The sequence below is a fragment of the Aotus nancymaae genome, unplaced genomic scaffold (assembly GCF_030222135.1).
Source record: "Aotus nancymaae isolate 86718 unplaced genomic scaffold, 86718_ANA_hifiasm-v0.15.2.pri h1tg000059l, whole genome shotgun sequence".
NCBI lineage: Eukaryota > Metazoa > Chordata > Mammalia > Primates > Aotidae > Aotus > Aotus nancymaae.
The window spans coordinates 57,271,744-57,341,844 of record NW_026988473.1 but is presented as its reverse complement, the minus strand read 5'-3'; the positions used below and the strand labels follow the sequence as shown (position 1 = coordinate 57,341,844).

At 53.2% G+C, this 70,101-nt stretch overlaps 2 protein-coding genes across 7 annotated transcripts in view; both read right to left on the bottom strand.

The window, feature by feature from the left end:
- Positions 1 to 24,999, bottom strand: part of ARHGEF17 (Rho guanine nucleotide exchange factor 17) — a 61,166-nt gene extending 36,167 nt beyond the window's left edge. Inside the window, exon 1 of the mRNA XM_012456934.2 lies at positions 21,805 to 24,999. Within this exon, the coding sequence (XP_012312357.2) occupies positions 21,805 to 24,999 (3,195 nt within the window). The remainder of the gene's footprint in view (positions 1 to 21,804) is intronic.
- A 7,466-nt stretch (positions 25,000 to 32,465) lies between these two features.
- On the bottom strand, positions 32,466 to 69,436 carry P2RY6 (pyrimidinergic receptor P2Y6). 6 transcript variants are annotated; one of them, XM_021675082.2, is made up of 3 exons: positions 69,286 to 69,436; positions 35,971 to 36,056; positions 32,466 to 35,329 (listed from the first exon to the last, which is right to left on the bottom strand). In XM_021675082.2, the coding sequence occupies exon 3, from the start codon at positions 35,293 to 35,295 to the stop codon at positions 34,309 to 34,311; it is 987 nt and encodes a 328-aa protein (XP_021530757.2). In that variant the 5' UTR covers positions 35,296 to 35,329; positions 35,971 to 36,056; positions 69,286 to 69,436; the 3' UTR covers positions 32,466 to 34,308. The 6 variants fall into 6 exon arrangements, with proteins under 6 accessions (XP_021530757.2, XP_012312355.2, XP_012312354.3 ...); XM_012456932.3 differs by lacking the exon at positions 69,286 to 69,436 and adding an exon at positions 62,570 to 62,700; XM_012456931.3 differs by lacking the exon at positions 69,286 to 69,436 and adding an exon at positions 62,065 to 62,558.
- Between the last annotated feature and the right edge of the window lie 665 nt (positions 69,437 to 70,101).

Sequence of the window (70,101 nt, the reverse complement as noted above, 5' to 3'; positions counted from 1 at the left end):
GGGGAGAGAAAGTTCTACCCATCAGTCAGTCACTCCAGCCCTGGGCCTGGGTCCGTACTGTAATCCAGCACCAAGGGAAGCCCCTTCCCATCACATCAGGCACGTGTAGGGTGGTCAGGATGCCCACAGGCAGTGACCATGCCCACTCAACGATCCCTCCACCCTAGCCTCTGGAAAAAGTGGTCTTTGCCTCTGGCTGACCAACAACAACAGCTTGGGCTTTTAGTCCTTACTGAATTTATCCACCAATGGTGACCAGCCTTAACATCTGGATAGCCATAGTCACACGTGTGTGTGTGTGCGCGCGCCCAGGCAAGTGTGCACAGTGGATAAGATTCACAGCTGAAGGTCAGCCTCAGTCAAACCCGGGGTCTACTCTCCTGAGGCCCAGGACAAGGCCACCACCGCCAGGAAGTCTTTCTGGTAGCACAGACCTGCCCACTCCCCTCCTCTGAACTTACGGAGTTGCGGCCTTCAAAACTCAGGGTCTTTCTAGTCTTGTGGTTATTGACAATAGTGGCACCACCCAGTACCTTAGAGTTTACAAAACACTTCCAGGGCCTAATTTCATGAACTGTTCTGCGGGAAAGCAAGGCTCAGCTCAGTGAGAAGCCATGCTTACTCAGGTTCTCAAGACAGGTTGGTGGGACCGGGACTCAAATCTCCACGCTGCCACTGACCTGCTGTGGGACTGTGGGCAAGTCACACAACCTCGCTGGGCCTGAGGACCGGAAGAGAGCAAAAGCATAAACCAGGAGGAGAGGATCTCCTGAGGATTCATCTGTGCTGCTTACTAAGCGCTCCACAGGTATTATTTTAATCTCACAATAAGCCTCCTGGGTAGGCCCTATTATTACCCTATTTTACACAAGAGGATGATGAGCATAGTTAAGTACCTTGCTCTTAAGTATCTTGCACAAGGTCCCTCAATCAGACAGGATTCCTACCCCCCCAGGGACCCCAGAAGGAAGAGGTATGGGGTTTTCTAGGAACCAGGAGAGAGGGACACCTTCTCGCCTAAGGGAGTGACCTTGAGACAGCCCAGGCTCCCAGAATGAGGAGAACAGTCACTTGGCCTTTTTCACAGCAGGGAAAACTGGCGACAACCTCAAGGTCCAACCACAGGAAGGCCCAGTGACTCATGCACTTACTGAGATCTTTGAAATTGCTATGGAAAAGTATTTGGGTATAGTATCAAATGAGACAAGCAAGAAACATACATTCTGTACTATCTCAATGTTATTTAAAACACACACACACACACACACACACACACACACACACACACGGAGAGAAAGCCTGGAGGGAAGTACACCAGAACATTAACAGTGGGCAGGGGACCTGGACAAAGGTGGGTAGAGCCAGAGACCACTCTCCATTGATGGCTGCCCGACCTCCAGGAAACCCCCATCTGTGCCTCAGTTTCCTCATCTATGAAGTAGAGAATATACAGGGCTTACTTCGCACAGTGCCTGGAACAAAGAGAGCATTCAATAAATATTGGCTGTTATGAATAACCACAGTCTCAGAGATCAGGTCCCCTCAGGGGTCAGCGGATGGCTGAAGAACCCTCCTCCCAGGGCCAGGCCTCCCTGGCAGCCCTCCCTGGCATATCCGCAGGGCCGAGGAGCTCACCCCTCCCATGGTGCCATGGTAGCTCCTTCCACTATGGGCATGTCTGCTTAAGATAAAGTCAAGGTGGGCTGGACCCCTCAGTCTCTGGGTAGCCTTAGAATTGGACAGCAATGACCTTGGGGAGGATCTTCCTCCACCTCCTATTCAAAAATCCTTTGGGCTCTTACGCTTCTGTGGGGTGATTCTCCAGATGAGAGCTGGGAGAGGTCTTCTGGGTGGCTCTCTTGTCCCCAGCCCAGGTGACACCTCTATCCCTCTCTCTCTCCCGGGACAACAGAGTAGCATTTGTTGGCAGCACTTTTTGCCTTTTCCATTTCTCCTTTGGAAAACAAATGAGAAGCCAGCTGAGTCTGACCTCCTCCCCACCCCACCCCCCAACCCTCCAGGCCCCCAGGGGAGGGAGGCCCTCTCTGCCTCCTCCCTGGACAACAGGCCTGGTGGAGAACCCCAGAGGAGGGGCCCTGTGAGCTGGCTGTTGCCATGGTAATGGCAGCCCTGGAATTTGACCACTGGGGCCCAGGAGTGGGGGTGGGGAGCTGGTATAGGCTATGCTAGGGGCAGGGAGGAGGGTCCAGGGGCCCAGGAAAGCCAAGAAGAGCAATGCAGGGCAGGGATCCAGGGTCCCCTCCCTGATCTCAGTTTCCCCATCTGTAAAAGAGGGAGAGGCATGGGCCTTAAGATCTCTCTTTCTACCTCTAATCCAAATCAAGATGTGGGTAAGGGCTAGGGGTATGGGAGCCAGCCAGGACAAGGCCATGTTCCCCCTTTGATGGATAGGGACCCCAGGGAACAGGGACTCAACCCAAGGTCACACAGCAAGTCCAGGGTAGCGGCAGGACTAGGTTCTGGGGGATGTGGTCTGTCCACTCTGGCTTCCCTATTTTGCTAAAGGAGAGGACAAGGGTGCCTGCCTCATGGTAAGGAGAAGAGGACCCCCAAGAATGGTAATGGCTGGGCCCACATTGCTGAGACAGCAGATAATGTGCCCACCCTCAGAAACCCCTGACTTTCCTGGATCCAGAGGGCTGGCAGAGGGTCTGCCACTACCTCCACCTGCTGTGCCAGGCTGCAGTGGGTATTTTTAAATGGGTGCCTGCCCCCTCCACCTTCCTGCCTGCCCATTCCAGGAACACAGTGAATTCTGCTGCCAGCTCTCCATCCACTTGGGCCAAACCTGAGTGGGTGCTAGCTCCACGGTCTTCCTCTCTGCCTCCACCTCCAGGACAGGCCCCTCTTGCTGGCTTCCTCCTCCCTCACAGTCAGCCCTGAGATCAGGGTGATGTCCAGGGCCTCTTCCAGCTATGACACTCTGGGCCCAGAGAGGGGATGGGACTTGCCCAAAGTCACACAGCACGGACCAGGATTTTGAGAATGTTGTGCCACCTTCTAGTGCCCAGCAAGTTCTCTGGTGCCACTCCAGGCCCTTCTGTTCATCCCTCTGCCACTGCCCCTCAACAGCCACAGCCTCGATCCCCTCAGCTGACCTTCACACCCACCCTAAAAAGATACACCAATTCTGACCAAGCCATTCCTTACCTTAAAACCAACCAACAGGGAAAAAAACAGAGTTGCAGCCATAACTCACACTACACACCAGGATAAATTCCAAACAGATCAAAGATTTAAATGTAAAACAAAACAAGAAAACTTCAGACACCAGAGAAAACCCAGGAAGAGAATTGCTTTATAACCTTGAAGTGGGAAAGGCCTTTCGAACTATGACTCCAAATCCAGAAGCTATAAAATAAAAGCTTGATAAATTAGACCACATAACAACAAAACCTTCTGCATGGTAAAAATATAAACAAAGTCAAAAGTCAAGTGACAAATCAGGAAAAAATATTTGCAACTCATATGCCAGACAAAGAACTAATTTGCCTAACATTTAAAAGGTTCCTAGAAACTGATAAAAACAAAAGGCCAACAAACCAACAGAAAAATAGATAAAGGACATGAGCCATTTACAGAAACAGGAATCTATATGTCTCTTGGAGACAGAAAAAGATGCTCAACCTTACTCATAAGATAAACACGAATTAAAATACACTGAGATCTATCAGATTGGGAAAATATCCAAAGGTCTGAGTTGGCGGGATTGCGGGGAAATGGGCCTCGTACCTACTGCTGATGGTGGAACCCCATGGACAGCAGCAAAATGAGAATCACGTTTATCCTCTATCCCAGCAATTCTACTCCTAAGAAATGTCCTACGAACACGCTTGTTCACTGCAGCACTGTTTGTAACAGCAAAAGACTGAAAAAAGCCTAAATATCCATCAAGAAGTGGTTGCATACAGTTTGGTATTCTGCACGACGGTACACCATACAGTACAAAAAAGAATATGAGGCGGGGCGCGGTGGCTGACGCCTGTAATCCCAGCACTTTGGGAGGCTGACGCAGGCGGATCACCTGAGGGCAGGAGTTTGGGACCAGCCTGGCCAACATGGTGAAACCCCATCTCTACTAAAAATACCAAAATTAGCTGGGCATGGTGGCACACACCTGTAATCCCAGCTACTCAGGAGGCTGAGGCAGGAGAATCGCTTGAACCCGGGAGACGGAGGTTGCAGTGAGTTGAGATCACGCCATTGCACTCCAGCCTGGGTGACAGAATGAGACTCCGTCTCAAAAAAAAAAAAAAACCCAAAATACAAAAAACAAAAAACAATATGGAAGCTCTCAAAGTACTGATAGGGCAAGACCTGCAAATGATATTAAGTGTAATGAGCAAGGGGCAAAGGGGCAGAGTGATGTGCCACCATCGTGTGGAGGAAGGGAATAGATGATGAATTTGCTAGTGTTTGCAGATAGAAGGATTCACAAAGACACTATTAGCTGGGTGGCCTGGGGTCAGGCAGGGTAGAAAATAGGCAGCCAGGTGGGAAGGAGACTTTCTATCCTTTTGGAATTTTCCTAACCATGTGAATATATCATCTATTCAAAACATTAAATATACAGTTTTAATTTTTTTTTTTTAAATCCACCTTGCAATCAGGCCCCTGCTGCCCACTCCAGCCTCATTTCTCATCTCTGAACAGCTTTTGCACCCCTCATCTTCCTTCTCCATCCTGCCTCTCCCGGCTCCCTCTAGGACTCTCTCTCCTAGACCTTCTGGGCTCCCCTCGCCTCAGGGTACCTCTGCCCCGGCCCGGACCATGCCCTGATGACATAGGCCTGATGCTCCTGTCTGAGTCTGTGTCTGCCACCTCAAGGTGGGGCACGGCCTGTGTTCCCAGCCTACATACAGGACCAGTTTCCAAGGTGGTTCCCATTGAACGAAGACTCCACAGAAGAACATGGGGCACTGCCTTGGGGCCCCAAGTTTGGAGGCTTTGTCTTTGCATTCCCTCTTCCATTTCCACATTGGTCTCCTCTGGGACAGTTCCAGTCTCACATGTGGTGTTCCTCCAGGAAGCCCTCCCTACCCACCTCACATTCAGAGAGGGGTCTAGCATTCCAGCCCTTTCTGCAGAGAACTGTCCAATTCCTCCTTCAAGTCAAACCCCCGACACCTGCCTTAGGTAGAGCGACCTCGGGGCTGGGCTTTGAGCTTCAAAATGAATACCCAGCCTAGAGGAAGGCCCTGGGGTCAGAAGTCACTGGGTGACTGGCAATCCTGCCCCTCTCTGGGCCCCCCCATCTGTATGGCGAGGAACATAGACCAGCTGCTCCAGAGTGGGTGATGGGCAAGTTTAAAACAGGGTGGGGATTTCTGCTAGCAAAAATCCCACAAAGCCCCCAGCCCGCAGAGTCCCATCCCTTCTGCACAGCCCCACTCCTTTCCTTTGGACAGCTGCCCGTGGGGAACTCCAAGCCTCCCTCAGGGATCTCAGCTCATCCCCCTACCAAGGAAGACCATCTGGACTACTCTCAGTGACCCCATCCCCTTCTCTCCATCCCTGGGGCTCTTCCTCAGCCAGCTAGGTCACCTCCCTCCCTCCCTTCCAACTTGTTTCATGGCTTCCCACTAATCCCCAGTGGCCTGTGGTCCAGCCCAGCCACCGCAGACATTATCACATTAAATTCTCGAAATAACTCTATAATAGGTGCCACAATCATCATCCCCATTTTACAGGTGCATACACTGAGCCACAGAGGGGCTAAGTACTGACTTGTGAGTACTTAGCTTTTACAATGAGTAATTACCCAGGACTACCCACAAAGCTAAGAGGAAGAGCAGGATTTGAACCAAAGCCATCTGGCCTCAGTCTATTCTAACCATTACACCAACCCAGCTGGATATAAGATTCATGTACTTGTACCCAGACACCTCAATGAGCTGACCCTTGCTGACCCACCAGCATCAAATTTCCCCACCATTACCACGCTCTGGCTGCATCATGTTCTGGTCATAGCAGTTCCTCCAGCCCATCACATTCTTATGCCCTGGGCCTTTGCATGTGCTGGTCTCTCTACCAGGTGTAGCTTCCTATGTTTATGTTTGGCAATTTCCTACTCATCCTATATTTTTGGTGGCCAAAGAAGTGGGAGACTAGGCTGTATGGTGGGCCAGGCAGGCTGCTAACAAGGAGGGCAAGGTCTAGGTCCTGAAGGGCCTTAGACCTGCCAGCCTCAGAGCTCAGTCTTTCTCCCGCCAACACTTGTTCACACTCTTCCCTTTCCACACTCCAAACTCTGGGGAACTCCTTCCTGATTCTAACCTAACTCACTCACCCTACAGGAGTCAGAAGGATTCCTGGGCCTCTAAGGAATGTGCTCCTGCCTGTCCCCTGTCAGTGTGACTGAGCTGTGACTGAGCTGGGCTGAGACAGGGTGCACATTCTGAAAGCATAGCTGGTTGTCAGCTCCTACCTCCCTCCAAAGGACCTGTGTCCTTCCAGGTGGCAGCAGTGGGCAGGCGGGATCTTCCCACCACTCCAACAGGTTGTCCTCCTGATCAACTGGGATCCAGCCAGCTCCAGGTCCCAGGTGGGGGGTGCTGCCTGCTCTTAGGAGCACCAAGGATGGGCAGTGTGCTCCATCAGCCTGGTTGCTTCTGGAGACCTGGCCCCCGACAGAGTTTGCCCCTGCCCAGGCAGCCTGGCTGGTTGCCCTTCTGAGCCTGCAGATACACTGAAGGGAGAAGCTTGTCCCATTCTAACACTTCCCATCAGGAAGGGCTTCCCTCTGCCCACAACAGAGATTTCCTGACTTAAGTCCTGGGGGCTCCATGGAAGTACATGAAAATGGGGTCCAGGGGGCAGATATGCCCCTACTTTCACTTAAATCAATGAGATCGGCCTGCTTTATACTTCTGTGTCAAGATTCCTCTAGAAGAAAAGGTTCCACTATTTTTTATTTATTTTTTAAATTTTTTGAGATGGAGTTTTATTCTTGGTGCCCAGGCTAGAGCACAATGGTGCGATCTCAGTGCACTGCAACCTCCACCTCCTGGGTTCAAGTGATTCTCCTGCCTCAGCCTGCCGAGTAGCTGGTATTACAGGGGTGTGCCACCATGCCCAGCTAATTTTTGTATTTTCAGTACAGTCGGAGTTTCACCATGTTGACCAGGCTAGTCTCGAACTCCTGACCTTAGGTGATCTGCCTGCCTCGGCCTCCCAAGTGCTGGGATTACAGGTGTGAGCCACCACACCCAGCCAAGTTTCACTATTTTTAAAAGCTTGGAAATTACCACTCTAGGATCAAGTCCAGGCTTTGAGGCCTGGCCTTTAGGACCCTCCGGGGCCCACCTGACCTCTCTAGAACCAGGGAGCTTTCATGGTACCCCAGACACACCAGGGCTTCTCCATCACAGGCCTCTACCTTAGCAGTTCTCTCTGCCTGAAGGGCCCTGGCTCATTTCTGCCTGTCAAGGCCCCGCTAGTCCTTCAAGATTCCAGCCACCGCCCTAAGTTAGCCTCCCCTGCCCTTACCCTTTTTGGCCTCCTCTGACCTCCAGTTCTCAGGAACCCCTTCTCCTTCACCCTGCAGCCCCCATGCTAACCCTGCATATACAGATACCAGTGGGCCAAAGTGCAATTGAATTTTAAAGGTTCCCCTGGGTTCCCCCAACCCACCACTCAGAGCTTACTTCAGAGTTAATTATCCAGGACTTGTTAGAAAAGTTAGGAGCAGCTGTGCAGTCAGTACTCAGTCAATCTACCAATGATGGTGAACACACTAGTTCTCAGTCAAATGGCTGGGCTGTCCCCATGGGAGCAACGTCTGCTCCCAGGCAGGAAGTGGCCTAAGCCCTCTCCCCACTCACCGGGCTCTGGCATCCATTGCCCAGCCCCACCCCTTGCTGGACACTCTGAGGGTGGTACAGGAGCAAATTTCTCTGTTCACATCTCTCCAGATGGATAACGCCTGTTTATATTACTTGCTGACATCTGGCTGCCCCAATTGACAACCTTTGCTGTCATCAAAGGTTGCTCCAGGGAAGGTCTCAGGCTCAGTCCTCACTCCTGATATCTACACAGATTGAAAAGTGTGTGTGTGTGCACAATGCCTATATGCTGTGCTCCTCAGGGTCTGCCTGTGTTGAGATGGGTGGGGGTTTGCTGTCAGCTTACCCCACAGTGTGGGAACTGTTGGTTTCAGTGTGCCCACCTCCAGCCTGCAGGCTTTCCCAGGGCTCCTCTCTACATTTCCAGCATAAGCACAGGGCCCAGCCCTGGAAGAAAATTTCTTCCTCAGCACCCACAGCCCAGGCCTGGCCACACAGGAAGCGACCTGATGACTGAGGCCCAAGTGTTAAACTCATGGGACAGGGCTCAGGGCTAGGGGCCCAGAGGGAGTCAGAGCAGGAGGCTGGGGGTTGGGGAGCTTTGGGCTGGCTGCGGGTCTGGGCCTCTCTGGGCTCTTTGTCCAAATATGGAGGGTTTTTTTTGTCTTCATTTGAGTCATGCCGGCCATGGCCCAAGAGATCTACTTTCCAGATACTACAGATGGGACTGCGCCACACTGCCTGGCCTGTCTGTCTCCCCTTCCCCTCCCTGCCTGTGGCCCATCTCTGCACCTTCCCAAACTCCTGGGCCGAGTTCTCTCTGCCAGCAGAAAGCCCAACACCCACCTCAGCTGCTTTCCAGCACCAAGAGAAGGGTCTCAGGGCCCATGAAAGGAGGAAACACTCATTCCTTCTGTGCCTGTCACCTCCTCCGACTCCCCATAGGGCCCCTCAAGTGCAACTGAGCCATTCAACTAATATTTACTGAGCAACTACTATGTGCTGGTTCCTGGGACTCAGACTATGGACTGCGAATCCAGTAGTGCAAAATCCACCCTTTCTTCCTGTGCCCACCTTGATGATGGCACTGCCCCCCACCCAGGCAGGCCTGAAAGGCAGGGGCCTAAGCACGGGTTCTGGAGCCAGACCATCTGGGTCTGAACTCCACCCAGTGAGACTGTCCTGGTTTGAATACCACCTCTTTCTAGGCTCTGTGATCTGAGCTAAGCACCCTCACCCTCTCTGGGCCCATGTCTGCTTCCAACCCACCCCCAGTCAGTGCCGACTTGGGACAGCACCCTTTGCCCATCTGCCAGCTTCCACCTGCCTGGTCCACAGGGCAGCAGAAACACAGGGCTAGGCATAGGCATGGGTGGGGAGGGGAGCTGGGGGGAGCCTGGGCGCTCCCCCAGGGCAGGGCTCAGTTGTCCTCCTCCAGCCTCCCCCACATTATTTATTTAATAAATGTGTACTGAGGCTCCACCTTGTGCCAGGAACAGGAGGGCTTGGCATGGGTGGATCCACCTGACCAGAACCAAGCATTGAGTCACAGGGCGAACTGGGGGCTCCCACCCACAACTCCACACCCTAGAGCCTTAGAGGTCTGTTACCCCCGAAGCAGAGAGGAGCTGCAATCATGGCTTATCCTGGGACAGAGGCAGTTCTGGACATGTGGGCTGGGAAGCAGAGGGGCCTCCACCCTACACGGCCCTTTTCCAAAGGCCACTCCCTGGCCAGGGGTCTCTGTCTGGCTCTGTCAAGGGAGGCAGGGTGACACAGACGGTCAGAGGAGACGAGAGACAGGCAGAGGGGCAAGACCCAGGGAGGAGGGCAGGGCAAAGGACTGGAAGAGAGAAGAAAGCAAGAAGCCCCCATCAGAGGAAGGCCTGGTGCGAGTGGCTGGAACAAAGACAGATGCATTTGCCCAGGAGGCCAACAGAGGCCCTCCACTGCCCAGGCCTGCATCCAGGTGATGAGATGGGGCAGGCCGGCCCGCCTTCTCCTACTCCTCCACCAGCCTTGGGGCCAGGCCCGGGACTATTTTTAGCTGGGGCTGAATTTAGCCATTCTTTCGGAAATTCCTCACCCGCCCCAGGCAACGCCCCCGCTGGCCTTGGGGAGAAGCCTGGAAGTGGCGGGTCCAGGCTGGAGGGGAGGAGGGGCCCAGGAGCAGCAAGAACTCAGAGAGTGCACAGGCATCTGATGGCGAAAGCAGGCTCCGCTCAGGCCCCGGCGGGAGGCACTCCTCTCCCTACGCTGCGGCCCTCCTCTTCCTCAGAAAGGCCTCCAGGGCTGCAGGGCTGCAGAATAGCACTGGTCTCAAAATCCAGGGTACAAATATCACAAGATTCTTTGTCTCTGACTATAGGACCGGCCACGAGGGCTGCTGGCAAGGATGCCTGCCTGTGGACCTACCAGTTCCTCTCCCCCAGTTCCTGAAAGCCTGCATATTCTAGAGCTCTGCTGGGACTCTGGAGGACTTCACCGATGGGGAAACCAAGGCAGAGGGACTTATCTTGGGTTAGAGCCAGCAAGTCAGCTCCAGCCTGCTTCTTCATTCCCTTCCACACTCCCTCCATCAAGCCTCTCCCAGGAGGGCTGGACTGCAGGTGCGGCCTGGAGCTCTGCGGCTCTGCAGGGACCCCCCTGAGTGGCAGGGCACTTCCACTGGAGCAGAGGGTTTGAGGTCAGATAGGAGGCTTACTGGGCACAGAGGCAGGGCTCACAACCACCTCACTCTTTCAGAATGCAGAGGAAAGTTCTGCCCAGACGAGAAGTGAGTCCTGCTCCCCCAACCCAGTTTCTGATAGAGCCCCTGAACCTAAATTCAAATCCCCAGATTCTACCTCCAAATTGTCTTCCCAGTCAGTTCTCCCCTCGCCAGCTCCATATCCTATGCTCCCTAAGCTCAGGCTCCTCACATTCCTGGACCCTCGAGTCAGATCATCACCTCACAACCAGAGGATGCTGTGATGTGCAAAGCTGGCAGTGCTCCCTGCCCTTCCTCTCCCATGGCTCCCCTCTGCCCAGGCTGTTTAACTCAGCACTTGAGGCTTTCAGCCTGGCTCCTGCCCACATAGAGCTTCTCCCCAGGTGCTCTGGTCAAACTGAGGCCTCCCTGCCCCTCTAGGCCTCAGACACATACAGGGGCTTCCTTTTTCTGCCCTGGTTCAGACAAGTTCCCTAAAATGCCAGATGAACCATATCACTGCTCTTCTTGAGAATTCTCAGCAGCCCCTTACACAGTGCGAGGCTGGAGCAATGGTGAGATGTGTGGGGAGGATTTCTGGCTCTGGTCCACTACTGTGTGGCCTTGGGCAAGGCCCCTTGCTAGGCTTCAGTTTCCCCATCTGAATGATGCAGGCGTGAGGAAGGCTAGAAAACATGGCTGGTTTCTAAGGGTCTTTCCAGGTAGACAGTTCTGGCATGAAAGTCCCTGGCCCTTTTCTTCCTTCTCCTGCCCTTTTGGCCTGCCAAGAAGTTGGACATCTCATCACCAGGCCCCACTCCAGGAAGACAGGGAAAGATGGGGGATAGCAAGAAACCCAGGGTGAGACCTCAGTAATGCAGGCAGCTAAGAAAGCTGGAGCTATCGGGACCTTTATTGGGGGAAGGCATCCCTCCCCATCTGTCCACCCCTTCCCTTCCACATCTGCTCCTTAACCTCCAGTGCCCTGTCCTGGGAAAGGACTGAATGTTTGTCCAGGGGGTTGGGGAGTGGGGTCCCAGCAGTCCCTGGAGGCCCAGCTGTGGGGCTGGCTGGCAGCCAGGAACCCTGCCTCCCCCCCTTCCTGCTCCACAGCACTGCACGGGAGCTGGGCCTGCTCACCCTCTGGGAACCAATAAACAGGAAGCAGACACCAACCTTGTGTTTGCTCCCTCAGCTGGCCCCTCCATCACTGCTCCCACTGCACTCCCACTGGTCCCCGACCTGCCACGCCTCTCCCGACCCCAGAGTCTCAGGACTACAGGACATCAGAAACAAGAACTCACAATCTCAAAATCACAAATAAAATCAAGTTAAGAGGTCTGGGCTCTTGGAAAAGAACCCAGAATCCTTCATCTTGAAACCACAGAATTCTAGACTCTTGAGTGACAATCTCAAAACACACACTAAGTGGCCACATTTCTGAGAGCTGTCTGGAGCCAGCTTCCTGGGCTGAGCACTCCACAAGCATTCTCTCTTTGTCCCTCATAATAACTCCTTAGTGCCCCCATTTTACAGAGCAGGAAACTAAGGCTCAGAGTTGGAATCCAATGACTTTTGTTAATATCACCCAGCAAAGGGAGTCAGAATCAGTTGTGATTTTAACCCTCATCAGTCTGACCCCAAAGCCCACCAGGCACACAGACACTGACTCCCTGAGCCCCACCTCACAGGCTGCTTCCAACTGAGGGGTGGCTTTGAGCAGAGAGGGCTTGGCTCTGCTCTCCCCACCGTGTGTGCTGAGCTATCCTGGACATGTCCCAGGGTGGGGCTGGTGGCAACAAAAGTAGAGGGAGAGCTGGAGAGAGGAGCAAGGACAGCAGGCATGTGGCTCAGCCTCCAGCCCTGGTTTCTCCCTCCTCCCCACCTCCGGAGAACCAGGCTTGGAGCCACTGACTCTATGTGGGTGTAGCCAGGCCCCAACCTGCCCTCCGGTCTCAAGCTTCGTCTTCTGCTTCACGGCTGGAAAGAGGGGCCCAGCAGCCAAGAATCTTAGAATCATAAAACCTTAGTATCTCAGTCATGAGGGGAGGAACTAACATTTCTTGAGCACTTACTGTGTGCCAAGCCCTCTTGGCATGCTCTTATTTAATCTCAGCAGTCACTGGGCGCAGTGGCTCTCGTCCGTCATCCCAGCACTTTGAGAGGCCAAGGCGGGACGATTACTTGAGCTGAGGAGTTCGAGACCAGCCTGGACAACATAGTGAGACCTTGCCTCTACTAAAAATAAAAAAAATGGCCAGGCATGATGGCGCACTCCTGTGGTCCCAGCTCCTTGGGAAGTTGAGGTGGGAGGGATTTCTTGAGTCCAGGAAGTCAAGGCTGCAGTGAGCTGTGATCGACCCTCTGCACTCTAGCCTGGATGACAGAGTGAGACCCTATCTCAAAAAATAAAAAATAGGCTGGGCATGGTGGCTCACACCTGTAATTCCAGCACTTTGGGAGGCTGAGGAGGATGAATCATGAGGTCAGGAGATTGAGACCATCCTGGCCAACATGGTGAAACCCTGTCTCTACTAAAATACAAAAAGTTAGCTGGGAGTAGTGGCCTGAGCCTGTAATCTGGGTTACTCACGAGGCTGAGGCAGGGGAATTGCTTGAACCTGGGAGGCGGAGGTTGCAGTAAGCTGCCATTGCGCCACTGCACTCCAGCCTGGCGACAGACCAAGATACCGTCTCAAAAAATAAATAATTAAAAAATTAAAAATAAATTAAAAATAAAATAATCTTAACAATAATCCTCTGTGGAATTAGGGGATACCCCCATTGACTACAGCCGCAGGGGAGTAGGTAAGTGCTTGCCTGGGTCTGAAAGCTAGCATGCAGGGAGAAGGCATTCTGGACAGCATCCTTCACCTTCCATCTGCCACCTCCCTGAAGCCTCCCTAGGCCTCTCAGGGATGAAGAGACCTGACAGCTACTCTGATCAGACAGCACCAAGGACACCAATCCCTACGTGGAGCTCCCAGCACATAGGGTGACAGAACTTCTTTCCTCTGCCATCGGGCTCTCAGTTCTGTCCTCAGCTGGGGCAGCCTGGCAGAGACATGATCCTGCCTCCTCCCTAGGCCCCCACCTTCCCTTCTTGCCCTGGCTTTAAACTCTTCAATCAACCGCCCTTCTTGGGAGCTGCCTCATCCCACTTCTAGTCAGCAAAACTAGGGCCTGCCACCTCTGAAAGCCAGGCCTCGCCCCAGGAACACATTGGCACTTCTGTCCCTGCCCCACCAGGCCTGGGCTCTGCCTGCCTCTGGATCTCACCCAACTCAGGGCGCTAGGACCCTTGGCGAAAGCTCCTGGCAGGCAGGGATGGTGTCCAAGCTTTCCCCGTGTGTCCCCACTGCCCAACACAGGGCTCAATGATTGACTGCTAAATGAACGAATGGCAAATGAAAATGGAAAGAAATGGCAAGTTAAATACAGTGGGCCTGAGTTCAAAAGTTCTGCCCCAGGAGCAGCACCAGCTGGGGACTCCGAATCTCAGAAGCCAACATCCTGATCCTTTGCCTATCTGTGCAGTAGGCAGAATAATGCTGCTTCCATTACATCCCCATTCTAATCCCCAGAACCTGCGAATGTTACCTTACCTGGCAGCAGGGACTTTGCAGGTGTAACTAAGGATTCTGAGAGGGGAAGATTATCAAATTATCAGGTGGGCCCAATGAATCACAAGGGTTCTTAAAGAGGGAGGAAGGAGGTACAGGGTAATCAAGAGATTTGAAGATGCTGGGGAAGATGGGGGAAGGGGCCACAGGCTGAGGAGTGCTGGTAGCCACGAGAGGCTGGTAAAGGCAAGGGCGTTGATCTCCCCTGGGCCTCCAGATGTGGGCAGGCGTGTCAGCACCTGGATCTTAGCCCAGTGAAATCCTTCAGACTTCTGACCTCCAGACTGCAGAGTAGGAGATCTGTGTTGCTTTCAGCCACTGGATGTGTGTAGTTTGCTACCACAGCAACAGGACACTAATACATCACTCATCGGCTGACCCAGACCTCTGCAATCAGCGCAGGTCTGCCTACCTCGGCTGCGTTCTGCACTCCCCTCTCATCCTGTTCCTGCCTGGCCACTTCTCCAATCCCCACTGGAAAGAAACCAGAGGAGGTTTTGTTTGTTTGGTTTTTGCTTTTTGTTTTGAGACACAGTCTCACTCTATCGCCCAGGCTAGAGTGCAGTTGGGCAATCACAGCTCACTGCAGCTTCAACCTCCTGGGCTCAAGCCATCCTCCCACCTCAGCCTCTCAAGTAGCTGGGACCACAGGTCTGCGCCACACACATTTTTCATTTTTAGTAGAGACAAGGTCTCCCTGTGTTGCTCAAGCTGGTCTCGAACTCCTGGGCTCAAGCAATCTTCTCACCTCAGCCTCCCAGAAGTGCTGGGATTACAGGGGTGGTGAGTCACCATGCCCAGCCCAGAAGAAGTTTTACTGTCCCATCAGCTGTAACACCACACTTCTGGACAGGCCCCAGAGTGAGCACCACAGCCTGCCACAAGTGTGGAGAAAGACCCTATCTAGGGGTGGGGGGGATCCCAGAGCAGGAGCCAGTCATGGGGAAAGCAAGTTGGCGGCAGACCCAGGCCTGAGTCCTGGCACCACTCTGAACTTGCCTTCTCAGCAGCCTAGTGGGGCGGTGGGTCTCTCCCTGCCAGCACTTCATTCTGCAGCTGAGATCCTCCTCAGGACTGGGTCCTTTCCCAACAGCCCTGGGAGGAGGTTTATCCTGGTGCTCGAGAGCATGGAAGGCTCTATGGCTCTGAGAGGGGACAGAACTTATTGAAGGCCTCACACCAGAATGGTGGTGAGGCAAAGCTGGACCCCAGATCTCCTGACTCCTCATGCAGAGGTCTATGTGAATACGTTTATACACATATCCACCAGGCTGTCCCTAGTGAACCCTAGAGCTACTGGAGGGTGGGATCCTTGAAGTCCCTCCAGGCGCTCGGGCACCCTGGTTGGGGCCCCAAACCCCTGCATCTCAGACTGAGGTTCACTCACTGCACAGAGCCCAGCAGCCTGACAGTTTTCCTTTGCGTCTGTCTTCCCCAACCCCCAGAATGCCCCAGAGACCCTGAGAGGTAAGAATTAGAGGGAGGACACTGGGGCGGGGGGAAGGAATCAACTCCCATGGGGAGACATCAGCTCCAATAGGCTCCTGCTTCCCAGGGGACCGGGGCCCCCATTTCAGGGCCTGCCAGCAAGGCGCCAGGCTGCCTGGGCACATTTCCCAGTAAGTACACCAGGGCTTCAAGCCTTTCTGGGAAACATGGGCTCCCCCTTCCCCCACCCTGCCACCACCATCCCTGCCAACTCTGCTTAGTGGAAACTCTGTGGGGCCAATGTATGCTCTGGGAGTCAGGACACCTGGAGCCAAATCCCATACTCGAGCTTTGGGGCCTTGGACAGACCCTGCCCACTCTGGGCCTGCTTCTTTATCAGACTATTGGAGCCACAGCAATGCCCACCTAGCTGGAGGATCAGATGGGAGGGACGGGGCTGCCTTGGGGGTTGGGGAAGGTGTGAGCTCCCTGTCCCAGGAGACATGCATGCTGGAGCTAGATGGGTGTCATGGTGGTGGCTGCAGAGGAGACACCAGTGGGATATGGCCCTGTCACCTGCCTCATGGGGGCCCTGTGGTGGCTCCACTCTCCTAGCCTTTCAGCCAAGCCAATGTGGGTCTGCGAGGGGTGGCCATGTAGCTCAAAGCCCAGTTCACTCTGGAGACTTTGTCAAACCCCCCTCCCCACCTTAAGTGACCCCCCACACACTGTCCAGCCATGCGAGCAGTTGTAGCTCTGTGTTCACCTTGAACGTCGTAGTCCAGGCCCTTGAGAAGCCCCTGGGGCTGCAGCAGAAACCCACCACCCCACCATCTCTGCCCAGGCCCAAGCCACCATCATCTTTTGTCCAGATTATCCCAGTAGCCTTCTGACTGGCCTCACAGCCTCCACCTGACTCCCTGCAATCTACCCCCATGGAGCAGCCAGAGCAGACCTGTGAACACATAAGTAAGACCAGGCCACTATTCTACCAGAACCTTCCAACAGTGCCTGTCCCATCTCACTCAGAGCATGTGCTGAAGTCCTACTATTGGTCTACATGATCTTTCTCACCCTAACCCACCTCTGATCTCCTCTTTCTCTGCTACATCCATACAGTCCTCTTGACTGTTTCTCAAACACCTCAATGCCTTTGCACCTGCTGTTCCTTTCTGTCCAGAATGCTGTTCCCCTCAGCCACCTGACCTGCTCCCTCACTTCTTCCAGGCCTCTGCTCAAATGTCACCTCCTCAGACAGGCATTCCCGGCCTCTTGATCTAAAGCATCCCCACCTTATCATTCTCTACTCCCTTATCCTGCTTTATTTTTCTACCAGCCCCTACTACTCCCTGACACAGAATGTCTCCACTTACAGACAGGCCTCCTCCCTAGTCTGGAAGCTCTACAAGGGCAGGCCTTTGTTTTGTTTGCTGCTGTATTCCCAGGCCTAGAGGAGTGCCTGACACGTCTCATTGCTCAGACAGTATTTGTTCAATGGATGAATGTGTTACCCTATCAAGGGCAACCCAAATCTCTGAAACAAACTCTTTCTGCACACAACCTGCCATATTCCTTTCCATCTCCTAACCTCTGCTTATGCTGTGCCCTCTTCATGGAGCCCCTCTCTCCCAGTGTTCAAGGTCAAGCTCAGGCAGAGCCTCTTCTGGAAGCCCCGGCCCAGTTCCCAGGCTAGTCCCTCAACATCCTAAGCCCCTTCGAATCAGCTTCTAGATCCTAAACTCTCTGAGTGTCTCAGCTCCCAGGAAGCCTGGGGGTGCCTCCACCCCACTGTGGGGCAGCAATGTGTAGCCTGAGAGATCACAGATGGGAGGGAGGGAGGGAAGCAGGAGGGGCAAGTCCTTACAGGGAGAGAGGGGGCTGGGGACAGGATTAGCAGCAGCCTCTCCGCCTCCCAAACCCAGCTGGGCCCAGAAACATGGGGCTGGAAAATGTCAGACTCAACTCTAGTCCATCCCCCAACACTTCCTCACTGGGGAGGACTCATTCCTGGACAGCATTCCCCACAAGAGCCCAGGGCCCTTAGGAAGGAGTTGGGAGGAGACATGTGGAATAAACAGAGGAAAGGGACTGCACTTCTGCCTGTCCTCCCCCTCCTGCTGGTGACAAGACATTTAATTATAGATATTTGGTACCGCTCAGAATTCCAAGTGTCCTAATCGCCTCCTCCCTTCCCCCCAGAACCAGTTTCCATGGAAAAATCAAAGAGCCAAGAAGGGGAAGGAGAGAACCCCCACCCCTGGGGGTTCCCCACCAAGGGGAGACAGAGAAGGGTGACTGGAACAGCTGTTGACAGACCTTCATCAGTAAGGCAGGGAGCTGGCCAGGTAGGGAGTGGATCTGAGTGGAGAGGAACAAGGCCAAGGTTCTGGTGCCTGGGCCTGGCTCTGCCCAGCCTTGCTGTGTGACCTTAGACCTAGCATTCTCCCTTTCTGGGTCTCAAAGTTCTTCCCATCCCAACCCAGGCCCTGGTGAATTAAACAACCACTATGAAAGTGTTCAGGCTGCTGGGGATGTGGAGGTAACACCCTAACTGTCCCTGACTTGTCCCCCCTACTCAGATGGCAGGCCAATCCCCTTGGGTCCCTTCACCTCCTAGACACTGATAAGCTAGGATTCAGGGTAAATTCAACAATCTTTGAGTCTAAGTCTGCACTGTAAGATAGCCACAGTTTTCACAGTTGAAGAATGAAACAGACAGTATCTGACATATAGTAAGCACTTGATAAATGTTGGCCATGGTTACTGCTTTCTAATATGTCAAAGTTTTGTGAGTTGCCGGGCGCAGGTGGCTCAAGCCTGTAATCCCAGCACTTTGGGAGGTTGAGGTGGGCGGATCATCTGAGGTCAGGAGTTCAAGACCAGCCTGACCAACATAGAGAAACCCCATCTCTACTAAAAATACAAAATTAGCCGGATGTGGTGGCACATGTCTGTAATCCCAGCTACTCGAGAGGCTGAGGCAGGAGAATCACTTGAACCTGAGAGGCGGAGGTTGGGGTGAGCCGAGATTACGCCATTGCACTCTATCCTGGGCAACAAGAGCGAAACTCTGTCTCAAGAAAAAAAAAAAAGTTTTGTGAGTCATCCGCCTGTGATGCTGAGAGACAATTCACTCCCTGCTGCAGGCTACAGTTGTAGCATGTGTCAAACAGGTAACAGGGACCTGAGGGCAGAAGGTGGGACTGCAAGATTCTGCACTTGGGGCTGGGGTGGGGGAAGCCCTCCCTCACAGGAAGAGTTGTTGACCAACCAGGCTACGGTGGGCCTCAGTGGAGGTAACGAGGCTGTGGGAGGGGCGGGGCAGGGAGACCAGACAGTTCTGCCTCCTCACCTCCCAGCACATACACATGCGTTCCTGGAATAAATGAGCGATCCCTTACTGCCTGTGCTCCTGGGTTCACACAGCTATTGCAGATAGCTGCCTTCCTCTCCCCTCTAGCCACACCCCTGGCTCCTCCCATTTCACTTGATACCCCCTGTAGGCTGAGTCCCTCCTTCTGAGCCTCACAGAGTCCCTCCTTCTGAGTCTCACAGACCAGGCAGTCTAACCTCTCACTGTACAGATGGGAAAACTGAGGGCCAAAGATGATTGTCCAGGTCTGAGTGAGTCAAAGGCTAAGCTAGGCCTGGTACCAGGCCTCCCACCTCCTGGCAAAGGGGGCAACGCCACATACAGCGTGAATGTAGACCTAAGGGTGAGGGATTCCCCACAGCCTGGTGAGGGGCGGGGGTCCTCTCAGCCCCCAGGGACTGTCAGAAGCAAAGAATGACAGCTCCTCTCGTCTTTTTTTATTCTGGAGTCCATACTACACCATCTCCACCCACTGCCCAGGGAGCGTGACTGGAGCCTCAGGCTTGAAACAAGGGAACATTGTCTCCTCAACAGAGGCCACCAGGAGGGGGTGGATAGACAGCTGCTCCCCATCTTCCCAGAGCCAGAAGGAAGGGGACAGCAGGAGGGGTTCAAGCTAGCAGATGAGAGAACTTCCAGGCTTTATGAGAGGGTGGGAAATTGGAGGATGATGGATCTTTTTAGAGCCGACTGCAGTCCACCAGGTTATACTGAGGCCCTGGAGGACCCAGCCCTGTATTCAGAAACCAAGCCTCGTGGCTGAGAAGCAGCTGGGCAGTGCAGCCTGCATTTTTCTTCTTTCCTGCTACCAGGGAGGGAACGATCACACCACCCACTCATCATACGAGAGCCTGCCAGGCAGAAGCCATTACCCCCATTTTACAGAATGGGAAAGTGAGGCACAAAGCAGGGATGTGATGGATCCTAGACCGCACAACGATTAGAAGAGCAAGGCAAACACCCTACTCTTCTAATGACAGACTCACCAGTTCCCTCCCCCTAACAGGACATCAAGCTGGGCCTGGAAAAGTGAGAGGCCTGGAGTGGGCAAAGGCTTGGAGATCAGAGGCCTCTGTTCACGGCAGGGAGAAGCCCATGTTACAGCAGATCTGTCCTGCCTCAGAGCTCCAGAAAGGGGTTGGGGGGTGTAGAGGAGAATGTGAAGGGAGGTGGGGCAGGAGCCAGTTCTGTAATCTCCCACCTCCTCTCTGGGTCCCAAAGCCTCCTCTTAGGAGAACCCCTAACCCACCTTCAGTCTCTCTGAATCCAGTGGTTTATTCCTGTCCTCTCCCACATTTGAGCCTTCAAGGCTCCCACAAAAGATAATTATATAGAACAGGAGACTGGGGAGGAGACCCCTGACAAGAGCCAGCCCTGCTCTCTCCCTCCCCTCCCCCACCTCCTAGAGACAGAACTAGTACTGGAGTTCAGGGGCACCGGAGCTGCCTTTGCTGGGACTCAGAAGGAAGGAAAGGTTCAAAACCCCTGCTCCCCACTCCCTGCCTGCTGACTCTCTCCGCAGCCTCTATGAGAAACTCCAGAGCCAGGACCAAGGGGAACTGGAGACAAGGAGAGAGAAACAAAAGAGAAAAGGAGTTCAGAGGGGCCGTGAGAGCGCTGGGAACAGGAGTGACCAAATCAGTCCAGGGTTTATAGCTTCCAGGCTTCTCACAGTCAGGGAGCACAGTGGGAGTACAGGCCACAGTTGAAATAACTGCTGGCCATCCCTGAGCTCAGCCCAGAATCAAGAGCCTGGAATCTAGCTCCCAGCCCAGATGCCAGGGCATATGCTGTCTGGATCCCATCTGAATCCACAGCCTAAACTCCAGGGATAGCTGAAGCCAGAAGTAGAAGGAGGGGTCTCAGGGAGAGTGAGCCCCCAGGGCTGGGGGTCTGGCAGAAAAGGGGTACATCTCAGAGTCACCAGGGAGGGGATAGAGTGGGGAAAAGATGCAAGGAGACAGGATGGGGAAACAAGGACTGCCCCCCTGCCCTGGACCCATACAGGCGGCCCTGAATATGGAGCCCAGAACCACCCCTGACCTCTCTAAAGGGCCCTGGCTGCTCAGCCTCTGTAGCTCCCCCCTCACCTCTGTCCTCCCCTAGAAGCCCCCATCTAGAAGCTTTTATCATCTGAAGAGGCTCTGGCAGAACTCAGGCCCCAAGAGTCCCCAGCTCAAACATAGGCTCCCCCAAACCTGCACAGTACCAGCTGGATGAAAACACAGGCACCACTTGTCCACCCACCTCCTCTGATTTTACAGATGGGGAAGTTAAGTCACAGAGAAGGCCAGTGTCACACAGCCAGAACAGAACTGCGGTAAGAACCCCGAGCCCCCTCTGCTACTCCATAAAGTAAAGCCTTGTACCTCTGCAATTCTCCCAGGTCCAGGAACACATCTACATTCTGACCTGTCATAGGAAAGCCACACGAGGAAGAGCAAACCCATGTCCACTGTGGCCCCTGAGCCAAATTTCCTATCAAAAGTCTGGCCAACAGAGCAGCAAGCCTCAGAGAAAGGACTGAGCCTGTGCTGGATGCCATCACACTCATTCCTCCAACAAGCACCCACACAGGGATCTCCAAAACCAGTCCCTGAGAAACATCCAAAGGACAAGATAAGAATCCTTTGTAATTACCACCCAGAACACCTGGAGCAGAGGAGCACCTCTGCCATTAGCACCAGCAGAAAACTGATGCTTATACAGGGCTGGAGTAGACAGGACCCTGTGTCATTAACACTCCTAAAACTGCGTGGGCATTTCCAGGACCAGAAAAGCACCTGAGCACCTACCCAGTGAGTACAATGCAAAAGACTCCCAGTGAAGTCGGCGTCCACAGCCCTCCTTTGGCCCCATCCTGAAGGCTCCCCACAAAGGACTCACCACCTGTGGCTTGCTGTAGCACTTGCTGGCAGGGGTAGGCTCATCTGGAGGCCGAGCTGCCTCAGGGGCCTTGGCCTCAGCAGAGGGCGGTACAGCCAGAGGCAAGCAGGGCATGTCCACTGGCACTGGGGCAGGGACCTCGCCCGAGTGCAGGTTCAGCATGTATTGCTTGGTGACGTCCTCGAGTGATGGTGCCTGCAACGTGGGATGGGCTCGGGCAGGGAAGCCCATGGGCTCTGGCACAGCCACACTGGGGGCAACAGAAGTTGGTGTCTCAGGCACCACAATAGGCATGAAGGTGGCGGGCACACTGGCGTGGCGAACGTGTTTGGAGGAGGGCCGGGCCCGAGACAGGCCACCAGTCTGGTCCTGACTGCCCTCATCTCTCCGAAGCTCCTGGTGACTACTTCGAGCTGGGCGCTTCTTGGAGCCTCGGCGGATTAGCCTTGGGGACAGAATGTCAGCCAGCTTGGGGTCAAAGTGAAAGTTTCGGTGGGCAGTGGTGGGGGGAGGCAGAGCCTCGGGTAGGGCCCTCTCAGACTGTGCCCGGCTCCTGGTAGCACCAGGTTCTTCTGGCTCTGCCCGCTGCTCCACAAGGATGGGCTCGCTGCTGGATGGAGGCAGCACTGGCTCAACTTCTCGGATGGGCTCCCCTCCAGGGCCCTCGAATCCAGGCCCAGCTAGCTCCCCACGGCGACTAGGGTCACTCAGGGATTTCTTCTTGGGGGCTTTGCCAGCAACCCTGTCGTCCACCACACACCCCAGGGTGCCAGGCCCCTGAACTATGCTCTGAATAACCTCCTGATATCCCTTGCTCTCTTCACTGCCCACAGACCAGTCACTGTGACCGCTGGTCAAGCCATCATCCATGGCTGAGGTTGCAGGGAGCCCTGTCTTGGGGCTCAGTGAGCCCAGCAGGTTGCTGTCCACAGAGAACCCAGTGGGCTCCTCAGAGGTGGCAGCCCGGTGGCGCTGAGGAATTGGGTCACTCAGGGACCTGTAGGCCTCACCTGCCTCCCCATTGCTCAATTCACTCCCACCAGAACCTGAAGGTGGGACTTTTCGTCGGCGGCGGAGGGCACCTGGTGTGGGAGGGGTCTCAGGGGACACCAGGGCCCACCCACCCAGACTGTCCTCAGTCCCAGGGCCATGGTGGTTCGTCTGGGCCGAGGATGAGGAAAGGGGTCGCCACATCCCTGTGGTACCCAGGCCGCAAAAGGCTGCAACAGGAGGCTCAGGGTCCGCCCCAATGCCCTCATCTGTCAGACTGGACTCAGGGCCCGAGAGCTCCTCCTGGGACCGCTGTCCTCGGGTGACGTCCCCTGACCAGTCAGGGCTTCCAGGAGGGACATCGCTTCCATCATCCTGCTGGGCACCCATGCGCTGGATCTTCTCAAAAACCTGGCGTGCCTCCTGCACATACTGGTCTTGGATGATGAGGGGCAGCGGATCCTCCTCAGCACCAGGGCCTGCCAGAAGGAGTTCGGAGGAGCTGGGCTTCAGGGCACTGGCGCGGGGCAGGCGGCGGGCCATGGGCTTCTCGGAGCAGGTGAATGACTTTGCTCTCCGCAGGGTGGCTGTCAAGTCCTTGAGTGTGGGGCGCGTGCCAGGTGATGCTGGGGCTGGGACCCGCATGGGTCCAAGTTGCCCCAAAGGGCCACCTGCGGATGCTGAGTCTCTGCCATCTAGGGTGCTGCTTTCACGGTCCCCGGGGCTCCCACCAGGTTTTCGGACCCTCAGCTCTGAAAGATCTGAGCGCAAGAAACTGAGAAGCGTCAGGGTCTCTGAGGCGATATCTGGATTTGACAGGGACTTCCGCTGACGACTCTTTTCCGGCTCAAATCCTCCATCCCTCAATGCCCTAGTGGTGCCCCCAGGTCCCTTGGCACGAGTTCGAGCCTGAGGCCGCAGAAGCCCTTCCCCAGCTCCAAAGCTAGGGGAGCGGCACACGCTCCAGCCCCCAGAACCCCTGCTAGACCAGAGGTCATCGTCCTTGAGGGTCTCTGTGCTGGAATAACGGCTGCTACCACGGGAGCCTGCGGGGCTGACCAGGTATGAGGGAAAGCTCACCTTGGCCACGCGGAAAGCTCCTCCCACAGAGTCAGACATAGGCCGAAGTCCCTCCTGGGGACCTGGGACGCAGGGCGGAGAGCCACTACCCCACTCCTGGAGTCCTTCTTCTCTAGGGACTCTTGGAGAGGTAGGGGGCTGGGGGCTCCCGGCTCCCCCTGCTGAGTCCATGCTGCTCAGATTTAACCCATCACTGTCAGGCCTGCAGTCCTGATCCAATAGGGAGCTTCCAGGCCTGAGCCCAGGCCTCCCTCCCCAGCGGTGGCTGCCCTCACCGTCTCGGTCGTCGTCACTGCCCGAGGAGTGGCCGCCGTGGTAGGCCGGACTCTGGGCCCCAGGCGGCTGCGGCGGGCCCTCCTCTTCCTCCTCGCTGGAGCTGGCAGCGCGGCTGCGGCTGACAGGATAGGAGGAGGTGATGGAGGAGAAGGAGGAGCAGGAGGCCCGGGCCCCGGCCTGCGGTTGGGAGAAGATATGCCAAGAATGTAAACCATCCGCTGGACGCTGCGCCCGCTCCTGTTGCTGCTGCTGCCGGCGTAGCCTCCCTTCGGTCGCCGGCACGGGCAGTGGCCGCGCCGAACGCAGACCCGCCAAGGGGAAGCATGTCCGAGGAGGTGGCGTCGGTGGCTGCCGCGACTCCCGAGACGGAGGCTCCCACGCGGCACCGTCGGGGCTGGGCGTTCCCGAGGCCTCAGAGTCGGCGCTGGGCCTCCTGGAGCCAGGACCGCCGAAGAGCTTGCGCATCTCGGTGACGCTGGGCCAGGCCCCTCGCGCGGCGCCCTCGACCGCTTCTTCCGCGGCCCCGGGGAAGACGCCCCCGTCCCGGGCCCCAGCAGAGCCGTCGTCCAGACGCGGCGCGTCGAAGCGCCGGGAGAGCTGGCGCACCGACGGCGAGAGGCTGCGGAGCGGGCGCGGCTGCGCGGGGGCTGCCGGGGGCCCCGACGCCAGCTTGGACACGCGCCGAGAGGGCTGGCCCGGGACAGCTGTGGTCGGCCGGCACGAGGCGCGGCGCCGCAAGCCCGGGGTGTCCGTGTCCTTCTCGCTCGGCCCGGGGCCGCCGCTCCAGCGCTCCAGCAGCTTGAACGAGACGCTGCGGTAAAGCTGGGGCCGGGGTGCCCCGTCCGCCATGGTGGCGGCACTCACTCCGGGGGGGCTGGCCTCGGGGAGCCGCGGCCAACCCCCCCCCGCGCCCCCGCTCCTTAGGAGCGCAGCGGCCCGCGCCCAAAGCAGCGCGCGGGGATGTGGGAGGAGGGCGCAGAGACCCGAGAAGAGGTTTCCCTGCCGCGGCTCAAGTTTCTGTGGCCACCAGCCGCAACGTCTCCATCCCCGGCGGCCCCTCCCGCCTCAGCTCCGACCCCCAGGCCCAGCGTCCGCTGCGGCCGCAGCGACCAGAGACACCGCGGCTCCGCCTGGGCGGGATCCCAGCGCTCGGTTCCTCGACTCTGCGCCCGCCCGCCTAGCGGCTTCGCTCTCCCGCTCCGGCTCCCGCTCCCTCCCACTTGGCTGCGCACTCCTGGCACCCTTTTGTTGCAAATAAACTTTGTGGCAGAGGAAAGGGGGCGGGGGGCGGGGCCTCGCGCCCAAAAGAGGGGGTGGGCTCCGGGTGTGCGCGAGCCTGGGAACTGGCTGGTAGGAGGGAATCGGGGAGGAGCCGAAGAAGAAAAAGCCTGCTGGAGGACTTGCAAGCTGAGGCGACCCTCCGGTCCTCCATAAAAGTCCCTCGGGAGCCCAGCAGACCGAGCTGCCCCCGGGGACTCGCTGAGATAACACGCAACCGCTGAGCGTGCTCAGCTCCGCAGACTCGTAGCCAGGGCGCAGCGCCCACGGCGGGCCAGCCGCTTCCGCGCGGAAACACCTCCTGCCCGAGGGGCTCCAACATGGCAACGTCGGACCCACAAACTCTCGTACACACTGACACTCAGGTGCACGCAGACGCACACTCTCTGGGCCGGGAAAGGGGTGGGACTCGCCTGCAGCGGGAGACTTGGGAGGCGTGGGCAGACTAGAGGGCCGGTCGCTCCCCGCCCCGCCCAGGCTCCGCCCCCTCCCCGCGCGCCCTCTGCGGCGAATTCGCCTGAAGCCACGCCCTTGCCCCCTCTAATATGGCTCCCAAACGCTCCACCCGTCCCTCCTCCCTGCCGCCAGTCCAGCTCCGATCGGCCCCCAACCCGCCCAACGCCGCTCCCGAAGTCCCACCCTTCATGACCGCGCCCCCACCCCTACTCTTCCAGCTGCCACGCCTCCCACCTGCCCCCGCCGTCTGGCTGCGCTTCTGGACTTTCCGCCTGGATCCCGGAGCCCCTCTTTCCTCCGTGCTCCGGAGTACGCGGCTCTTGCGCCCCCTCGCGGCCTGATTTTCCCAACGCACGGAGTCCTGGACGGATAAAGCAGCATCTTATCCTCAAAAAAGCGGGGAGTTGGGGAAAACTTCCTTTCAGTCGTTACCTAATCCCCTTTGTCTTTTTCAGACCTTCGCAAAGCGCACTGCTCCTCCTTAGGCCTTACATACAAAAGGAGCTTAGACGGGAACGCCCTTGACTTCCCACTGCCAAACCTATACTCTTACCAGTTGCTCTACCTTCCTGGCAGGGAAAGTGTAGGTTGTTTCTCCGGCTTCACGCTGACCCCTCGCTTGAGCTCCCCTCCCGCTCCTGCCCCCTTATGGCGAGTCTCGCAGTGTTCTGGGTATTGGGGCATCATCCCTTTCCCCATCCCAACCTGCCTCTAGAGCCCATTCATCCTAACCCACAACTCAAATGCATGACCCTATATATGAATGAAGGAATAAATGAAAATGTGTGATGTACCTATGATGTGTGGGCAATGTTATTTCACTTATTTTTTTAATCCACAAACCACCCTTGGGAATAGATATTATTACCCCTTCCCTGTGGGCCATGAAGGAGAAGTAACTTTGACCACTATGCAAGTCAGGAAATAGCAGCTCCTGCTAAGATTCAGATTTTAGGGGCTTCAAACACCATGCTCCTCTATGGGAGGTTCTCACTTCTTTGAGCCCCCAATCACCTACTTCTCCTCCTTCGGCCTGAGCTCACTCTCCCCAGGAACAGAGGATAACCTGGTCTGACCCATGCCCCTCCAGCCCTGCCCAGCCTTCTTCAGTCCTGGTCAAACTGCCCTGGCCCCTCCAACCCCCAGTAACAAGGCCTCAGGGACACATGGTTAAGTCAGCAGTCTGTGCATTACCCAGTCAATCCCACTGCCACCCGGTCCAGCCAAGGAGACTGTAGCTGGGCCAGACTAGGCTGAGAGGCGGGGTTCAGAGGAGAGGGGCAGGCAGGAGGGTAGAAAAGGAGGGTAGACACCCAGGATTGCCGGACTACCAAATGAGAGAGGGAGGACTCAGCCGAGACATCCAGAACTTGCTTGCTATTCATATATCTCCAGAATGAGGAGGCCACTCTCCACCCTCTGGGCAGCCTCTTGGGTTGTGGAATATCTCTGTAGTGAGAAAGCACTTCCTCTCTGAGTTGAGATTAGCATCCAGGGAGTTCCCCACCTCAACCTCATCTCAGCTCTGCCTCCAGAGGACCAAGGAGTAAATCTCTCCGTCTACTCTAGGAAATTGATAAAAGAGAGCCCTGCTGGCCTGTGCCTGTCTGCTCTGCCTTACTCTGTGACCTTGAGTAAATCCCTGCACTTGCCTGTGTCTGAAAAGTGAGGAGTGGGTCATGTTTCCCCAAGAGTGCCCTTTCTGACTCTGGCATTTGATGTCAGACTCTCACCTCCTTTAGTATTTTCTTTCTACTCTTTGGGGCATGTTTTGGTATGTGTTGTGGGGTGAGTTGGGGAGGGGTGAGTTGTGGAGGGATTGGGGACAGGACTCTCGTTCCAGGAGTCACTCTCTCCCCCACAATGATGACTCCTATCAACTGAAATTTATACTCTTCCACCTCCCTGTCACTTCTGGGAGAGAATCCTTTATCCCATATCGCAGATGGGCAAATGGATAGAGAGGAGTGGAGGTTCAGGTAACGGGGTCCCAGAGTCCTGTGGCTTGGCCTTGAGGTGAACTGGCTGGGGCCTTTGGCTCAGGAATCCTCTTGGTGGGGAGGGAAGGTGTTTAAGGATCTAGACTGAGTCTCTAGATCAGAAGCTTTAGATCAGAAGCTCTAGATCAAAGGGAAGCTCACCCAATCTGAGAATGGCTTGGTTGCGTCTAGTGTTTCATGAATCCTCCCACCCCCACCCAGCTCCTTATGATCCAGGATAAGACAAAGTTATCTTCCATGAACAGAGGGGTTCTAGAATTTTTATGGTGCTTGGTAATTATGTATGGAAATTTTTAGCTCCAAGAAGACTTATCTGGTAGGAGGCTGGGAGCACTGGGCACCAGGGCAGGCAGAGAAACACTCTGCTGGGGTTTTGAAGCTCAGTTTCCACAGTTCACTCCCTTTTCTCTGGACCCCAGGCTCCTCATCTATGAAAGGGTAATGAAAACAATAGCCCATCTACCCAGTGAGTCATGGTGATCTAGTGAGGTGAGGACCATGGAATCCCTTGGAGAATCAAGATGGAAAGGTTTTGAAGGTTACAGCTCATGGCCAATGATGGGCTTCAGGTACAGATGGTCCCCAGCTCATGAGGTATCAACTTAATGATTTTTTGACTTTATGATGATGCAAAAGCTATGTACATCCAGTAGAAACTATACTTTAAACACACATACAATCATTCTTTTTTCACTTTCAGTATTCAATAAATTACATGAGATATTCGGCATTTTATTATAAAATAGGCTTTGTGATAGATGGTTTTTGCCCAACTCTAGGCTATGGATGCATTCTGGGCCTGTTTAAGGTGGGTTAGGCTAAGCTCTGATGTAGGCTAGGTGTATTAAATGCCTTTTTGACTTATAATATTTTCAATGGGTTTATTGGGATGTAACCACATTGTAAGTCAAGGAGCAACTGTGCGTAAGAGGGAGATAAATGATGAGTGTGGGGACCCCAAGAAGCAATGAGCTCCATGAAGGAACTGTCTTAGGGGGAAATCTGACTCCTCTGACTCCATTCCAAAGCTAAAGAGAAACTATCTGAGATTGCCCCTTTTCCTATATAATTAGACCTTAAGCACATAGGATTCAATTTTTTATATTTTGTTCATGATATAGTCTTGTCAGTTATTTAATCGGCTTTCACCAAAAAGCAAAACAATACAAGTAGGACCTTTATAATAATTCACATCTTATTATATAGTTCTTCTTCCCCATCTTCCTGCTGTCCCACCACACAGAAAATCATCTCAAATCTTGTGTTCAGCATTCTCTTGCTTTTCTTTTTATATGGTTTTATTGCATCTACATATTCCTTCAAACTATGTATTTTCATTTTGATTGTTCTTAACTTTTTAAAAGAGCATCCTGCTGGACGTGGTGGCTCACACCTGTAATCCCAGCACTTTGGGAGCCTGAGGCAGGTGGATTGCTTGAGGCCAGGAGTTCAAGACGAGCCTGGCCAACATGGTGAAACCCTGTCTCTACTAAAAATACAAAAATTAGCCGGGTGTGGTGGTGCATGTCTGTAATCCCAGCTTCTTGGGAGGCCAAGACAGGAGAATCGCTTGAACCCAGGAGGTGGAGGTTGCAGTAAGCCAAGATTGCACCACTGCACTCCAGCCTGGGCAACAGAGTAAGACTGTCTCAAAAAAAAGTGTGGGGGGCATTTTGCTGTACATAATTTGTTGTTACTTCTTTTTTCTTAATGTCATACTGCTAAGATTTACCCATATTGTCGCATGCCTATATAGTCCATTTTGGCCATTCGGACTATTACAATGTGTGACTATATCACAGCGTATTGATCCAGTGTTCTGCTGATGCACGTTTGGGTGTTTCCAGGTGTTTGCTGAGCGTTGTGCATGACTCCAGTTACACATGGACAGAAATGCTTAGGCACAGGACTGGCAACTGATCAACATTACGAGTCATTGTCAAGCTAGGATCTAATTTCTCTTCTATGTTTTCTGATCATCTTTGTTTCCTTTTATGTGAAGTGCCTATTTGTGCCTCTTGCCCATTTTTTTTATTAGGTTATAGTATGTTTAGTACTTTATGAAATTTCTGCTCTAGCTTTTCTAACCCTTGATACCCCTGGTGGCTTAGGAAGGTCTAGTATTTTACAGGTAAGGAAACAGGCTCAGAGGAGTGAAGGTGCTTGGTCAAAGTCACAGACTCTGCTGCAGCCCTTCTGCACTGAGCTAATGCCTTCTGAGGCCTTCTGAGGCTCCAGGCCTCACTAAGAAATCTTTTCTGCCCCTCAACTAGGTCAGGGCCCCTCTGGTATTTAGCATTTCTTGGCCATGGACCATTCCAGGAGCTCATCATCTTCCTAGTGAGACCTTCCTTGCTGGGGTCCTCTTTATGATCTGAGCTCTCCTCCCCAGCCGTAATGATCCAGGTATGTATGTGTTTCATTTTTACCTGTCTCCTCCAACAGACTAGGAGCTCACTGAGGGCCCAGCATGGTGCTTGGCACATAGGAGGTGCTTAGTAAGCATTGTTTACTGGAGGAACTGTTTCCCCGTCTGCACCCCAAACCGTTTGGATTATGTCCCCATACTAGGGTCTGGATCAGAGCTCATCTCAGAAACACCAGTCAATGTCCATTGAACAAATGAGTGAGGGAGGAAGAGGCTAGCTGTGTCCATTGCTAGGACAGAGCAAATGCTCCTGGGCTTTTCCTTTTTGGAATGGAAATTTCCCCAAGACAGGCCCTGATTCCTGACTTTCTAGTTTCCCAATCCTTGCACTTACCTCCCCACCCCCCACCCCACCGCAGTCTCTGTCCTCAGCTACCACCAGCCAACTCTCAGCAACTTTATCCTGGAAGCTCCGTCCCTGGGCCTGGCCTTTCTTGGAATCTTCCTCTCTCTTCTCTCCTCTACCTCCCACCCCCACTTCCTTCCCTCGAGCCTCTCCCTCACTCACTAACTCCACTCTCCCTCACACCACCACCATTCAGAAACTTCACTCTCCCTCACGCCACCACCATTCAGAAACTCCACTCTCCCTCATGCCACCACCATTTAAAGACCCCCGGCCGCTGCCCTCCACATCTCTGGCTCCTTCTCCTCAGCTCCCTAATGTTGGAATTCCCAAAACTCCTCCCCTTTTCCCACTCTCTCTCCCACAAAGCCCATCCACCCCTTCAAGCTCAAGTCACTTTGGGGCTCACTGTTCCCCAGGGTCTGCATCTTTTCTAAGAAGACTTCCCGGGTGTCCCTAGACCTTGTTGACTCCTTGCTCCCACCCCAGCCTAGACCCTGCCCCTCGTCAATCCAGGTCACTGCCTGGCCTGCCCCTAAGGTCCACCATCTCAGGATGGAACCCAAATAAAGGTATTAGTTTTGGCTGTGGGTAACAAAGGCCCCAAAAACCTAGTGGCTTTAAAAAGATAGACATTTATAGCCGGGCGCGGTGGCTCACGCCTGTAATTCCAGCACTTTGGGAGGCCGAGGCGGGTGGATCATGAGGTCAACAGATCGAGACCATCCTGGTCAACATGGTGAAACCTCGTCTCTACTAAAAATACAAAAAATTAGCTGGGCTTGGTGGCGCGTGCCTGTAATCCCAGCTACTCAGGAGGCTGAGGCGGGAGAATTGCCTGAACCCAGGAGGCGGAGGTTGTGGTGAGCCGAGATCGCACCATTGCACTCCAGCCTGGGTAACAAGAGCGAAACTCCGTCTCAAAAAAAAAAAAAAAAAAAAAAGATAGACATTTATAATAATGTTATGAGAGTAATAACGAGGCACAAAGGGGTGAAATAACTTGCCCAGGCCAGACGCGGTGGCTCACGCCTGTAATCCTAGCACTTTGGGAGACCAAGGCAGGAGGATCGCCTGAGGTCAGGAGTTCGAGACCAGCCTGAGCAACATGGTGAAACCCTGTCTTTATTAAAATATAAAAAACACCTGGGTGTGGTGGCAGGCGCCTGTAATCCCAGCTACTTGGGAGGTTGAGGCAAGAGAATTGCTGGGATTACAGGTGTGAGCCACTGCGCCTGGCTGGGTATGGGGTCTTGTGTGCTACAATTCCCCTTTGCTGTCTCCTCCAGGGACCTTTGATAAAGATGCCTTTCCAAGGCTTTTTAAGGTTCAGATCCGTGTTTGACCTGCCTCCTTATGAGATGGCCTCAAGGCAGCTTTCTGGGTACCCACAGGTCAGAACAATGGGCCTGAGAGGGCAGGAGTGGAACACAGTGGAATAGTCTGTCATGAGACCAGTCAGCAGACTTCCAGCCGTGGGACCTCCACCAAGGAGCCTCCTGGTGGCCCTGAGGCTCTCAAGCTGCTGGCTCCTCCGTTTAGAATGAAGCAATGTTGAACGGTTGTTTCCCCTCACTTTGGGGCCTGGTGGAAGTACCCTAGGTACAGAAGACACCCCACAGTTGAAAGAACCACATTTGAAGAGGTGGATGAAGGAGAGGGATCTGGGGCTCATCCTCACATTGAATGCTCTGGCTCTACCCAGCTCTTTTCCTGGCCGCCGCCTTCCACACACCCAGGCCTCACCCCAACCCACCCATCCCCCATTTAATTGAAACTCGCTGTTGCTTTACAGCCAATTTCTCTCTCTCTCTCTCTCTTTGAGACAAAGTCTTGCTCTGTCACCCAGGCTGGAGTGCAGCGGTGCAATCTCAGCTCACTGCAATCTCCCCGCCCAGGTTCAAGTGATTCCTGTGCTTCAGCCTCCAGAGTAGCGTGGGCTACAGGCGCCTGCCACTACACCCAGCTAATTTTTGTATTTTTTAGTAGAGAAGAGGTTTTGTCATGTTGGCCAGGCTGGTCTCAAACTCCTGACCCCAAGTGATCCATCCGCCTCGGCCTCCCAAAGTACTGGGATTACAGGCATGAGCCACCACTCCTGGCTTATTTTAATTTTTTTAGAGACAGGGTATCCCTCTGTTGCTCAGGCTGGAATGCACTGGCATGATCCTAGCTCACCGTAACCTTGAACTCAGTGCCTCAGCCTCCCGAGTAGCTAGTACTACAGGCACACACCACCACATCAGGGTAATATTTTAATTTTTTTGTAGAGACAGGGTCTTACTGTATTGTCCAGCTGGTCTCAAACTCCTGGGCTCAAGCATTCCTCCTGCCTTGGCCTCCCAAAGTGCTGAGATTACAGGCATGAGCACATGAACACTTGGTCCCCTGCCTCTTCTTTTTTTGTTGTTTTGAGACGGAGTATCGCTTTTGTTGCCCAGGCTGGAGTGCAATGGCATGATCTCGGCTCACTGCAACCACCACCTCCCGGGTTCAAGCGATTCTCCTGCCTCAGCCTCCCAAGTAGCTGGGATTACAGGCATGTGCCACCAGCTAATTTTGTAGGTTTAGTGGAGACCGGGTTTCTCCATGCTGGTCAGGCTCGTCTTGAACTCCTGACCTCAGGTGATCCACCCGCCTCGGCCTCCCAAAGTGCTGGGATTACAGACATGAGCCACTGTGCCCAGCGGCAGCCTCCTGCCTCCTCTAAGAAACTCCACCCTATTGCTCCCCTCACTGACCTCCCACAGCCTGGAGCATCTGGCCAACTCTTGCCCTTATCTGGAGGGTGACTGAGGCACAGCTCCCATTTTCTCAGCTTTCACACACTTGAGGCCATGTGTCCTCCGCTCCAGTCCTCTGTCTGCCCAGGGCAGAGCCCAGCATGAGGCTGACACGACTGGATATGCATAGAGCATACCGGGGCTATATTAAAGTGCTCCCCACTTCTGCTTGCCAGGTTCCCACTCAGCCCTCAACACCTACCTCAGATGTTCCCTCCTCAGAGAGGTCTTTCCTGACTCCCTGGACTGGGTCATGGCCACCCTCTCCAGCCATACTTCCCTCTGTACAACGCTGATGTTGCTGTGCCAGTCCGTACTTCCAGCAGTTGGGAGCCTGTATGGACCAGGGCTAGCACTGGTTCTTCTAGAGTCTCAGAACCAACCCAGGCCTGAGCACAAGGTGTCAGTAAAGGCTTGCTAAATAAATGGAATATCCCTCCTCTCCAGAGAGCTCATAGTCATCCCTCAAAACCCAGATCAAATGCCCCTTCCCAGAAGCTCTCACTTCCCACTCTCATGTTCCCTCATCCCCTTCATTGGTGACTCAAAGCATGGAGCATACCCCTTGATGACAGTACATGTCACACTGTATTTTTGTGAGCACCTTAACGTGGTTTCCCCAGCTCTCCACGGCTGACTGGGACTTCTCAAGAGCCAGGCTCAGGCCTGTCCATCTCCATGCCCACAGGGCCTAGGCCAGAGAAGGGCTGAATAAATAGTTGTTGGTGAGTTTCTGGGTCCTGTGAGGGACTTTCCTCCATGCACAGCTGAGCTGAGCTCTAATTCTCTGCATGGTTTGGGGTTGGTGGGGCTCCCAGAGCCCCAGCCACAATGGCAAACGTAAAGGCTGCCCACGCCCTGGAGGGCTCAGCAACCTCGCCTCTGCCATTTGGCTGTGAGTTTCTGTAGGAGCTCATGTGGCCGCCGGCGGAACTTCTTCTGGGTGAAGTAGAAGAGGATGGGGTCCAGCACGCTGTTGGCGCTGGCAAATGACCGCGTGCCTTTGTAGGCTGCCGCAAAGGCCTCCAGCACAGGGCAGGAGACGCCCGGCGCCGAGCGCACTGCCAGGTAGGCTGTCTTGGTGATGTGAAAAGGCAGGAAGCTGATGGCAAAGGCAGCGGCCACCACCACGGCCATACGGGCTGCCTTGCCACGCCGCTCCTGGGCTACAGGCCCTGCCGGGCCATCCTGGCGGCACAGGCGGCGAGCCAGGAGACAGTAGCAGGCCAGCAGGGCAGCAAAGGGCAGCAGGAAGCCGATGACAGTGAGAGCCATGCCATAGGGCATGTAGCTGGTGGCCAGGTCGGGCGGGCTGAGGTCATAGCAAACGGTGCGGTTACGCTGGATGCCTGTGGCAGCAAAGATGGCTGTGGGCAGGCACTGGGCTGTCACGGCCAGCCACACGGCTACACACACTAGCCAGGCGGCCCGGCGGCCCCCACGTTTGTGCCAGGGGGCCAGTGGGTGGCAGATGCCCAGGTAGCGCTGGAAGCTGATGCAGGTGAGGAAGAGGATGCTGCCGTGCAGGTTGGCGTAGAAGAGGAAGCGGACCAGGCGGCAGGCGAAGTCGCCAAAGGGCCAGTGGTCACCTTGGGCGTAGTTGTAGATGAGCAGGGGCAGGGAGCAGGCATACAGTAGGTCGGCCAGGGCGAGGTTTAAGGTGTACACGGCCGTGCGGGTCAGGGCCCGGCGGGACATGCAGATCTGGGCAATGATGCAGACGTTCAGTGGCAGGCCAGCCGCCAGCACAGCCGAATACACAGGTGGCAGCAGCAGTTGCTTGAAGTTCTCGCGGAAGACACAGGTGGTGGGTGGCAAGCCCAGAGCCTGGCCTGTGCCATTGTTCCGCTCCATGGCTGCCCAGCTGGATTTCCTACGTTCAGAGAGGCTAGGAAAGCAACACACAGCCTGTCAGTGACGTGCTCACTCACCACCCAGCAGGCTCTGCCCCTACTTGAGCCTTGATTTCTCTGTCTGAACGGTGAGGGCACCAACTTTGTCAACTCTGCTACTCTAACCACCCCATGGAAGCCCCACACAGACCTCACTTCGAGAAAACTTGGAATACAATAAAGCTCATGCTTGGGAGCAATCTGATTCACTTTGTTTCTATGGTACTCATTTTCCTTCAGCCTTCCTAGTGAACTTCTATTCATCCTTCAAAGCCCTGGTCATATGTCTCTTTCTCTGTTAGTGGAGACTGATGGACTCGGGTTTGAATCCCAACTCTGCTATGTATTTGCTACGTGACCTTGAGGTGGTGATTTCATTTTATCGGAGAAATGGGGGTATGTGGTGCCTGCCTCTCAGGGATGTCACGAGGTTATAAGCGCTAAATCATGCTGTGCAGGGCTGCCCCGGGCTCCCTGAGGTGTGGAGACTGGTCATGGTGGATCTGTGTGCTTCTCAAGACTAGGACTCGCTTGAGGAGAGGGGCCAGGTCCCATGTCTCTCTATGTCTTAGCCCAGGGTCTGGGGCAGAAAGGGCCCTGATAACTCTTAGTTAACCAATATGAAGGGTCCACACACCAGGAGCTCACTGAGGACAGCACCCATCTCCTCAGCCTGAACTCCACCTTCCAAAGCCATGGTCCTTCTGGCAGACGTCTTGTTATCTGTAAAATAGGGAAGGAGGTGATTCCCAGTTTCCCACTGCATCTTTCCACTTGAGGCTACAAAGGTGGGTTTGGCAGCGCCTCTGACATCACAGCGCCCCCTGGCGCCCAGAGTGAAAACAGTGTCCCTGAAGGCGGATGGGTGAGGGACCATGTCATTCGTTTATCCGGACACAGTGAGGGGCAGGGACTGCTCCTTTATTCGTGAGTCAGAGCAGAGTCAGAACCAGAGCCCAGCTGCCCAGTCCAGAAGAGACAGCTTAGTGTAGCCCACAGACATGGGATGTATAGGTTACTTGGCCAACTTCAGAGCTTGGCAGGCCTGGATTGAAATGTTGCTCCCCTACTTCCGTGCTGTGTGACGCGGGGCATATCACAGTGTCCTCATCAGTGACATGTGCAGTGATGACATTCGGTGGTGCTCGATAAATGCCATGCCATTGCATTCTACATCTTGTCCCTCCTTTCATTCTTTCAGGCTGGGTTTTGGGAGAGCCAGTGGCACAAATACCCTAAGGGGTTCCCTGCTGGGGTAAGTCTGACTCCTAGACATTCACCTCTAAACTGACATTGTCATATTACTGGTGTCTAGAGAAAATTTGCAACTTAAATCCAATGGGCCTTTGAGATAGTGAGTCTAATCCTCCTCTCTTCCCATTTTACAGATGGGAAAAACTGAGGCCCAGAAAAAATATGAAGTCCTGCAGATGCATTCAGTAGGTGGTAAAGGGTTCAGGCAAAGTATATGGATTCTGATCCAGATGCTCAGGTTCAAGTCCCAGCTATGCCATGGATGAGCTATGTGGTTTGAGCACACTAGTTAAACTCAGTCCTCCAGATTCCCCATCTGTAAAATGAGATGAGATAGTACCTGCCTTATAAGATTCTTGTGAAGATCAGTTCCCGGCATGGAGCCAAGTGTTTGCTGTTCTTAATATACCTACTAAGTAAGGTTATGGGATTTTTAAGTTATATCAGAGAAAGATACATGCCTCCCAACTTACAGTTTCATTTTGGTGAAGCTATTTTACCCCAATTCTGGGCAAAATGATAATGTTGAATTCTGTAGTCTGCATCCCATACCCCATGTCACCTTCAGTTATCAAAGATTCTTTGTGGGGCTTTAGCCCGTATGCTAGGAGTGCTGGCTTCCCAGCTAGGACAAGGTAGGCACCACGGGGAGGTCAGAGGAAGAAACACACCAGCTCCCCCATAGCATAGCCAGGAAGCCAGGATTAGCACAAGCAGAGAACGTCCACTCATCTCTTCATTCATTGGTTCAGGCCATTCTCATTCACGTGTTCATTCTTTCGTTTTCACATGACAGGCATTCACTGAGTCCACCCTGCCAGCTAGATACATGAAGGTATAGTGTAAAGGTGGACGTGGAGATACAGGGATACAGATACAGATACACAAGTCTGATGGAGAAGACCAGTGTGAGCCACTGGATGGAAGAGACTTTTCAGAGCAGAATGAAAGACAGAGCAAGGTCCAGGTGTTTAGGAGGATTTCCATGGGTACAGAAGGGTGTGAGGACAGCCTGGGTGAGGAGGAAGGCTGAGGGACACAGCAGCCTTCTACCACGTTCTCCTCCTCACCATAACCCTCTGTCCTTGCAGACTGGTCTCTTCTCACACAGGGTCTGACAAAGAAATCTGAGGAGAAAGAAAACTGCTGGTTCCTTGGGGCTGACCTTCGAGAGGCAGCCTCTGGCCCTCCCTGCCTCTCTCCTCACACAGTCTGAGGAGACCAGTCTGCAAGGGAAGCAGGTTTTGAGGAGGAGAAGGTGTTAGAGGGGTGCTGTGTCCTTCAACCTTCCTTTGGGTGGCCCTCACCCTCAGATCCCACCCCCAGGGACAACCCTCGGTCTTAGATGCCTGGGGACTGCAGTCTGCCTCTCCCACGTGCCGGTGAGACTGATCCTCCTGGGACCACCTCCCTTCCCTCTTGGAAGGAGGCAGGGGGCTGCAGGAGGGGATCTGGGGCCCAGCTCTCTGGGCAAACCTTCAGGGCGGTGTCAGGAAAGACTGGCCTGGCCGTCGCCCCAGCTCCCTGGTCTACTTTTGAGGGCCTAGGAGAGCTGAGCTGTTCTCCCAGTTCCGGGGCGGGGGCCAGCCTTGGTGCCGGGGTGGGGGTGCGGGATTTGCTTGGTTCCCACCTCCAGGCAGCAGCTGATCTTAGCTCTCACATCACTCACCAGCTCTTGGGTCCTAAGTCCGGGACCAGAACAGATCCCAGCCTCTTCCTGGGCTGGACTCTCCCCATGGTGGGGGGCTTGCCAACAACTGGCTCTGACTACATCCTTCTTCGCATCCCTCTGCCCTCTGGGGAAAAGCCCAAACCCTTTTCCTGACATTCAAGACCCCGTCAAGCCCTCCAGCCCTGTCTGAAGTATGTCAGGGCCACTCCACTCCTCCCTCCACCCTTGCCCCTTCCCCTCTCATCACACATCCCCAAGACATGGAGACGGCCACACAGCCAGTGGCAGCCAGAGAGCCAGACTCCCTCTCCAGCCTCCCAGCTCCACTGTTCCCTTCACACAAAGTGCCATTCAACTCATCTGCATTTGTCAGAATCCTGTGTCTATCTAGCTTCAGAGCTCACCTTGCTTCTTCCTTTCTGGGCCTTTTCTCCCTTCCTCTGGGGCCCCCCAACTCTGTGGGCCTCCTTTAGGTCAGCGCTGACCCCAGCCCACCCTTAGTCACAGTTCCCTGTGTGCAGCCACCCTTCACCCCCCAACCCCTGCACTGACCCATGGCCCCAAGACGCACCCACACTCACAGGCAGCCTCCTGTCCCTGCAGCAAGCTGGTGGTCCCAAGTGTGTTGGGGAAAGGGAAGCCGGAGCTGAGGCTCCCACTCTCCTGCCTCGGCCACGCTGAAACTCCTCTGACAGGGTGAGCAGCTTCCTCTGTTTCCTGGCAGGGCTGTCTCTGACTAAAAGAGCCCCTGTGGGGGCCACCGGTTCCCTCCCATCCCCAACACCACGCCTAGTGCCTGGCGGAAACTGGGTTTAAAGGGGCGAGGAGGTGGAAAAAAGGCGTCCTTCCCGGAACATTCCCCAACCCCAGCAGGAGAAAGCGGGGGATGGGGGCAGAGGAAGAGGGGTAGGGGAGAACCAGAGACTGCTAGCCCACAGAACCAGCAGTTTTCTTTCTGCCCAGACCTCTCTTGGTCTTCTCAGCTGTCAAACGGGTAGGGCAGGGATTAGAGAGCTCTCAGCTCCTCCTTAAGCTATAACACTCAGAGCCACAGGGTGAACATTCCTCCTCCCAGACACTCGCTCCTTCATCCAGCCTTCCTTCCCTCATTCAACAGCTCACTCACCAACATGTCTGTCTACCCATCTTTCCAGCACCGAGCATCTATTTCCAACACTTCATATGGCAATCCACTAAGACACCAACTTACTCAGCTGCCCTCTCCCTCCCTCCTTCCCTCTTCTCCTTTTCTCCACACACATTTATCAAGTACCTACTCTGTGTCACCAGATCCTCCCATGTTCCCCCTTTCCGCAGTGACTGCCCCCCGACATGGCAGGTGCAGAGCATGTGAGGAGTGATGGACGTGGGCAGTGGAGATAAGCCCCTGAGAAAGCAGCAGCCTGTGCCACATGCTCCCCACCACCTCCTCACCACCAAACTGGCCTCACAGCTGTTAGAAGCACCAGAGTAGGAGATGTGGCTCCTCACTGTCCTGGGGAGGTCAGCTCCAGGGGTGGAGGCAGCATTCCAGGAGGGCAACCTGGAGGAAGTGGGCTTTGGTTTGGAGAAGCTGAGGCAGCACGGCGGGTGGCAGGGGAGGATGGCATGGGGAAAGAATGGTGCCCTGGGAGTTCAAGGCCCAGGTTCTTACTCTACCTTTGCCCCCAGTCACTGTCTGAGATAAGCCTCTCCCTTCTCTGAGCCTCCTTGGTAGAATATGGTCATACTGACCACCAGTGTGCTGGGAGGATGAAGCGCCACTCAGGGCAGCTCATCTTCTACCCTGGGAGGTGCTGAGGAGAATCCTAGAGCCTGAGAGCATCAGAGCTGAAGGTGCCCTTAAAGGCACCGATGTCAGCCGCGCGCGGTGGCTCACGCCTGTAATCCCAGCACTTTGGGAGGCCAAGGCAGGTAGATCACAAGGTCAAGAGTTTGAGATCAGGTTGACCAACATGGTGAAACTCTGTCTGTACTAAAAATACAAAAATTAGCCAGGTGTGGTGGTATGTGCCTATAATCCCAGCTACTCAGGAGGCTGAGGCAGAAGAATTGCTTGAACTCGGGAGGTGAGGGTTGCAGTGAGCCGAGACTGTGCCATTGCACTCCAGCCTGGGTGACAGAGTGAGACTCCGTCTCAAAAAAACAAACAAACAAATAAAAAAGGCACCGATCGGCTGGGTGCGGTGGCTCACGCCTGTAATCCCAGCACTTTGGGAGGCCGAGGCGGGTGGATCACGAGGTCAAGAGATCGAGACCATCCTGGTCAACATGGTGAAACCCCGTCTCTACTAAAAATACAAAAATTAGCTGGGCAGGGTGGTGCATGCCTGTAATCCCAGCTACTCAGGAGGCTGAGGCAGGAGAATTGCCTGAACCCAGGAGGTGGAGGTTGCGGTGAGCCAAGATCGCGCCATTGCACTCCAGCCTGAGTAACAAGAGCGAAATTCAGTCTCAAAAAAAAAAAAAAAAGGCACCGATCTCTCCCCAAAGCCTTTTTTTCCCAGCAAGGGGATTGAGGAACAGGGTGGGAACCCAAAGTTTGGATCACACTGAGAAAAATCAGATTTGAATTTCCAGTAAACACTTGGTCAGTTGTGCACAGATTGAGCACCTACTGCTTACTCAGGCCTATGCTAAGGGGTCGCTTCCGCTTGCTGACTGTGGACCTCCTGGTCGGATGTGAGCTGTGCTGTGGCTCAGGAAAGCAAGGTGGCCTTCAGCTCAGCAGCCAGTCCTTTGCTGGGTCCCCAGGACAACTTCCCATAGCCACTCCCAGCAGGTCGGGTCACTGTCCCAGGAATGGGAATGGCTCTGAGGGCTCCTTGCGGGTATCGAAACCAGGGCAGGGCTTGGGTTAGATGCCTAAGTGGTCTCAGTTTCTGCCACCTGGATGGACAGGAAATACAAAGCTGTCCCTATCATGCCTCATCCAGAGGACCCAGAAGTGCAGATCTGGAGACCCCTAATCCCACCGCTCTGCTCAGATAAGGGCACTTGGACTAACCTCGGAGGGGAAGGGAAGGCTCATGGGGCTCCACCTGACGGAGGGAAGAAGAAACTAAGGCCAGTTACCCCCTCTCCCCCTCTTCTCAGGGGTTCAAGGACATACAAGAGGCCTGGCCTGGCACCTCAACAACCACTGAGCACCCATTAGCCACTGGCCTTTTAGTTCTTTGCCTTCCTAACAGAGTCTAGGTTTGAGGACTCTCAAAACATTGAAACCACAGCATCCTAGGGCTTGGAACTTCAAAGAACCTCAGGATGACTGAATTGGAGCAAAGGAACCGCCCTGCTCTCACCAGGCCTTAGATTTGCCCATGGACCTGCCTAGGCCTAGAGGAGGGGGTGGGGCCCAGGAGGGAGCACTCAGGCTGAGGGGTCATGGGTGCACCTGGGAGAGTAACCCGCAAAGCTCCTGGAGAAAGCATGTCCACTGCTGGGCAATGAAGGGCCAGAGAGACCTGGACACATAACAAGGCTGAAGAGGGCGTCCCAGGCAGGAGGCCCAGTGTGGGCAAGGGCACAGAAGTGGGGAATGAGCTTACCCTCTGTGAGAAATAAATAAATATAGAAGCCAGAGCAATGGATGAGCTGTGCAAAGTGGGGGCCTCAGATGGGAGGCGTGAGGGGGACTGGCCTGTTATGAAACCTCCAAGGCAGAGCCTCCCTCTGGCAGAGATTCTCCCTCCTTGGCCTCCCAAAGTGCTGGGATTACAGGCATATACCACTGTGCCCAGATGGTGTCTTTTCTTTCTTTCTTTTCTTTTTTTTAATCTTTATTTTTTTTGAGACAAAGTCTCGCTCTGTAGCCCAGGCTGGAGTGCAGTGGCGGGATCTCAGTTCACTGAAACCTCCGCTTCTCGGTCCCAGTTCAAGCAATTCTCCTGCCTCAGCCTCCAGAGTAGCTGGGATTACAGGCACACACTACCATGCCTAGCCAATTTTTTGGTACTTTTAGTAGAGACAGGCACATGCCTAGCCAATTTTTTGGTAATTTTAGTAGAGACAGGGTTCCACCATGTTGGCCAGGCTGTTTTTGAACTCCTGACCTCGTGAGCCGCATGCCTCGGCTTCCCAAAGTGCTGGGATTACAGGTGTGAGTCACCGCACCTGGCCTTTTTTTTCTTTTTTTTGATCATAGTTTCACTCTTGTTGCCCAGGCTGGAGTGCAGTGGCACGATCTTGGCTCACTGGAATCTCCGCCTCCCAAGTTCAAGCGATTCTCCTGCCTCAGTCTCACGAGTAGCGGGGATTACAGGTGTCCACCACCACACCCAGATAATTTTTGTATTTTTAGTAGAGATGAGGTTTCACTATGTTGGCCAGGCTGGTCTTGAACGCCTGACGTCAGGTGATCCTCCCGCCTCCATCTCCCAAAGTGTTAGGATTACAGGCATGAGCCACCGCACCCAGCGCCAGTGTCATTTCTTAAATGCCTATTCTGTACCAGATGTTTTATCTGTAGTTCTGGGCAATTTGGTGGGGGGTTGCTTATTCCCTCCCCTTTACAGATGAGGAAACTAAGGCTTAGGAAGGGGATTCCCAAGGGAATTGGGTCTTCCCTGCACTGAGGTCCTGTAGCCATGAGATGGCGCCAGTGGACAGCCAGCCATGCTCCTTCACATAGCCAGGGAGGGGTGAGGGCAAGGCCCGTCTGCCCACAGCTGGGGCCTCCCCTCCGGGCTGCCACTGAGTGGCCTTGGGACTGGGTTTCCAATCTCAGTTCCTCTTGGCCCACTCCCCCACCTTCCTCCTACTCACCCTCCCCAGATGAGCTGAAGCCCTTGCTCTCAGGTTCTCACCCTGGTCCATGTGGTCACAGGAGCCACTGGCCCTGACTGTCTGAGGTAGAGGCCCTGGACTCAGGCATCCACCGCCAATCTCCACTCCGGGTACACCTTCGGCAAAACTCCGAAGCCTCTCACCTCACAGTGGGGACAGCCTCTGCCAATTTCCTTTATTCAGTTCAGGCGACAACCATGGGGCCAGTTGTAGAGCAGGAGAAATTCTATATGGACATAGGAAGAAATGACAAGGGACCAGGCCCTTCAGGCTGCATAGATCCCATAGGATCATATCCCTATATGCATAGGCTGCATAGATCCCATAGGATCATATCCCTATATGCATAGGCTGCATAGATCCCATAGGATCATATCCCTATATGCATAGGCTGCATAGATCCCATAGGATCATATCATAGATCATATCTCGGGATGAACTTCACATGACCCCACAGCCTCCCCTATCCCCTGAGGCCTTCATATCTAGCAGGGATGAGGGGACCTGTCGGCCAAAGGCAGAAGCTGGAAGCCTGAGTCACTGTCTGCCAGCCAGCTGAGGCAGGAACCAGCTCAGACCAGGCTGGACGTGGGAAGAGGCTTCCTAACCTTGGCCTGCCTGCCTGCTGGGAAATAAGACCTGGAAACCCCCTTGCTGGGCCCCTGGACCGTGAGTTAGCAGCAAGGGCACAGGATGACAGGGGTCAAGAGTTAGCTTCCTTCCCCTGAGGAGTCAGAAAGGCTGGAATCCACCACCAACTTGCTGTGTGACCTAGAGTGAGCCACCTACCCTCTCTGAGCCTGGGTAAACAGGGCTATTTATGGTACCTACCTACCATACAGAGTCACTATACCCTCTGTGCCCCAGTCATCAACCCAATCCTGATTCTAGGTGGCCTCTAGCCTGGGGCAGGGTTGCCCCTGGAGCCCACCTGAGGCCAGGTTCCTAATGCCAGTAGCTCCCTGGCACCCAGAAGACAGATGGCAGGAAGCAAAGTCCTCCCACCTGGAAGAGTTCTGGTCCTACCTGTGGCATCTGGCTGGCTACAGGACAAACCTGGCAGGCGGGAACATGGAGGGCAGGGGCCCTGATTTCTCCTCTCCTTTCCCACTTCCCCTTCTCAACTCCTATTCGCAGGAATTAAAGTTAAAACTGAAACAGCCATTTTCAGTGAAAGGAAGAGGAAGCTGCAGCTTTGGGGAATTTGGGGGTTGGGGCTTCCTCGTTTGGTTTCTCTCCAGCCTTTTCAAATATAGCAAAGATGGAACTTGCATCTCCTGAGACCCTGCTATGTTTCGGAGGCCCCAGCTGCCCAAGAGTGCACCCAGAAGCCCCAGCACAGCCTGGACACATGTATTCAGAGCATGGACGATGCAGCAAGCACAGTACAACATGCTTGACGTGCCATGTCTCATTCTCTCTTCACAACTACTGTTTCCATTTTACAGATGAGGTGACTGAGGCGTAGCAAAGTTAGCAACAGGTTCTTTCTTGGGAATGTGAATAAAGAGGGTAAGAGACCAGGCAGCCCCAGTGGGCACAAGACTGAGAAGTCAAGGGCAGCCCTGAGACTGAGGAACTGTGTGGATAGCACAGAGGCCCAGGGAGCAGCTGTCACAGGGCAGCCCCCGATGAGCAGAGAGACAGCCTGTGGTGTCCACTTGTGTAAGTCCACACCTATAGGGCTACTGTACCTCCCACCCAGTGCTACAGGAGATCCCTAGGGCCTCCTAAAAAACTCTCCCATGGAGCTAGTGGGAGAGGTTCTCTGTACCTTTCCTGGACGACCAGGCTGCCCAATTTGTTTGTCTCCTTGTGGGAGAGGTCACTTGGCTCTCCCTTCGAGAAGGAACCTGCTGCTTAGCTGCAAGTAGTGCAGTTGGCTGACAGCCTCAGTTAGTGCCTTCAGGATCCGCCCATCCTCCCAGATAACCAGGCTCCAGTCTATCGGGGAAGAGATGGCCCAGGTCCAGCCGCCTGGCTAGCCTGGCAGTCATCGTTCAGCTCCTCTGTAGCTTCTTCCCACCCAGTTCCCAGACTCCCTCTCGTGATGACGACCCTGCCCTCTGATTTTCCTTTGGGGGATCCCCCCTTCTCCCATCTAGAGTTTTGGGGATCTGGGAGTGATGGCTCTGTGACCTAAACCTGCCAATGAGAGAAGAGCGGGCCCCTCAGGCCTGTAACTGGCTCAGGGTGGACGGGCGACATTCACTGCGTGCCTCAGAGTCAATTCTGGTGCTTTTGCTAGGACGTCGGAAGGAGAAAGGTCTTCCACAGCATTTGCAAAGCTGGAAGAAAGTGAGGCAGGGGTTGCTGGAGGCAAGGGTAACAGGCACTGTCCTGGGCGATGGAGGTACTGCCACCAGGGAGGAGACTGTCCCCATAGAAAGCCAGGGAATGGCAGGGATGACAGATGGGGATGCATTGTTTCCTGAGAAGAGCATTGGGTGCTTGGTTCCAGCTGTGCCTGAGGTTTTACCTTTGGTGCCATGAGCTGATAAGCTCCTTTTGCCTCAATCCATTTGACCTAGAATTATGTCACTTGAAACTAGGAGTCCTGCCTGTAGATCTGCACCTTGTGCCCAGGAAGAGAGGTGACATTTCCCTATGGGAAAACTGAGGCCAGAGAGGTTAGAAACTTGCCCAAAGTGTACTGTAAATCCACCATAACACCCTGCCTCTTAGGAAGAGTGGCCTAAGAAAGGACAAAGAAATGGAAGTCAGGAGTCAGGGGAGGTAAGAAGACCAGCCAAAGGGGCGGTGTCAGACTCTCTCCCTTTCCTTTTCTAACTGTGCTGGGAACTGGGGACAAGGTTGCTTTGCCTCTGGGGCCTCAGAGACCAGTACAGGCTTTGGCTCTGAACAGGCACCGGGAAATGTTGGATGACTGGATCCAGTCTATGAAGATGCGCCCCAGGGCTCTGTCCTCGGTGCTGCCTGGCTCCATAATTTTTTTTTTAAACCTTTGTCTGACTGATGACAGAGATTTGTCGAGGAAGATGAAGGTAATGGCTGCAGGAGTAGCACCTCTGAGACTGCTTGGGTCCGCCAGTGCCCACCTCACACAGGGCAGACCACCAACCCTGCCAGGTGGTTATTGTGGCTTATGACCCTGCCCATTTCCCAGGCAGACCCTGAGGCCCGAAGGTAGGCAGTTTTGTCCACAACACGTACAGGTAAGGGGGATCCTCAGGGAACTCCTCTCCTCTTGTGAAAGGCAGCCCCTGCCTTGACTCTTGCTCTGATCATCCCCAGCTCCTCCTAGGGCCTGAGCCCACCGGGCAGAGATAAGACATCCAGCTGGGCCCAGGGGTCAATGACAGGGCTCTGAGTTCTGGACCATCAGGACTAGGGAGGCCTTAAGGTCATCTGACCCAGAGGTCTCCCCACCATCCCCTCAGGGAAGGGGGTTTTCTGAAGCCTTCCGGACTGGGTTTGTTTGGCCCCTGCTTCCGAACTTCACATTACAGGGAGCTCACTCCTCTCCTAGGCCACTGCATTCCACCTTGAGAAAGCTCACTGGGAGATATGCTTTGTCACTCCAAGCCCCGAGATTTGCCCCTAGTCTGCTTTCCCACACCGGTCCAGCTTGCCTCTGGGGCCATAGAGCTTGGCTGTCCCAGGACACCCTGCAGAGATTGTCCCAAGACCATCCATCTATTGGTCTTCATTCTCACCAGGCAATTTCAGGCGCATGTCCAGGCCCCAGGAGACCTAGTGGTGGGTCCTCAAGGATGAGGCCGTGGTCTGTGACTATTTTCAAACCCGAAGACAAAACCATTCGCTACCCTCTGTCCCGTATCATTGCCTGCCTGGGGCCTGTGAGGGGGTCATGATCTCGTCTTACCATTTTGGGAGGAGGAAACTAAGGCCCCCAACAGCTTAGTTACTTGCCAGGGCCATCAATCCATCAGTGATCTTCCGATCAGCCGGACTGCCTGCCATCAAACCCCAAATCCTCACCTTCACACTGGCCCATTTGTGGCCAGTCCAGTGTGGGAGGAAGAGGGCTTTGTGGGTGCCTGAGGGGTGGCCTTGGAGGAAGAGATCAAAGTCAGGGGCAACTACCTCATTCAGAGTGCAATGTAGGAGGTCGGCAGGCGACGGTGGCTCCTGCAGTGGAGCATGCATGAAGGACATGGGACAGCTGGGTGCAGTGGCTCACGCCTGGAATCTCAGCACTTTGGGAGACAAAAGTTTGAGACCAGCCTGGGCAACAGAGAGAAAGCCCATCTCTACCAAAAAATGTTTAAAAATTAACTGGGTGTGTTGGCATGTGCCTGTAATCCCAGCTACTTGGGAGGCTGAGGTAGGAAAATCTCTTGAGCCTGGGAGGTCGAGGCTGCAGTGAGCTATGATTACACCACTGCATTCCAGCCTGGGCTGCAGAGCGAGACCCTGTCTCAAAAAAGGGGCACAGGACAGACCCCCTTAGGTGGTCACTCAAATGACACCTTGTCCATAGGACCTTCTACTACCACTCTAAGCTAAAATTATAACCTCCACCCAGCACATGCACACATGATTCCTCTGCCCCTTCTCTGCTATATTTTTTCCTTAGCATTTAACATCTTTTAACATACTGTTGTACTTATTTATTGGTTATTGTCTCTCTCTCCTGACTGGGACATAAAATCCACCAGTTCAGAGGTTTTTCGTGTTTTTTTTTTCACTGCTGCATGTACCTAGGACAGTGTCCGGCATATAGTAGGTGCTCAATAAATATTTGTTGAATGAATTAACAGGTACATTTCCAGAGATGGTTCAATTATGTCCACATAGAGAGGATTTGGTGCACAGGGGATTTGGCTTGAGGCTGTTCATATAGGAAGCTGTAGGTTGTACTTAAGAGTATGTGTTTATTGGGGATTGGGAGCAGTTAGAGATTAAATGTGAGCACCAAAGGCCAGCCTTGGGGCTGCTTCTGTCTGTCTGTGTGTGAGATTCCAGCTGTGAACAGTCCCAGCTGAGAGGGGTGAACAGGACTTGGCCTGGCAGGGCTGGGCAGCCCGCATCTCCCTACTCCCCTGTCTGAGGCTTTCCCTGATATTCTCACCTCCCTGCACAGGATCACTCCCTCCTCACCGGGGACCAGGCCCAGGATCTTCCTGGCTTCTCTCCCTTCCCTTGCCAGCCTAGGCCTCCACCCCAGGACCCAGGATTCCCGTGAACACAACCAGTCAATTCGTGTCTTTCATTCATGGTGCCACCAGACTGCTCCATCCTGCACTGTGGGGCTGAGTAGAGTTGAATGCCTGAGGCCCTGCAGACGCTGTCACTGCCCCACGTGGCTGGGTCCTCAACCTTTAGTCTGTCCTAGGGCAGCTTCCCTCCCCTCTCTTCTAAGCCTTGGTGCCATCTTTTTTGTTGGCCCTATACCCTCAACCCTAGCAGCCCTCAACTCCTCCTTCAGAGCAGACAGCCTTTCACAGGGGCTGCCTTCAGCTTCCCACTGCCCAAATAAACCCCTGTGTCTGCACCTTCTCTCCTCACCCCTCCACAGCCCCGCTGGGCCCCAGGCACTGCCTCCTGCCCCCTCTTCAGCATCCGCCCTGTGCCGAATCTGCTGGTTCCTTCCCCTCCGCTCGAACACTCTGCACTCCCCAGTGTCCCTCTCTCATCCGAGCAAAATCTCTTTCTTGATCCCTCGTGCCTCTCCATCTGTTCCTCTTCCTCCTGCACAATCAAGCTTCTGGAAGAGTCTCCCGCAAGCCCTACTTCTACTTCCTCCCTGCACCCATTTCTCACACCCCTTCAGTCCAGCCCAGGGCAGAGCAGGAGCCTTTGGGCCCAGCTCCAGGAAGAGCAGTAGGTACCCTGTCTTCTGGGTGAGGCTGGCAAGATGGAACCAAGGAGCGGGTGACTGTCTGAGCTCCATCCACAGGAAATCTCCAAAGTGATCTTGACAACACAGGCCTTGGGGAGAAAACAGGCCACTGAGGGTGACTGGACTTGACATCCCTGAGCACCACTTGGGGCTGGGGGAGGAGAGCCACCTCTGTGGCTTCCAGGAAAGGGCCTGGACTCTGCCAGGGGTGGGCAGGGGCACCTCCAGGACATCTGTTTAGCAGGGGATCAGGGAGGTGACTGGTTGGGATGCTACCTTTGCATAGCTCATGACACTGGTATGAGGAAACATCAATGGTTTCTGTCACAGAATAAGAGGGGCCATTGATTATGGAGCAAGCGAGGGTGGGGGCACAGGGCTCCCCAGATTACTCCCTGGTACTGCTCCTAAGGATAAAAAATGTGAGGATTCACTCCTGGACAGGCCTCTCCTCAGAGCTCCCCATAAAACTCAGAGTTCTTCAAGTCCCAGTCCATGGAATTAGATCCAAATGCCCATTCCCGGCCTTCGCACCCCTCTGCCACCCATCACTGTTCCCTCTGCAAAGCTTGTCACCCAACAGACCTGGTTCCCGTCCTGACTCTGCAGCTTGTGAGCTGTGACTTTACCTCTCTGAGCCTCAGAGTCCTTAATTTTAAATATTGTCAACAGTCACAGCATCACTGGGGGCTCAAAAGAAATAATGGGTCTAGATCACCTAGCCTGATATCCGGTGCACAGTAAGCATTTGCTCACTGGGGCTTCTGTTACCGCTCATCATCTTATCATAGACCAGCCAAACTCATGGGAAATAACCTCCCTTGCAACCTTGGCTTCCTCCCTCCCTCCCTCCTTCCCTCATTCATTCATTCACCATGCATTTACAAGGAGTCTTACAATGTGCAGGTACCTTTCTGGGCTCTGTCCTTTGAGGAGCCTCCATTAGTGGAAAAGACAGATGAATATGTAGACCCCTGGGTCTCTAGGAAGACAAAGGAAGCCTCTACCCCTGTCTGTGGTATCAAGGAAGGCTCCCTGGAGGAGGTGATTCTTTGGTGGAGTGTGGACAAGGAAAGGGCAGATGCTCTAGGCAGAGAGACCTGCTGGAGATGTGGGACTTCAGAGTACCTGTAAGTGTTTGTGTTTGCAGGTGCTGAGGGGCCCTGCAGGAGGTGAGGCTGAGGGATCATGGGAGCCAGGCCCAACAGGCCTCACAGCGCCAGGCTCCATGTGTGGCCTCTGCACTGAGGGTGCCAGCTGAGGAGAGCCCTCACTGGGAGAGCTGTTTCTAAAGCAGGGCAGAGGTATGATCAAATCTGAGACTTACAGGGTCCCTTGGGCTGTTAGATGGAGGATGACTTTGTTGCGGTTAGATTCAGAGAAAATAGGGCCTAACGTGGGGTTGTGGCTGGGGGCTGGGCAGGCTCCAGGGACCAGCCAGTGGTAGGCCCACATCAAGGATCTTGAATGCCAGGCTCATGGCAGTCTTCCCTGTCCCCTAATAAGCCCTGACAGCCAGAGCGCTGGAAGGACAGACGTCCTACACCAGTCCTCAGGTCACAGATGGAAAGCTGGGGCCCAGAGCAGGCAAGAGGATGCCGTAGCCCTGCAGGGAGCCAGTGGGGAGCCTCCCATCTCTGTATCCCATCACCGAGCCCGCTGCTCCAGTCTGCCTCTCCCCTCTGGGGGAAGCGAAGGCGTGGCTTTGGTAATGAGGGACCCGGAGGAGTAGAAGGATGACTTGCTCCAACTGGCAGACCCATGCAGACCCTCCTCTATCAGGCAGATGGGGAGGGGAACCCTTAGAGCTTCCAGAGTTCTCTCCTCTCCTTCTTCACACTCATTTTGCAGTGAAGGAAACTGAGCCCAAGAGAGGAAAGACATTCAGCTCCTGGGATAGCACAGCCATCTGGGCATGGGATGTCAGCTGTGGGAGAGAGAATACCTGACTCCCAGGCCTGGCCTTGCCCCTGGGCAGCTGGATTCACAGTCCCCAAGGACACTCAGCTGGCAAGGGGTGGAGCTCCAATAGCACCACTGTCCTTCTCCTGCCTGGCCCTTGTGCCCAGCACCATTCCCCAGGGGTGACTTCCCTTCCATCTTAGCCTATGTCTGTGAGCCATGGCTGAGCAGGATAGAACAGGAAGGAACGGTGTGCCATCTGCTCCAGATCACTGTGGATGTGGTCTGGTTCCTTCTTGGATGGAGGAGTCTGGGCCCCACCCTGCCCTAGGGAGCCAGATGTCCCCAGCACAGCTCAGCTAGTCTGTGCCCCACTGGGTCTCCCAGGGTGGGCTTCAGTGGTGAAGCCAGACTCTGGACCTTGGAGCTTACAGACTTGGCCTAGCATCCTGAGTGTCTGGTCTGTGCTTGACTTGGACTGTACCAGTGCACGAGGATGGGGTGAGGGAGTGGGTGAGCTGACATAGGAGGCACAGTCACTGGCCATTTAGAATGGTCAATGCCAAGTGCCTGCTATATCCTCTAATACCACTTGGAGAGGCCAGCAGGGCAGGACTTGCCATTTCTTTGGTGGAGAAACTGAGGCCTTGCTTCATGTCAGTCACCAAGCCCTGTGTGCGCTCCATTTTCACAGACTCCTCTCCTTTCACCCCATGACCCTCCTCTGACCTCGGCCACAGCTTTTCATGCTTTCGGGTTTTCCATCTCCAGGGCCGGCCCAGCCCCTTTCTGTGGCCAGATGGACCCTGGCTCAGTGAAAGTCTGACTTCATCATTTCTCTTTCTACACCCTCTCTATATCTTCCCACTGCCTGAGGATAAAGGCAAGCCCAGTCCCTGGTGACCTCTCCACTCTCAGCTCTGACTCCTGCCCCTCACACGCGACCAGCTGGGCCCTGATGTACTTTCAGTTCCTGCTCTTTTTTTCCCCTCATCAGTGCTGCGTCCACCACTGGACTTCCCTCTCCCCACATCTGTGGCTGGCCAACTCCCATTGTAAACTCAGGGACAGGGGAGACCCAGGTCCTGGCCACAGGTGCTCAGTGGAGACAAGGGACATCTACCTGAAGATCCATAATCCAGAGCCCCAGAGTCAGTGTCCCAGAGTCCTGCCAGAGCGCAGGCAGGGAGGGACAGTTCCACAGGAGAGAAGGCTCAGTGAGAAGGTGGCAATGAAACGGTCAAGTGTTTGTAGACGTAAAAGGCAAAGTGAACAAAAGGCAGAGTCTGGGAGAGGCCTGTTGAAGGATGGTGAACAGAGCTGGAGCTGCTCTGGATGAGCTTGAAAAGAGGCCCAAACTAATAATGATGATAATACAATTATTGAAGCCTTAGTGTGTGCCAGATGCACATTGTTCCATTTAATCCTCATAAGGACCTTGCAAGGTGGGACTGGTTATTATCTCACTTTTATGCTTCTGGTGGGGAAACCAAGGCACAAAGTTTAGCTCAAGGTAGCACAGGGAGAAGGAATGACTCCTGGGCTATGAATCCAGGGAGTCTGGTTGCATAGTGCACATTCTTAGCCCTTACAATAGAGCAGGGCTGGGCTAGGAAGGATTTCAGGAGGCAGGGGAATCCAGCCCCTCTACTGCTCTGACCCAACTTGCCTGGGGCCCAGTCTGCCCTGGCCTCACCCTTCCATCAGTCACAGGGCCTCATAAATGTTGTGTCCTCTAGGAAATCTTCAGGGATCAACTAGAAGGATTCCCTCTACTTCTCCCAGGCCCCTCACAGGAAGCCTAAGGTAAGGGACACCCTTCTAAGCAGAGCTTCCCAACCCTGGCTGCCCATCAGACTCCTGGACTCTTTTTGGGGAGGAATGTTTGCCTGTCTAGCATTTCTTCCTATTGGGAGCCTCCTGTCCCATTCAGTGGCAATTTTCTTCATTCTAGGTGGTCACCAGACCCAGCATCCATCCAGACTCCTCACCAGTGATTGGTTCAGGGCCGACCAATTAGAGTTTGCCCCAGGAATTTTTGTGGAGCCAGCGTGAAAAGTTCTCATTCTTTTCCTCCTGGATTATTAGCTGTGTGGACCATGGAAGCTGGTGCTTCTGGGAAGAACTTGAGTAAGAATGTAGGAAAGTTAGGAGAGGGATGATCATGTCATCCTTGTAACTGCTGGATGTAGCCATGTCAGATCCAGGTTGACCTTGGCCTTTTTATTTATATAAACTGATATACCTTTTCTTGCCCAAGCTGTATTTGTCTCTTGCAACCAAAATAGCCCTGACCACTCTGACACCAAAAGCATAGGCAAGAACAACAATAACAGCAAATTAAATGAGTTGGAATTTATCAAAAATTAAAACTATTGTACATCAGGACTCCATGTTTGGATCCCCTTCCACGAACACTCTCGTGGAAGCTGTTTTTCTTTATCCTGGATTGTCCCTCTGGAGTCCCCTTCCACACTCTCATGAAAGCCTGTCTTCCCCTCCTAAGCTCCATCTCTCTCTATTCCCTTCCACTCAGTGTGGAAGCTGTTTCCTCTCCTGGATTCCATCTTTCTGGATTCTCTCACTCAGTGTGAGCGGAGATTTCCTTCTCTGGTTTTCCCCTTCTGGAAACCCTTCTCACTCAGTGTGAGAGAGAGTTAGCTGTTTCTCTCTCCTTCTCCTTTCTCTCTCTCTCTAAATAAATCACTTTCTACAAACAAACAAAAAGGACTATTGTACATCAAAGGACATTATCAACAGAGCGGGAAGGCAACCCACAGGATGAAAGCAAATATTTGCAAACCGTATGTCTGATAAGGTATTAATACCTAGAATGCATAAAGAACTCCTACAAACTAAACAACAAAAGAAACAACCCAATTCAAAAATCAGCAAAGGACTTAAACAGACATTTCTCCAAAGAAGATACACAAGTAGCCAAAAAGCACATGAAGAGTTGCTCAACACTACTAATCAATAGGGAAAGCAAAGTAAAACCATGAGACACCACTTCATACCCATTACGATGGCTATGATAAAAAAAAAAAAAACCAACCTAGGAAATAACAAGTGTTGGTGAGGGTGTGGAGAAACTGGGAATCTTTGCATTACGGGTGGAAATGTAAAATGATGTGGCCTCTGTGAAAAATATTATGGCTGTTTACAAAAAAAAAGCATAAAATTACCATATGGTCCAGCAATTCTACTCCTAGAATTCTAACCAGAAGAATTGAAGGCAAGGACTCAAACAGATGTCTATACATCAGTGTTCATAGCAGCATTATTCACAATAGCCCAAAGGTAGAGGCAAGCCAAACATCCGTAGATGGAGGAATAGATAAATAAAATGTGATACATACATACAATGATTATTCAGCCTTAAAAAGTAAAATTCTGTTACATACTGCAACATGGATGAAACTTGAAAACTTTATTTCAAGTGCAATAAGCCAGTCAAAAAGGGGCAAATACTGTATGATTCCACTTATATAAGGTACCTGGAAGAGTCAAGTTCATAGAGACAGAAAGCAGAGTGGGGGTTGCCGGGGGCTGAGAGGGTGGGAGAATGGGGAGTTATTATTTAATGAGCATTGAGTTTCAGTGGATGATTTTAAAAAGTCCTGGAGGGTTGAAAGCAGTGGCTGATGCCTGTAATCCTAGCACTTTGGGAGGCCAAGGAGAGTGGGCAGATCATCTGAGGTCAGGAGTTCAAGACCAGCCTGACCAACATGGTGAAACACTACCTCCACTAAAAATACAAAAATTAGCTGGGCATGCTGGCAGGTGTCTGTAATCCCAGCTGAGGTAGAAGATCACTTGAACCCGGGAGGCAGAGGTTGCGGTGAGCCGAGATCGCACCACTGTATTCCAGCATGGGTGACAGAGCGAGACTCTGTCCCAAAAAAGTGCTGGAGCTGGAATGGTGGTGATGTGACGGTTGCACAACAATATGCATATATTTAATGCCAGTGAATTGTACAATCAAAAAGGATTAAAACTGTAAATTTTGTTATGCGTATTTTATCACAATAAAAGACAAACAAAATAAAAATAAACAAATACAAGTCAGCCCTGACCAGCACATCTACTGTATTGGGAGACAATTCTCCAAGGGCCACTCAGATTTCTGCATGTCTTATGGGCAGAGACAGACTGCCTTTATTCCAGACAACCTTTTCAAGGATATCTGTAGAGCAGACAGCCTTGGAAGATAAAGATAAAGATAGTGTCCCCTAATGGAGCCAAAGCCAGGTTTATCGCATGTTCTCACTCATAGGTGGGTGTTGAACAATGAAAACACGTGGACAAAGGGAGGGGAGCATCACACACTGTCTGTTGTTGGGGGGCTAGGGGAGGGACAGTGGGGGGTGGGGAGGGTGGGGAAGGGTAATGTGGGGAAAAATGCCAGGTATAGATGATGGGGGGGATGGAGGCAGCAAACCACCTTGCCATGTATGTACAACAATCCTGTTCAACAATCCTGCATGATCTGTACATGTACCCTAAAGTAAAATAAAACAAAAACAAAAACCAAAAACAAACAAACAAAAAACAGGTTTATTGACTATCTGGTATAACTAACAAATATGATGTCTTTCTCTGGGGCAAAGTTCAGGCAGGCTTACTGCCCTTATAAAAAGATACAGACAGGGGAGCACTATACACTGGGGTCTGTTGGAGGGGAGTTGGGGGGACAGTGGGGGGTGGGGAGTTGGGGGGAGATAGCATGGGGAGAAATGCCAGATATGGGTGAAGGGGAGGAAGGCAGCAAATCACACTGCCACGTGTGCACCTATGCAACAACCTTGCATGTTTTTCACATGCACCTCAAAACCTAAAATGCAATAAAAAAAAAAAAAAGATGCAGACTGCCTAAGCTTCAGGTTCCTTTCCTTGTTATGAAAGCCACTGCATGTGCAGCTATTATCTGGTCCCTTTTGCATTGTCCTGCAGGAATTGGGGAACTGGTGCAAATGCTGATATTTGGGCTACTCCTATTGCTGTGAGGAACAAAGTTCTTTATCTTTAACCAGAAGTCTTGTGTCTTCTGCCAGCATCTATGAAACTGTAGCAGGCTAACTCATTGGCTTGCAAGTGTGGTCAAATCTCAGGCCCTTCCCAGTTCTTGATACTTTTTGCATTAGAATCTCAGGTGGGAGACAAAAAAAAAAAAAAAATCTGTATTTCTGGCTGGGCCCAGTAGCTCATGCCTGTAATCTCAGCACTTTGAGAGGCCAAGGTGGGCAGATCACTTGAGGTCGGGAGTTTGAGACCAGCCTGGCCAACATGGTGAAACCCCATCTCTACTAAAAATACAAAAATTAGCCAGGTATGATGTCTCACACCTGTAATCCCAGCTGCTGAGAGGCTGAGGCACGAGAATCACTTGAATCCAGGAGGCAGAGGTTGCAGTGAGCTGAGATCGCGCCACTGCATTCCAGCCTGGGCGACAGACTGAAACAGCGTCTAAAAAGTAATAATAATAATAAAATCTGTATTTCTGATATTATGAGGCAGTGGGCTAACTTGGGTTTATAGGAATCTTGTCCTAGACCTAAGCCCCTGAAGAGCTGGTTTCCTCCTCTTGGAAGCTGCTTCTCCCTTTTCACTCCAGCTGCCAGGACACCCACAGTCAAGTTTCCCTGTTCACCTACCTGAGGATCAACATTCATCTCAACCTTCTATGTAACTTCTATATTCCTGCTCCTGTATTTTAAAAAGTTAAGATGAAACTCACATACCATAAAATTCAGCCTTTCAAAGTGGACAATTCAGAGGTTTCTAGCATATTCACAAGATTGTGCAACCATCATCACTACCTAATTTCAGAACATTTTTATAACCACAGAAAGAAATCCTGTACACAGTAGCAGTTACTCCCCATTCATTTTTTCCCCATTCCCCTGGAAACCCACTAATCTCCTTTTCGTATTTATGAATTTGCCTGTTCTGGACCTTTTATGTAAATTGAAGCATACAATATGTACCTTTTTGTGTCTGACTTATTTTACTTAGTATGTCTTCAAGGTTCATCCATGTTGTAGCATAAATCAAAATTTCATTTTTATGGCTGAATAATATTCCATTGTATGGATAGACCACATAATTGTTTATCTGTTCATCCACTGATGGCATTTTGGGTTATTCCCACTTTTTGTCTATTACGAATAATGCTGTATAAACATTTGTGTAGAAGTTTTTGTGTTTTAAATTTTCTTGTGTATACACTTTGGAATGGAACTAGGGGATCATTTGGTAACTCTACGTTTAACTTTTTGAGGTGCTGCCTAACTGCACTCCACAATGGCTATATAGTTTGTCATTCTCACTAGTGTCAGGCCTCCATGTGCAAGCCCAGACCCAGAAAGTCTAAAGTTCCACCAGCCTTGGCTGATTACCACCCGCAACCCTGCATTCGCCATTATCCCTGATCGCCCAGCGGAGCTTCCCCACTCACCATCATTAAGCTTCCCTTCACCCCACCCTGCCATCTTAACTGTCATTATAATAATGTGAATACTCCTCACCCCACCCTGCCATCTTAACCCTGCCATCTTAACAGTTCCTATGATAATGTGAATACTCCTCACCCCACCCTGCCATCTTAACTGTACTTGCTTTGTGAATATCCCTCCACCCCACCTTACCATCTTAACTACTCTGATGCCGTACTCCACCCGCCATTGTAACTGAACTTATGGTAATGTATACTTCTTGCCCCTACCCCCACCACTGTAACTGATCTTACTCCATAACACCCAAAAGATTTGCCCCAACCTATAAAACCAACTCCTATCCCACCGCCCTTTGCTAACGCGCTTTTTGACCTTAGCCCACCTGCACCCAGCTGAATAAACAGCCATGTTGCTCACACAAAGCCTGTTTGGGAGGTCTCATCATTCAAAGCGTGCATTTTAACAACTAGCAGTATATGAGAGCTCCAATTTCTTCACATCCTCGACAACACTTATTGTCTGTCTTTTTCACTGAAGCCATTTTAGTGGGTATAAAGTGGCATCATATTGTGGTTTTGATTTGTGTTTCCCTAATTGCTCCTTTTTTTATGTTATCACTCACATTTTACCATTTAATGATATGCTCTGAGGCCTCACATCTTGTGAACAAGAACCCCATGGAGTGGGAGAGTCATGAGTTTTAGGGACAGATAGTCCCAGGTTTGAACCCCTCTGCTTCTACTAGTTATATGAGCTGGAGCAAGTTATTTAACTCTCTGAGTCTCAGTTTCCCCGTTTATTTTATGTGAGTTATAATATTAACCGTTCTTGGTGTTGCTGTTATTATAGGATAAATCTATAATAAAGCCCCTGAGTGGGCCTGGCACAAAGCAAGTCCTCAATGAATCTCACCAATGAATGTAAGAGTCACAAGGGAGATTTCTAGTCTGGGAGGAGACCTAGGCTGGGGACTGGTTTAGGTTTTTTTTGTTTTTATTTTTTGTTTGTGTTTTTTTTTAGAGATGGCGTTTCACTCTTGCCCAGGCTGGAGTGCAGTGGCGCGATCTTGGCTCACTGCAAACTTTGCCTCCCGGGTTTAAGTGATTCTCTTGCCTCAGCCTTCCAAGTAGCTGGGATTACAGGTACACACCACCACGTCTGGCTAGTTTTTGTATTTTTAGTAGAGATGGGGTTTCACCATGTTGGCCAGGTTGATCTCAAACTCTTGACCTGGTGATCCACCTGCCTTGGCCTCCCAAAGTGCTGGGATTACAGGTGTGAGCCACCGCGCCCAGCCGACTGTTTAGTTTTTAATCTATTATCTGCTTTACTCCAGCAACTTTTTGCAACAGAGGCATTTCTATGCCAAACATTGGCCTCTCTGTGCCTCTGTTTTCCCTCTATGCTATGGAGGTGTGTCCTCTTCGGGAGGGCACCATGCGAGGGCATGAAGAACGAAGCTGTTGTCGAGTGCGACAGGTTCTAACACTTCCAAGTCTGTCTCTTGCCTCAACCATCAGATTAGCCACTGCCCAAGCGAATGTCTCCTCCCTCGGAAAATGGGCTCTCCTCCTATGCAGAGTCTGTCCCTGTTGTTTCCCTGTCCCTCAATAGAAAGGATAGGACACTCAGGAACTGTGGGCTGATTTAAAAGGCTGGTTCCCATCCCTCTGGTATGACAGAAACAAGGTTATCCCTCACTCTGAGTTGAGATCTGCCTTCTGGTACCACAGGACAGCCCCTACTCTGTCCCAGGCCATGAAAACCAGCTGGGACTGACTGCCTTGGGAGTCAGGATGCCAGACTCTGTCTCAGCTACTGCAGAGTTCATCTTCCTGGGGCTCAGTTCCCAGCCCATGAGTTCCTAAGGGGAGAGCTGGACCCACTAGCCCCTGGGTTCCTGGCATCCACACAGGGCTGGGCACAGAAGCCACTGACCCAGCCTACGCTATCTCCATAGACCAATGACTGCGTGTTCTGCAGGCCCTGCCCTCCCATGGAGCTATTAATGACATGGCCAACCTTGGGAAAAGGGAAGCAGCAAGACATCACGCCATGCCAGGGCAGTGGCCTAACTACACAAGTCATCAGAGAAGGAGAGTCAGAGCCTGGGCTGCCAGATGCCCACACCAGACTGAAACAGAAACCCATTTCAGAGAAAAATGAGGAAATGGCCCCGAGGCAGGAGTGGGCAGGGTGGGCTGTTGCATCCAGCTTCCTGAGCGTCTCGACTGGCCCTGGTTCCTCTGCTGTAATGGACACCTATTGCCAGGCTTTGCCGACTCACTCTCATGCTAAGGAACCAGGAAAGCTAGGTTCAGAGCTCTGGGTCTGCACACTCACAAATTATAGTTCCAGCTCCCACACCAGACATGATCCTTTAATTTCTCTGAGCCTCAGCTTTCTCTACTGCAAAATAGGAATAACAAACATCCTGACTGCTTTCTTTCTCTTTCTTTCCTTCCTTCCTCTCTCCCTCCCTCCCTCTCTCTCTCTCTTTCTTTCTTGAGACCAAGTGTCGGCTTACTGCAATCTCTGCCTCCCAGGTTCAAGCGATTTTCCTGCCTCAGCCTCCTGATGCTTTCATTTTTTCGTGAAACACTTGACACATTGTAGTCGCTCAATCAATGACAGACATTGCTATTATTGCTTAACTTTCTCTTTCAGCTCAATTTTGACAGAATGATTGATTCATCTGTTATTTCATTTATTTATTCATTCAGCCAAACAGCCAACACATACCCACTAGGTAAGCCACAACAGTTAATAAAGTTTTTGGAGTTAGGTAAGAATTGAAACCCCAGCATTGCCGCTAGTTGGCTGGATAACTTTGAGAGAGCCATTTCCCTTCAACAAGGCTTCATTTCCTTGCCTGTAAAATGGGAACAATAAATAGCATTTCTGGAGAGTATTGGGATGTTACAAAGAATCAGTGCCACTTGAGGCCAGCAGTTTAAGACCAGCCTGGGCGACATAGCAAAACTCTATCTCTACAAAATATTTTAAAAATTAGCTGAGCATGTGGCACATGCCTGTAGTCCCAGATACTTGAGAGGTTGAGGCAGGAGGATTGCTTAAGCCCAGGAGTTCAAGGTTACAGTAAGCAATAATGGTGCCACTGCACTCCAGCTTGGGTGACACAGCAAGACTCTATCTTTAAAAACATAAAAATCTAAAAATAAAAAGAGTCAGTGGGACAGTGGTGTGAAAGCAGCCAGTGCATAGCCACAGATGGAAAAACAGGTGGCGGGTGGGCCGCGCAGAGGAGCTAGGCAAGCTTCTGACCCTGCAGAACGGGCCATGCTTGGAGCTCCCAGCAATCAGGCCTCCAGAGACAGCCACAGGATAAGGCAAGGGCAGGAGAGAAGAGTTGGCAGGCTCAGAGACAATTGCCAGGTTTCCGGACCATGGCCCCCTTCCTTTCTGATAAACTGACAAACAGTGAGGAAATGCAAAAAAAGATTGTAAGAATTTTAGAAGATCCCCAGCCACACAGGGAGTCGAGGGCGGTGTGGAGTTCCCCCCACCCGGCCAGGCATCCACACGCACATACACTGGAAGCTGGACATTCTTGCTCTCATGTACACACCCAGGGGCTTGGCACACACGCAGATGCACCTTCTGGGCACAGCACTTTAGAGTTTGCAAAGGGCCTTCTCATTTTTCATCTCATTGATACTGAGGGGTGGAGAGTTTCCCTGAATCTGACCCATTCTAGAGCTGGCAAGAGATGTGAGTCCCAAATATCTTCAAGAGGCGGGGGCTGAACGCATGGACTGTGCTGCCTGTTTTCTCTGTGTTGATATCAGCGGAGCCGAATGGCAATAGAAACTCCAGAAAAGTTTTAACACAGCTCCCCCAGATATGCCCTTTCACCCTTAACAAGTCACACTTGGACTCAGGGACTCATTCTCCCTACCACTCTCATGGGGCCAGCTCCAGGCTGCCTTAAGATTTAGCTGGAGCCGGGAGCAGTGGCTCACGCCTGTAATCCCAGCACTTTGGGAGGCTGAGGCGGGTGGATCATGAGGTCAAGAGATGGAGACCATCCTGGTCAACATGGTGAAACCCCATCTCTACTCAAAATACAGAAAATTAGCTGGGCATGGTGACACGTGCCTGTAATCCCAGCTACTCAGGAGGCTGAGGCAGGAGAATTGCCTGAACCCAGGAGGCGGAGGTTGCGGTGAGCTGAGATCACACCATTGTACTCCAGCCTGGGTAACAAGAGCAAACCTTCATCTCAAAAAAAAAAAAAAAAAGATTTAGCTGGGATGGCAGAGGTGAGAGGTTTCCCAAGGGCCTCCTCTGTGAACAGTTATTCAGTCACTAATCCTTCCTACTCACTCCCTCAACCAAAGTTCCTGGGAAGTTCTGAGGGCAGGGCCAGCCACTCCATGAGGGCCCCTCACCAGCATACTACACTTAGCAGTTTTCACATATGCAGAGGGAGACCACTGTTGCCCCCATTTTAGAGAGTAAGAAATTGGGGCTCAGAGAGGAAAAGTGTCCTTGCCAGCCATTTGGATTCATACCCAGACCTCTGTGGCTCCGAATCCTGCCTGAGCTATTCCACTTCTCCAGCAAGGCATGGCACAGCACCAATGTGTCCATGTCCTCCCCTCCCGTCCTGCATGCCTCACTCCTCCATGCTGTGCAGTCTGCAGACTCCAGGCATAGCCAGGCAGAGGAAGGAGGAGGACCCCAGTGCCTGCCCCACTGCCACTCTTGCCTGCGATGAGCCTTGGTGGCTGCAAGTGGACTGCATGTACTCAGGAAGCTCCTAGGGGAGCTGAGAGGCGCAGGCCCTTCCAGGCATGGACCCAGAAAACTCACCCAGGAGTTAGCGAGTGCCTCAGTTGCAGTCTGTGAAGTGCTGGACCAAATTCCCACTTGTGGAGCAGCGCCTGCTGCCAGAAAGTTCCTGTGCCTGAAACTGTCACGTGCGATGTCTGGCAGAAGTCTGGAGAGGCAGCCCATGAGGGAACCGAGACATCTGGGAGAGGAAGTAAGTTGCCGCAGCACAGAGCTGGCAAGCAGCAGGGCCAGGGCTCAAATCCCGAGAACCCTGACGCTCAAGTCCCTTACACTAACGCTGACCACAGCCTCTACCCAGGTGCCAGCAAGTCACTTCATTCACCCTCTCTTTGTTTACCCAAACAAGCAGCATCACCAATTTAGCCCCAGGGACTGTCGGGAGGATGCAGTGAGATAACATTTCAGGACCAGGGCCTGGAACTGGAAGGCACGCATCAGGTGGCCACTTTTTCTCGTCCTCCCCATTCTCTGGAGTCTGGAGATGGCCCTGCTCCTGCTTGTTGCTGCTGCAGGAAACCATTACCTTGGTTTTCTCAGCAGTGCCTGGAAGGTCCGTTGAGAGAAACTGAGACCCCGAGATTAATGGCTCTCTTCTCTGTGGCTCCAACCCTGTGGGTCCAGACAAACCCCACCCAGGAATGAGGATGGCATTGAAGATGGAAGGTGATCTCGGGGGAAAGGCTGACTGCAGACGACCCTCCCCTCCCCAGCGCCAATCCATCCTTGAGCTTGGGCTTGATGAGTAGAAGGCAGCCAGGGCGGCTCTAGCCGGGCCTATGGTGGGCCCTCTCCAACTGTAAGATGATTCATTCTCCCTCTTCCTCCTCCTCCTCTTCTTTGTAACAAGTGCTTATTGGACACCTATTCTATTCAAGTAATGTTCAAGGCACTTGAGGTCAAAAAACAAAGTCCCGCCCTTGAGGCACCTGTATTCTAGCAAGGGAGATTAGTTTCTTTTGGTTAATGAGTAAATATATAGCAGGCCGGGTAGTGATAAGAGGAGCCGTAGAGAAACATAAAGGAGGGTTAGGGGCAGAGAGTCAGGGGGCTGCAGCCTCAGACAGGTGGACAGGCTCCATCTGGATTTGCCAGATCCCCTGTCCCAGCCCCCAGGCCCCTAGCCCCCACTCTGTGCCGGGCCCTGCCTTGGTGGATCTCAGCAGCAGGCCATGGCCAAGGCCGGGACTCCCTGGATACAGGCTGCAGCTCAGGGCCGCCAGGGCTTTGGCAAGGAGTATCCTGAGCTTGTGCCCCACTCCTGGCCCTGGGGAAGTTCTCTGCTTCCTCTGTGATTCGGAGAGGGAGCACATCCCTCAACCAATCCCCAATCCCAATATCACAGTAGATGGGAAGGCACCAGACCCAGAGAGGGTCGGGGCTTGCCTGGGTCACACAGCAAGGCAGAGGTGTTCGAAGGTGGTACAGGGGTGAGCCTCACAGCACAGTGCTGGCCTGTGAGGGGCTGGCTGTGCCCCCTGTCAGATCTTGGTAAAGGAGTGTGAGGTGTTTCTGTGGCAGGCCCACCTGGTAATGCCAGCCTGCCCCACCCACTAGGCTCTGGGAGCCAAATCCTCATACCCTAAGCCCCAGGAAGTTGAAAGCACTTTCCTTCCAGCCCCAGCTCATGAGAGTTTTGGTCAACCCTGCCTCAACTTGCTGTGTGACCTCAGACAGTCCCATCCCTCTCTGGGCCTCGGTTCCCTCATCTGCCAAACAGAGGAAGCGAAGGCACTTACATCTCAGGAGTGTCTGAAGAGTGAGCAAGACACTGACAGGAAGGCAGTTTTGCAAATTTTCAGACACTATCCAGACGACAGGCAGGCAGAAAACTCGGAAAACCAGCCCCTCACCCTGTGGGGCCCTGAGGTAGCCCCAAAGCAGGCCCTTGAGCCTTGATGGGAAATAAGCACAAATTCCACGGAACTAGTTCTTCCGAAAAGACAAAGCCACCTCTGCTCCCAGCCAGCTGACAGGAAGGGCCCCTCCTCTGTCCTTGCGGTGAGAAGGTGTGGGGGAAGAGACGGGAAAGGGACAAGGCTGGGAAAGCTTGTTCCTGGAGGCAGAGGCGTAGCCCTGAGGTAGCTTTGAGAGCCACCATCCCCCATCAGGCCCCCAGGCTGGGGGAGAACGTGAATGCTGGGTGCACAGTGTCTGCTTGGAGGCTTGTCAGCCACCACAGTGTGCCTGCGCTGGAAAATGCACCTGCATTCACAAGGCACAGGTGTTTGGGATTCTGCCCAAGTGCGTGCGTGTTTCTGTGAGTGGCTCCGGGGTGTGTACATCTGTTCACATACGTGTTTGCCCAGGCCTGTGCCTCCGCAGGCACTCCACACATGCCGCTCCTGGGGAGCCCCGCAAACCCCTAGTCCACAGGCCTTGTTTTCTCAGTTTCTGAAATCCTTGTCGTAATCCCAAACTGTCCCAGATGCCACGGGAGATTTGTGGGGTTCCCAGGCTCTTGGTTTTCCCTGGGAATAAAAGTAGTTACATAAGAGGAGGAGGAAGCCTTAGGGGATAACTTTCAGGCGCAGGCTCTCCCAGCTCAGCCCAGGCTGTATGTAGGCTCCTCACCAGGAGGGGAGGAGTGCCCAAGGTTGAAGCCCCGCTGACCCTATGTTCTGTGGGCACTGACCCCTCCACAGCCACCCACCTGCACTCAGTCACCAGCAGGAAGCCCCCTGGGTCCTGTATAATAAATTAAGTGCTTTACAGTTTACACCCCACATGCCCTGGCTGGGTGATGCTCACCACTAGCTGGCCAGGCTGACCTTGGCGCCCCAGCCCCAGAGTTCCTGCCCCCAGGCAGTCGCTGCTAGCTCAGTCCTAGGGTCCTCATTCCTAGCCCTGAGCTGGACTCATAGCTCAGTACCGGCTACTCCCTTGGGTGGGTCTCATCCCTTCCTGAACCTTGGTTTTCCCAGCTGTGGAAGGCAGAGCTGTTCCAATCCTCACGAGTCAAGGGCTGAGAAGGCCTGTAGCCTGTGATGAGACCCCTGGCAGGCAGGAATCGTCTCGTGCACATCCCTGGCCACCACCCATTGCCCCCTAGCTGCTCTCAAGGAGGGAGGAAAAACACTACCCTCAGCCCTCTTGACTGAAACAGGAGGCTGCCTGGCCCCGGGTCTGCAGGAGACATGGTCCCTCTGAAATTCAGATCAGATCCTAAAGAGGTTTGCAGGAAGCATGCTTGGTGGTCTCCTTGGACAGGAGGAGACTGGACATCTTTTTTTTTTTCCAGACGGTGTCTCGCTCCGTCACTCAGACTGGAGTGCAGTGGTGCAAACACATAGCTCACTGCAGCCTTGACCTCCTGGGCTCAAATGATCCTCCCCGCTCAGCCTCCCAAGTAGTTGGGACTGTAAGTGTGAGCTACCATGCCTGGCTAATTTTTGTATTTTTTTTGTATAGACAGGGCCTTTCTATTTGCACAGGCTGTTGTCAAACTCCTGGTCTCAATCAATCCTCTTGCCTCAGCCTCCCAAAGTTTTGGGATTACAAACATGAGCTACTACATCTGACCAGAGACTTGGCCCTCTTGCTGAGTCGCAGACGTTATTCCTCTCTGCAACCTGAGCCCCTCATTCTGTCCAGAGTCTAGGGTCTGCTGTTTGCCATCCATCATAGGAAAGCAGAGAGGCCACAGAGACCTGGCAGAGTTATAAGGAGCACGTGCCCGTGGGTGCAATTCTGCACTGGCGCATGCACAGCACACGCAGGCCCGGACACAGCTCCACATAACTCACACAGCTTCACACATGCTTAGGCACACATGCCCTGGCATCTGCCACACTTGGGAACACACTACCCACAGCAGGCACACAGGCACCGTCACATGCATGCATCCCCTTCCGGCCAGCATACATAGGACTGTAGCTTAGTTCAGCAGCAAGTTGCATGTGAAGAGCTTTCAGAACCAGGAAAGAGATGGGAGAGGAAGAGCTGAGTCTTTGGATCCCCAAGCCCTTCCTTTGACCCTCCCAGAGAAGCTAACAGGTTTCCCCAGGAACACAGATGGTTTGTCTGGCTCACCCTCTTCAGCCATCCCACACAAGTCCTGGCCAGAATACTCAGAGAAAGCAGGCAAAGGTTTCTATGGGAGGATGGTCCCCAACTTGCCCAGTCGGCCACCAGTCCTGCTTGTCACCAGCCCAAGGCAAGGTTTCAGGCTAATCACTGTGAATTTTGGAGCTCTCCATCCCCCGGCCTATGCTGAGTTCAGACATGGCTGTGCATCCATGATGCTGCGCCTGCTGGCTCTGCAGGAGTCTTTTCTACAACCTGAGGTCTCTCAGAGAGAACCAGGTTTGCCTTTGAGGTCTCTTCAGCCCCATTTCTTGTTCTCTCTCTCCTTCCTCTTGACAGCCTTTCAAGGTGCACAGTGACCACAATTCCCTCATCCGAGGGGTGCTTAGAATGCAAAATCTAAAGCTTTCTCTCCCCTAGGGCCACCCTCCCCTGACAGCTGAGAAGTACTCCCAGCACCTGTGCTGCTCTGATGAGGAGGGGCCTCTGGGTTCACTGTCATCCACCCCAGAGAGCATGTGGCCATTTTACCGGGCACCTGCCTCCACTCCAGGCTGGCTTAGGCAGGGAGGAGACCTTTTCTGGGGCTTCTCACATGATTCTGCTGAAGTGACCTCTTCCCTGGGAGTTTATAAGTTTGCAAGACTGCCAAAGCCAGGGCCAGAATCCTCCAACATTGGAGCCAGAATTGGAGAATGTTACAGTTCTGGAGTGTAGAAAGTTGGAGTTTGAATTGTACACTTCTAGAATGTTAGGGTAATTATAGACTCTTAAGGCTAGGACTGTGGAATTATAAACAACTATAGCCAGAATTGGGGATTAAAGGAAATCAGGGCCAGAAGTGACGACAATATCACTTGGTCCCACCCCCCTGACAGCTGAGAAGAGAGCTGGCCTTATCATTCAGCAAGTCAGGGCTGGGCCAGGCCTCCTTCTGCCCAGGTGAGTTCTGTCTTCCAGAGCTTCCAGAGAAGCTCTCAGGGCCTCTGGGGCAGCAGTACTCCCCGCTAGGGGACACTGGGGACAGTGGCTTGCCTCTGCCCCTGCCTGAGCTTGCACTGGCCCATCACAGCACCCCGTCACCACGAGATATATTTAGGTGCCCTCCCCAGATGTTTCCACAGCTCCCAACACTGCCTTTTATGTCCCCTTGTCCTCCAAGGCCTGCGGGCAACTCCTCCAAACTGACCCAATGAAGTCAACAGGAACAGGGGCACTTTGCTCTGCCAATGCAAATGTTTTAGCCACAGAAATAAGCTCAGCCTGCAGGGGCCTCCTGGTCCATGTCTGCCTCCAGCTCAGTGCTGACCTCACAGCCTCCCTTTCAGCTCCCAGGGCCTATCTTGGTCCAGGTCCAAACAATTCTGATCCTGTTCTGGACTTCACTCATTCTAGGCAGAAGGCACCCCAGGCCCCTACCCCTCCCAGTTCCCAAATACACACATGCACAGGGTCAGTGTTTTTCTGTTCCTCCAGGGTTTGTCAGGACAGAGAAGCCTCCATCCAAGCCTATGGCTGCCCCTGCATTTCTCCCCTCACCTCTCTCCCATGCTCCATCCCAGGCTTTGACAAAGACCTGCATCTTCCCCTCCCAGAATGCATCTTCCCAGGAATCAGATGGTCACTGAGAATTCAACAAGGATTCGGTCTGGGAACGGGAATGGATCTCCCAGACATACTCAAATAGGGGCTCTCAGATTCCCACCCACACAGCTTATTGGAATCATTGGCTCTGTGAAAACTGAGAGCTCCTGGGGTGGGCAGGGACCCAGTTGTGTGGGGGTTGACATCACTATCATCATAGTTTTGTCACCAGCTGTTAGGATGTGTATCAGAGATTGTGCCACTTTATGTCCAGGTACTCAGTCAGTCCTAAAAATAACCTATGAGGCAAATACTATCCATATCTCCATTTTACAAAGGAAGAAACTGAGGCACAGTGAGGTTTTGCCCAAAGTCCTGCAGATAAAGTGCCAGAGCCCTTTCACAAGCCTCTCTAATATTTCTGCATTTGCTTAAAACAAATTTGAACCAAGCTTGGATGACACAACCACCTAACTGTCCCAGGAGGCAGCCTGCTGGGGAAACCCCCTTATTTGTGGTCCTCGGGGTCCTGCAGCCTCTTCCTGCCCAGGCAGTGGAGAAGAAGCAAGAACCTCATTGATGGTCAGGGTTCCTCCTCAGAAGCCCAGCTCTCCTGCTCCTGCCCTAGAAGTGGCCAAGACAATCTTCCCCCCACCAACCCCCCAGCACACGTCATGTACCCAACATCACAACCTCACTCCTGCCGAGTCCAGGTCCTTGCATCTCAGTTTGGGAGACAGGCAGGGGATTCTCACCCCAAGATAAACCCAGCTTACCTCCAAGCCTTGAACCAACTCATTCGATGGGAATTTATCAGAACAGTATTTTTACATTAAAACCAATGCAGAAATATTACAGAAGAATGCAAAATCCAAAGGAATTTTGGAAGATAAAAAAAATGAGACTTCGGAGCAGCTTCTCTTGTATGTGAATGTGTTTGTGTGTGTGACAGGGTGAGCCTGGGACCTGTCATACTTCCTCCACCCAGATCCGGGTGAGCTTGCACTCTCCCAAGCCCTCCGGAGCACTGGGTGGAAAAGGCAGAGCCACCCTCGGGCCACAGAAAACATTCTGTCAGTGTCACCCCTGCACAAATGTGCCCCACCTTCCATCACCTGGCTCAGCACACCACAGGGGCCACGGATGTGCCACACAAAACTCACACCTCACAAGTACGCAAAGCACACCCAGTGCACCATCCTGCCACGGCTCCCAACACAAAGTGCACATGCACCGTGGAGCCCTGTGTTAGCCCAGCACAGTCACTCAGAGCTATAGAGAGGTGCCGCGCACACTTCTTGCAGGTAGACACACACCACAATCCATGGGTCACACTTGCACATACTGCACACTAACCGCATACAACCCACTAACCCATTGTGCTCACAGTAATCTTTTTTTTTTTTTTTTTTTTTTTTTTGGCGAGACAGAGCCTCGCTCCATCGCCCAGGCTGGAGTGCAGATCGCGCTCACAGTCATCATTGACACATTGCCAACACTACACACACATAGAGGGACTCACCCCCGGCACCTGCCCTGACGGGCTGCGACCCTGGAGTGGGCAGGCCTGCCCTGTATCCCCGCGCCCCGGCACCCTTTACCCCTTCTATCCGGGCTCGCACACGCCCTCACCTGCGCCACTCAGCACCAGCTGTCCCGGCCGAGACGTCGCTCGCCCAGGTGCTGCTCGGAGGCGAACCCGCCAAACAAGAGGACAGCGTAGACGTCGGCGGGCGGTAGCAGCTCCAGCCCCAGCGTCCCTGACACCCTGCAGAGCGAGAGCAAAGAGGCGGGGTGGGGCTATGGCCAGGCAGCCTCGGCACCCCGCGTTGGAGTCCCGCCCAGCCTGGACTGAACTCGGCTGCCCGCTCTCGGGGGATGATGGGGAGATGATGTCTGGAAGAGGCTGCAGGCCTCAGGGGACTGCTTCTGGTCTGGAAACTGGGGACCGGTGGACTCCAGTCCAGAATCCTTCAAGACTTATCTTTCCCTGGCCTCAGTTTCCTTCTTTGCATTGGTATGTGTGTGTGTAGCATCAGAGCTGAAGGGGCCCTTAAAGGCACCGATCTCTGTCGGATAGCTCTGTCTCTGCCCTCCCCAGGCTCTGTCCCACCCTCTTCTTTCTCACTCTGCACATTCTCCCTGGGGAAGGCACTTGTTCTCTTTATTCTCCTTTTATTCAGCAAATGCTGAATTTCTATCTGCCAGGATTAAGGAATAATTTTTTAAACAATAAACAAAAAAACAAAGAAAATTATAAAAGAAAATGTTAATAAGCTCGGTGTAATAAAGTTCTGTTTATACAAAAACACTAAAAAAGAAAAAAGCGAAAAGACAGACTACAGACTGAGAGATTATTGCAACACATGTAACAAAGGATTATTATCCAGCATACAAAAATAACTTCTAAGCCTGGGTGTGGTGGCTCACGCCTGTAATCCCAGCACT

What these genes read in the sequence shown, in the direction of transcription:
- P2RY6 (XM_012456931.3), bottom strand. Translation starts at nt 62,208, where the DNA reads ATGGGCTGCCTCTCCAGACTTCTGCCAGACATCGCACGTGACAGTTTC. An exon ending in AGGCACTCGCTAACTCCTGG is followed by an intron (nt 36,057 to 62,064) that starts GTGAGTTTTCTG and finishes CCTATTTTACAG; the next exon opens with ATAACAAGACGTCTGCCAGA. An exon ending in CTGTCCTCAGTGAGCTCCTG is followed by an intron (nt 35,330 to 35,970) that starts GTGTGTGGACCC and finishes TTGCTTTCCTAG; the next exon opens with CCTCTCTGAACGTAGGAAAT.